This window comes from Osmerus eperlanus, chromosome 14 (assembly GCF_963692335.1).
Source record: "Osmerus eperlanus chromosome 14, fOsmEpe2.1, whole genome shotgun sequence".
NCBI classification, from domain to species: Eukaryota; Metazoa; Chordata; class Actinopteri; order Osmeriformes; family Osmeridae; genus Osmerus; species Osmerus eperlanus.
Genome location: NC_085031.1, coordinates 5,998,541 through 6,059,848, shown reverse-complemented (window position 1 = coordinate 6,059,848; position 61,308 = coordinate 5,998,541). Strand labels below are relative to the sequence as shown.

Below are 61,308 nucleotides of genomic sequence, written 5' to 3'. Positions count from 1 at the left end.
AGGAAGTTGTACTCCTTTGTCTCATCATTAATCTGTGGTAATTCTCAAATACTAAACTGCATACTAAACTGCATACTACTGGGTGCTAATCTTTGATGTCACAGTAGCATCATAGTTGAATCCTAACCATTCAGAAACTGTGGTGTTCCAGAGGAGGCCTCTAGCTTCCCTGCGCTGTATGCCATGGCAGGTACAGTTGGCTAATGGTCAAACTGAACTCCATGTTGTCAAATGTTAAGTCAGACTTAGTTCTATCTACACTGCTCTCTTATCGAGGGCCAAATCATGTCAGAGGAAGGCCACTCTGCTACTGCAGAGAAACACAAACAGCAAACCACACTCCCGTTTAATCAGGAGGAGTAACCCATAGCTCTGCTTCAGAGTTGCTTGTTATCCTGCACTGCCTAGACATCTGAGGAGACATCCTCAGATGTCAGATTCAGAGCCCAGGTCCAGGTGACCCCAGTCACTATGGGATTAAGAGTTGAGCTGTTCCTAGGTCAGCGTTGTGATTCCTCTCACACAATTGTCAACCAGTAGCCTATGTATTTCCATACGGCAAAGAGGAATGTGTCCGAATGTTTCCAGAATGTTGTTTTTCTAAAAACAATGTCTCCTTGTCTTGCTTTGGCCCCTCCTCAACCTAGGCTTCTCTGGGGAGACAGACCAACAATAAGAGTTTAGGATTTTATTTTAAGTCTAATAAAACTCCTTGTTAGTTTTATTTTACATAATTGAGCCGATGTGACTAGCTGTGAGTGAGAGCACTGTGAATCAGACCACTGCCTGAACTCCTCCCGTCTCCACCCTCGCTTACAGACACTGTAAATACAGGGATCATTAGGACAGCTGCAAGGAATATTCATTCACTGTTAATGCATTACAATGCTGCATGAACGACCCCGACTCCTCACTGTTCATCATGGACTTTCCTGTGGAGATCCTTTTTTCAAATGTCTGTCGCTAGAAAAGACCCTCGGCACTCAAGACACAATGGACTAGTAGGAGAGGAGCGTTTGGGAGGGATTTGAACCGCTACAGCTAAACCTGTTAGAGGTGGTCCGACAGGCTGTAGTAGGCCTACTGGGAACAATGTTGATCTCTCCTGTGAAGCTTGGTTATTAGACCACCACAAACCTGGTATTTAATGACAGTGTCAGAACAGAGCCAGCTGAGAACATGACCCTGGGTGGAGGACGTATTGCATGGCTTTAAAAGGCTTTGAGCTTGTATCGTTTGTTGTCTTTTACATAAGGACTGTAACTCCCCCTTGTTTTTTTTGTGCTATATTGTGCTAATAACAATACTAAGCCCCCCTGTAGTCCAGATTTCAGTTGAGCCATGTTAACTTGTGTTGAACTTTGCAGCTCTGATGATTTGTTCACCATGCAAAGTGAGTCTCAGATTCCTCTATAGAGAACCACCATCTGTTTGTCATGGAGTGTTTATTTTTTGTCCCATGAATTAAAAAAAAAACCTTCAAAACTTTGACAGCTGGTACTTGTGATTCATTGGACATTGGAAGTTAAACTCGATGTGTTATAGTATGCATTGTTTTTAATCCATAATATATATTTGTGTGTCACCATTTTTATTATTTTTAGGAATACTTGAAAAAAAAGACTGAACGTCGTCAGCGTTTGCAGGCATAGCCTACTCATTTGCGTTTAAGGGTTTCGCCTCTGGTGGGCGCTGTAACAAAACCCGTTGTATCCGGTTTTCTTTCGGATTGCCCTTTGACCTCAGATTCTGGCATGCTGGGTGTCTACAACGAAACAACGTGTATTAAGACCAAGTCAATGATAATAGCTCAAAAAAATATTGTAAAGAGGTGTTCAACCTCTCATATTTAAAACCAGAGTCTTCTGTACTGAAGGTAATATTGTTGACTATTTGAACTCCATTTCAACGATCATTGTTTTGATGTGTATTGTGGCTAGTCAACGTTAGCGGTAGCAAATCTGCTTTGTTTTCATTAGTCAGCTAGCTAATGTTACATTAAATTAGTAACAGTAACTTTTAAAACTACAGCATAGATGTATTCTGTTAAATATTGTTTCGATCGGTAACATCTGCACTGTGTTCATCAAGATGGGGAAACCAACAACGAATCGGAGTGTGGCGGATAAGGTTCGCAAGACCAAGACGACCTCGCAGATCAAGAATAACCCTTTCGAGGTTAAGATCAACAGGAAGAAGTTCGACATTCTCGGGAGGAAGAGCAAACATGATGTTGGGCTGCCAGGGGTGTCCAGGTCCAAAGCCATCAACAAGGTGATAGGGACGGACATGTGTGAGAGAGATATGATTCTTATGTATAGGAACATGATACTAATACATGATCTTCTTCACAGCGAAAAGAAACCTTGCTGAAGGAGTACAAGACGAAAGATAAGTCCAACAAGTTCATAGACAGACGCTTCGGAGAATATGACACCAAGATGGATCCCGAGGACAAGATCTTACAGAGGTTTGCTCTGGAGAGACAGGTAGGTTTGCTTAAACCGGTTTTGATGTAGACCTCATCCCCATGGTCACCTTTGATGAGTGTGTCCCTCTTACTAACCCTACAATCTTTTGTTTGCTGCTTCACCTGGCGTTGTTCTCTTTTGATCTGTCAGCGTACGCACGACAAGAAGGACATGTACAACCTGAACGAGGATGAAGAGCTTACTCACTATGGCCAGTCTCTGGCAGAGATGGAGAAGATGAACGACCTGGTGGACAGCGACAGCGAGACTGACGAGAAGGGGCTGCTCTCTGGTGAGTTCCTGATCAAGAAAGAGAGGGTGGAAAGGTGGAGGGGGATGGAGGGGTATTGATGGATATATTTATTTTATTTTGGGCTAAAATTCGGTTGGGTCAATAACCATGTAAACCAGACAGACAAACAAACAAAAAAAGAATACCGAGTCAGCCCCAGTGTAGAAATCCGAATTGCGATAGTTCCCATTTCGTACGATGTTATTGATGCGTCTCCCTCGTTCCCCACACAGCTGAGATGACCGCCTCCCACTTCGGCGGAGGGGGGGGCCTGCTGAGAAAGAAGACCCCTGGAGAGGAGGACGGAGGAAGCCACAGGGCCAAGTCCCGCCAGGAGTTGATCGAGGAGATGATCCTTAAGTCCAAACAGGACAAGGTAAGTCAGTGGTCCTCCATCGTCACTGAGGAGACACCGGTGTTGCAAAGTAACTCCTGTTGATTCACATGAGAAATGGCGGTTGTATGCGGTCATTAAAGTGTGTTGGATCGATCTACCGAGGCTGTATAGTTTTAATGTTATGAAATGTTGGACAAAACAAGAGAGATTTGTTCTGGTCATTCCGGAACTCTTGTGATTCTGGAATCTTCTCAAAGTTCTGCAGGGTTTCTTGAAGTTGTTGTTGTTGTTCCTCAGAGAGAGAGACAGACCCAGAAGGAGGAGGCCCAGGTCCTGACTGAGAAGCTGGACCAGGAGTGGAAGAGCATCCATGGACTGCTGGCCCACAAGACCCCCATGGCGGAGCGCCCTGAGAGGGTGGAGGAGAAGCCCAAGGTCAGTACACAGACCTGGAGCTCCCACTGTGTCGCGTTCCAAAACGCCTTCATCTTTCGCATTTGATAACGGATTGACACACAGACATCTCATTTGTCTTTTATTCTCACGCCTGTTATGTCTTCTCTCTCTCTCTCTCTCTCTCTCTCTCTCTCTCTCTCTCTCTCTCTCTCTCTCTCTCTCTCTCTCTCTCTCTCTCTCTCTCTCTCTCTCTCTCTCTCTCTCTCGCTCTCTCTCTCTCTCTCTCCTTCTCTCTCTCCCTCTCTCCCTCCTTCCACCCTACCTCGTTCCATGCTCCAGCTGGACGAGTATGACATGATGGTGCGTGAGCTGGGCTTCGAGATGAAGGCCCAGCCCTCTGAGAGGATGAAGACCCCGGAAGAAGTGGCCAGAGAGGAGCGCGAGAGACTTCTGAAACTGGAGGTGTGGAAATGTCCGACATGGATGAGCTGGATAACGCTTGATGCTGTTATGCTATCTCATGCTTAGCATTCATGAAACAGGGAAGATGAGGGGATAAATAAATAATGAAGTCCCGTCATGGAACTTGTGTGTACTGATCATGTCCCTGGGGTGGTGTGATGCAGGCGGACCGTCTGAGGAGGATGATGGGAGAGGCGGCAGGGGCGGCTAGCCAGACCCAGACACACCTGTCAGCTGATGACCTCAACGACGGCTTCATCCTGGACCAAGATGACAAGAAGGCCCTGACCTATCAGGTATGGGTATCTAGACGTATACTGTGTGGAGGTTGAAGCACGATGGTGTGTTTTTATTTATTTTTGGTCTTCATGTTGTCTGCTTTCCCCTCCTAATAAACAGGTGCATAGCATACACAGAACATTTCATGATTGTATACCTTGTCCTCTCTCTCTCTCTCTCTCTCTCTCTCTCTCTCTCTCTCCAGGACGGGAAGTTGAACATCGAGCAAGGTTCCGAGGATGAGGGAGAGGATGGTGATGAAGGAGAGAGCAGCCAGGAAGAGGGGTCTGGTGAGGAGGAAGACCAGGAGGAGGAGGAGGAGGAGGGGGCGAGTGGAGGAGACGACAGCCACTCGGACCTCGACTCCGAGCAGGAAAGTGGTAGAGAGGAGGAGGAGGAGGACATGAGTGAAGAGTGTGGCACCCAGCCTCAGAGTCAGCTGACTGAGGAGGAGAGGAAGGCCGAGCAGGAGGCAGCGAAGGCAGAGCTCCCGTACACCTTCACAGGTAGGAGACCATCTCTGGAGCTTCAGTGCAGTGCTACAACTCCTGGACCTTCTCTGGTCCTGTCCAGCTTGTGTATATGAATGTCATGACCTCCAGATGATCCCAGGCCCAAACTGAACTTCAGCCTCCCCCTCTGTGTGGGTTGCGTTTGACATGCATATGCTGTGTTTGACATGGTTTTCCTCCTCTCCTCTTTCCTCCTCCTCCTGTCCTTATCCTCCTCCTGTCTCAGCTCCAGAGAGCTATGCTGATCTGAAGGCCTTGCTGCAAGGCCATTCCCCGGAGATCCAGCGCCTCATAGTGTCCAGGACGCAGAAATGCAACCACCCCAGTCTGGCTGTGGGCAACAAGCTGAAGCTGCAGGTCGGTACAGACAGACCATTGATTGATTGAATGGATGATGGTAAAGTCCCGTTTAAGTACGTTTTATTATTGTCCGAGATCAAAAATGTCTATTTCAATTAGTGTCATGTAATCTGAAAATCCCTGTGTATCAGAAACTGTTTGGCTTCCTGCTTGAGTACGTTGGGGAAGTTGCCACCAGGACTCCTCCAGAGCTCTGCACCGTCAACAAGCTCATCCCGTGAGTAAAGCTTGGTTTCTTCTCCTGCGGGTCTGCGTTCTTAATGTCATGTGCGGGGGTGCAGGGACCTGCTCAGCATGTGTAGTTGTGCAGCCATATATTTTTGGCACTAGGCGGCGCTGCTGTGCAAAATGATGGTTTGTTTGCTTGTAGCGCAAGGAAAACCTCACAGAAGTAGTAACTGTGTAGTTGTAAACTAGAATGTAATAATCAGGTAAGAGTGACTCGTTTTGAGAGAACTAGTGAAATGAAATGAGGAGGAGGAAATGGACAATGAATTGGAAGAACTCCTAACATTTTGCCGGAAATCGTTACTCAGTGTAACCCCTCCCTCCGCCGCCATCGTTTGTGCGGCTCTGTGGTCGACATATGTGCAGCTACACACTTAAAACAAGCTTCAGAGTCCTCTCATGTGCTACACCAACCAAAGAATATGCCACTCCCTATAACGTGTGTGTGTGTGTGTGTTTTCCCAGGCAGCTGTATGATCTGTGCCAGTTGTTTCCAGATGTAGCCTGCAAAGCCATGCAAAGCACTCTGGGAGACTCCGCCCACAGCATGGAGGAGGTCCTGGAGGTCAAAGGTCGTGCTGCATTCCCTCGGCTGGACATGGTACACACACACACACACAGCACGGCTAGACATGGTTCACAAGGAAAAAACATTTCCTGCATAATCCAGGTATAATGATGGTATTTTGAACTGTGTGTGTTTTTCTAGCTTCTATATCTGAAGATCACTGCCCTGTTATTTCCAACCTCGGACTTTCGTCACCCTGTCACTACCCCTGCTCTGCTCTACATCAGCCAGGCTCTCTGCAAGGTAATTGTGTGTATGTGTGTGTTTTTGTGTGTGTATGTAAGAGAGAGTAGTCAACCTTACCATAGAAGTGTACAAGTATCAATTGGATGTCATCCTAGCTATTTTAAAGACCTCTCTCTCCCTCTCACACTGTTCTATTTTCTCCTGTAATCCCTCCTGTCTGCCTTTTGAACATTTTCTTTCCTACTGTTTCATCATCTCCTATTCCTTTTGAATCAACCCTGTGTCTCTCTGTATTGGAAGGTGTGTGTGTGTGCGAGAGAGAGAAAGAGAGACAGAGTGATCTTTAGACATCCACACAATACCCCTCTCTCGCACGTCAATGCTGAGTTGTCAAACCAACAAAATAGACAACATTGTCTCTTGTTATTTTCCAACTGCAGCACTGCAATCTAATGTGAGATCTAATGTTTGTGTGTTTCTAGCTGTCCTTCCGTGTATTTGATCCCTCTTTGTGTGTGTGTGTGTGTGTTTGTGTGTGTCTCTCCTGTGATGTCACAGTGTCCAGTGACATCTCTAGAGGACGTGACATCAGGCCTGGTCCTCTGTTGCCTGGCGTTGGAGTATGTCTCCTTCTCTAAGCGCTTCCTGCCGGAGCTCATGAACTTCCTTCTAGGAACACTTCACCTCGCAGTGCCGGAGAACGGCTCAACAGGTAGACCTACACACGCACCTCCCACTTCCCCAGTCTGACACGCTCAGGCCTACTCAGTCCTCAAGGTGCTAGCCCAGTCCTAGAGGTGCTAGCTCAGTCCTCAAGGTGCTAGCCCAGTCCTAGAGGTGCTAGCTCAGTCCTCAAGGTGCTAGCCCAGTCCTAGAGGTGCTAGCTCAGTCCTGAAGGTGCTAGCCCAGTCCTAGAGGTGTTAGCTCAGTCCTCAAGGTGCTAGCTCAGTCCTCAAGGTGCTAGCCCAGTCCTAGAGGTGCTAGCTCAGTCCTCAAGGTGCTAGCTCAGTCCTCAAGGTGCTAGCCCAGTCCTAGAGGTGCTAGCTCAGTCCTCAAGGTGCTAGCTCAGTCCTCAAGGTGCTAGCCCAGTCCTAGAGGTGCTAGCTCAGTCCTCAAGGTGCTAGCTCAGTCCTCAAGGTGCTAGCCCAGTCCTAGAGGTGCTAGCTCAGTCCTCAAGGTGCTATCCCAGTCCTAGAGGTGCTAGCTCAGTCCTAGAGTCCTCTTACTCTGGTGTTAATGTCGGTGAGTGTGCCAGCTACCCCTCACCACAACCCAACTCCTCCTTTGCCCCACCCTAGACAGGCAGAACCTGCAGGCAGGCAGGCAGACAGGCATGCACACAGACAAACTGGCAGTCACAGGGCCCGGTGAAATAGTCTCTGTGCCCCGCCAAGCCGTCATCAGTAGTCCCTCCCTGCAGGGTGTCAGATCTCTGCTTTGCTGAAGATGAAAATCTGCAGCTATGAGACTGCAGCTTGGCTCAAATGATGATACAAATATACATCCTATTCACATTGTAGTGTGACCAAGGGCACCAAGGCCTTTAGGATGGTTTTAGCTAATGCTGCTCCTTTGTTGCAGGTTACTCAGTGGTGCCGCCCTTCAGGCAGACAGGGAAGTGCAGCGACCTGCTGGTCCTGAGGGAGCCTGAGGCCTGCCTCCCCTGGAGCATGAAGCAGCTGCCCCTGGCTACCATCCAGCCCCTCCACCTGGCCTCCGACCAGCACGCCGACCAGCACAGGTGACATGACAACGACCAGGAGGGTCTGTCTCATATTCTCTGTCTGTCTGGTGCGCGCGCCCGTATGTATATGCGTGTGTTCATGTGTGCGTGCGTATTCGTGTCTTTGTGTGCGTGTCACAGAGATATCTATATTCCAACCGAGTAGGACGGTTTCCAGTCAGACCATCTGGTCCGTGGTCTCAGCTGGTCCATTGAGTTAGTCAGTTTAGGTTTGCAGCAACTGATGTGTGGGTGCCATGCAGCACTCATGACCAGCCCACAGGATCCTCTATGACTCAGGTTCCACAATCACTGTACCCTACGATACACACACACACATACACACACACCTTGACAGACTTACTTCGAATTAAATAGACACATATAACCACAACACACACACACCACCTCATAGTTACTTGCCAGACCCACACCCTATCACATCATACACACACATACATTACTAACGTATAAGATATCCCACTGGAAAGGCTGTGCAGTGCTGCATTTCACACAGAGGTGTCCGGTCACATCCTAGTTGTGTAGATTCCTGCGGGGCTTACAAAGACAGATGCGAGGCACCGTGGGTGTGTGCGAACAGTCTCAGCACCCCGGTAATTACCCCCGCTCTGAAAGATACCCCAGGGTGGGTGGAGACAGTGTGACCCTCCAGGGGAGCCACCCACTTGCTACACCCCTGAAAATGTGTTTGTGGATACGGATAGATTTTTAGTTGTGTGTGTGTGTGTTCTCTACACACCCAACTAAAGTCGAGGTATTGTTCACCAGACAGTAACCTTGCGATGTTGTGATGTTGATCCCCAGGTTGTGGTGCGTGTCCACCTGTCTGGACCTGCTGAAGCGCTGCTGTGTGCTCTACCGTGACCTCACTTCCTTTTCACACGTCTTCCAGCCAATCAGAACGCTGCTGTCGAAACACCTTCCTGTCAAAAGCTACCCCCCGCCCCTCCAGGTGAGATGAAGCCTGGGTGAGGAGGATGGATGGAGCTACTGAGAGGGGTGGGATTTCAGGGCATCCCTGCCCTAGGTGGGATTTTCAACTGTTTTTACTAGAGGTGCATTTGTTTCGTCTCTTCCAGGAACTCCATGCTGAGATCTTAGAGGCAATTTCCTGCGCTAAAACGTCACATTCTGTTCTGGTGTTTGAGAAGAAGAAGCCCATCCCCCTCAAGCTGTTCACACCCAAGATTGTGGAAGTGTGAGTGACAGCGCTGGGCAACTTCAAGAATCGAATCATTTCAATTCAATTGAACCAAAGTCCAAGAATCATATCAAACCTATCCCTTTCATTCAGTTGAACCAAATCACATATTTTGAGATGATCTGAATCCCTGTCCTCCCTTGCTGTTCCAGGCTGGACTATGGGAAGAAGCGAGGGAATACAAAGGATGAGAGAGAACATGAGAGGTTGAAGCACAAATATAAGAAGGAGTTTAAGGGCGCGCTGAGGGAGATCAGGAAGGATTCCCGTTTCCTGGCCCAGGAGAAGCTGTCAGAGATCATGAGCAGGTATGACCCCGCACAACCTGGTGGTATCACCATGACCCTAACCTATGACCTCACTGATTCTGACCTCCCCATATGGTTGGTTGGACCTGTGTGCTAAGTGATCTGACACGTGGTGTTCTATTTGTGTGTGTGTGTATCAGGGATGCAGAGAGGAAGAAGAAGGTGAAGGAGCTGTTCGGCAGCCTGGCCACCCAGGAGGGAGAATGGAAGGCACTGAAGAGGAGGAAGAGGAAGTGATCTCTCTGCCTCTCCTATCCTCCTCTCTTGTTGAACTGATCTGTGTACAAAAACATTTTATAGTACAACCGTTGCAATCTTTTTTTTTTTCTTTTCTTCAACATTCACATAATGTTATGCAAATTGAATAAAGATATCGTTGAATCCCCTCAACATGTCCTCATTGTGAAGTGTAAGGATTGTCAGGACATAAGTAACATTAGGAATAATTGATATGACTTATCGTCGTATAAATGGTTCTAACCAGCACTGGTTAGTTTTTAGAGTGCATTCTTCAAACAGAGAGCTATGGCAGACCTTCCAGTAAATATACAGATTTTCAGAGTTAACAGACCAGAACACCTGGATGCATTCACGTCAAGCTTTATTAAGTAGTACTTGGTAAACATTTATGAAAAAGTTTCAGTTCTGTTACATAAGACAGGGTTGAGTGTTACTGGGGGAAGAGAACCGTCCAAACACACAGATGACGACAGTTGGTGAGAAGAGGCATGTCGTCTTGGATGGAGGAGGGAACTGCAAAATGGTGGGCAGGTGCAGGTAGGGAGGGTCTGGGTAAGTTGGGCTGGGAGGGAGGGTGTGGTGCCAAGGGAAGAGTAGGTAGGTGCAGGTTGTGAGAAAGGAAAAAGTGAAGGATGGAAGGGGGTGGGATGGAGTATTGAGGAAGGGGGGGCGGGGGTAGGGGAGGGAAGGGTGAAAGGGAGGGAGGGGGGTCGTGAAAAGAGTAGGGAAGTATAGGTTGAGATAGAAGGAGCTTGTGGGGTAGGGCTGGGTATGGAGGGTAGGAGGAAAGTGGAGATGTTGAAAGGTGAAGATCCAAGTTGAAGGGAAGCTGTAGAGTGGAGGGGTGGAGGGATGGAGGGCTGTTGTGGGGCTGTCAGACCTCCTGCGACTGGTAGAGGCTCCTCCCCATGGCAAGACTCCAAGTCCTCTCCTCTATGATGGACACTAGAGAGGGAAAACTGCTGTCACCAACCTAGAACAAACCCAGCCCCCTGGCTCCAGAGGATGTCGTAACCCTGCAAGTTAGTCTTGACAACAGAAACACCCATGTTAAAGCAGGCAGTAGGAAGCCCAAAGGTTGTTGATGACCTTACCGTCATGTTTGACAGTCTCCTCTGTCAGGAATAACTTTAGACTAAAATGGAAATAAAACAAGAATGTTTCAGTGGTGCGGCTTTGTAAGAAAGAAAAGCAATTCTTTAAATCAGGAAGTACATTTCGTTTGGAAACACAGGATTTCAGTTTGTGTATCAGTCCAAACAATATCCCTTCAGTTCACTGTCACATACAGCAACAACACCACACAGGCTTAACCCGTGATGATGCTGTGGCCTCTGCCCTTCCACCCACCTGCAGGCTCTCCCTCTCCAGCGATGCCCAGCCTCTGCTCCTCTCCTTCCAGCAGCTTCCTGTAGGTGGCGATCTCAGCATCCAGCCTCAGCTTGATGTGCAGCAGCTCCTGGTAGTCCTGCAGGTACTTGCTCATCTCCAACTTGGTCTCGCACAGCTGGGCCTCCAGCTGGGCGATGATGCCCTCCAGACCGCCCACCTTGTCCTGGTGGTTCACCTCCATGTCCTCCAGCTGCTGCTCCATGGCGGCGTTGCGGGCCCTCAGGCTGTCGATTTGGTTCTGCAGGTCGGACACCTGGTTGTGGAAGACGCTGATCTCCTCCTTCATGCTCTTCATCTGGCCCTCGTGCTTGCCGGCGTGCTCCTTCAGCGTGTCGAATTTGCCCTTGTACCACTTCTCCGCCTCCTGGACGTTGCGGGCCGCCACGGCCTCGATCTCCACCCGCATGTTGCGGAGGTAGGCGGCGAGGTCAGGCCGGTCGCCGTCCAGCTGGGCCGTGACCTTGGAGTCCTCGATCTGCCTCACCAGGTCGGCCACTTCCTCGTCATGCAGCTTCTTCAGGAACTCGATCTCGGCCACCAGCTGCTCAACCCGCTTCTCCAGGTCGGCCTTCTGCAGGGTAGCGTTGTCCACATCCTGGCGGAACTCTTTCAAGATCATCTCGGCCTCCTCTGTGGGGGGGGGGGGGGGGGGGGGGCATGAGGGGGAGGGAAGACGGGGGAGGGAAGGAGGGAGGGAGGGAGGGAGGGAGGGAGGGAGGGAAGGAGGGAGGGAGGGAGGGAGGGAGGGAAGGAGGGAGGGAGGGAGGGAGGGAGGGAGGGAGGGAGGGAGGGAGGGAGGGAGGAAGGAAGGAAGGAAGGAAGGAAGGAAGGAAGGGGGACCGGTCAGCTCCAGAGGTCAAGTAACATGCTTTTCTTGTTTGAGCAAATGTACTAACAGTGTCGGTTATAAACAAGTCCTCAGTTACCAAAACAGTCCTGAATGCGCCCTCGATACTCAAACCTACCTTTGAGTGCCATCTCCTCTTCCAGTCTCATCGTCCACACCTCAACCTCCTCCTCAATGTAGCCTCTCTCGATGTCAGCTGCTCCCTTTTCGTTGGTCAATGACTCAATCAGTTCCCTCATCTCCTTGAACTTGAGCTCGTACTCTTCTCCGACTCCGGTTGGGCCTCCCTTGAAGCGGCCTTGAAGCGCGGCCAGCTCGGCCTGGAGCGTGGCGTTCCTGTGTTCTAGCGCCTGGACCTTCTCGATGTAGCCGGCAAACTTGACGTTCAGCTCCTGCATTTCCTCCTTCTCGTTGGCGTGGTGCTGATGGATCTCAGTGCCGACCTCCACCGCGCTGCCCTGGAAACCGGAGCGGCCTCGGTTGTTGTACGAGGATCCGCGGCAACGGGACGGGGACGGACTCTGGACGCGCATCCTGTTGGATGAGCCACTCACCTGCAGAGTTTTCTGGGAATAGGAGGATCCTCTCATTTTGGCGGTGTGTGTGTTACGAGTGTGCGATAAAAGCCACAGTCGATCCTGTAACAATAGGCTGGGTTTCCTCAGACGTAGATCCACTAGTGCGAGAAGTCCTGTTCTCCTGCCGCTGCTTGTTATCTTGCTGAACCACCTTGCCAACTGATGCGCTCTCTGCTCGGCTCGGGTGGTTTATAAAGGGCCACAAAGAATGTCTCGGCCTCCCTTGAAACTCCGGCAGGGTTTCGACATGTTTTAAATGTGGATCATGACTGTGTGTCCGAGCCCTTTGCCCAGTGGCGGTTCTACACGGGGGCCCTGCCCCCCCCCCCCCCTGAGCTGACTGAATAATATATTTTTTAAATATTGTAATTTTTTTAAACGTTTTTTCTAGTAGTCATCATGAAACGAGGAAGGGACATTGCAGCCTTTTTTTCAGTAAATAAAAAAGTGAGAGAAACATATCAAGGTATTGAGAGAACTGAGGAGCTGGAAGAGGGAAGTTCAGAGCCAGGGGCATAGTTAGACATAAAGCTCTACTGTGGCACAGGCCCCTATTCATATCCCTTTTTTTTCTTCCAAGCTTGCTGTGCACAATGCACTACTCGGCTATAGAAACTCCCCTTGCTTAACCCACTATACAACAATTCAGGGACGAAAGTTTGATATCAGCTTTGGCAGGGACATCAATAGTTAATGCGAGCACGCACATTTTTTTCCCCATTCATTTGAGCGCAAATACTGTGTTTTTTGAGCTTCATGTAATATTGTTTTTATGTTTTAGTCAAAATAAGATGATCGGTAGGCCTATCATTTAAAAACTTTCTTTAGTTTTGTAAAGTTTTCCTAGCCTACCTCAATTCTGACTTGTGTGCTGAGTCCGACACCTGGGGCCTCATGTATAAACGTTGCGTACGCACAAAAAGCTTGCGTACACTGTTTTTCACGCACACGGTGTGATGAATAAAAATGTGCTTGACGTGAGAATGTGCGGGCTGTCACGGAAACTTTTGAGCAGACGTGAGAATGTGTGGACCGTCCGCAAAGTCTTGTCTGGCTCTGTAACGTGGCAAATTCTAACTGAAAAGTGCCGAAACTCACCAAACATTACAAAATAAAGTTTCCACTACAGTTACTGTCATACGTCTATGACATTGACTATTCAAAAAACATACAAATAAAAGTTTGATCATTAATGTGGATGATCACATCAAAATGCCAAAACCCAAACAGGAAATGCTATATTGTTTAATCCGCCACCACTTAATAACTTCTGTTAAACTTGAGGGTGTCAAACGAACGACAAAATCACTCAGGAAATGCACGTCACCCTCATCCTATTGCTGCCATGCTGTTATGATGCGCCACCACTCGTTTCTTAATTTCAAGTTTTACATCAGACCATTTCTTCTTAATTTCTGCCATGGTCCGGTTCTCCGAACCCACAGCATTTACAGCCCCATAATAATAATGATTTTATTTGTAATGCACTTTACATTTTGCTAAATCTCAAAGTGCTACAGGTAAAAAAAAGAAAGGGCACAAATAGTGACAGTTTTCCACTCCGCCAACTTTCTTTTGTTGCTTATACCTGATGACAGGCCGACAAACAGGACACATTTTCTCGCCTCCGCTCTGTTGTTAAAACCTATATCTCACAGTCTGTGAAATTAGTTCTTTTTTGCATGTTTAGCAATTTCAATTCAGACAAAGAAATGACCACAGGAGCGCATTTATAGGCCATCTGCATATTCATTTATGGGAGGAGGCAAGGCGGGGTCAGTGGCTCGTTCACGTGCGGTCAATCTCACGTTGATTGTGATTTATAAAGGAAAGGTGCGCAGGACCTGGTGTACGACCGGTTTTATACATGTGAATATTTCTGTGCGTACGTACTTTTCAAGTTTTGGCCGTACGCCATCTTCTGGTATGAAAGCTGCACAATCTTTTATAGATGAGGCCCCTGGACTTCTGTGTGCGTGCTGCAGTGGCTATTTGGCAAGCTCAGAAGAGTGCACTGACATGGAATTCTGCTGGCATCGGTTAAACTGCTTTGATTTTACAAGCATTGATTGGGATACGGTGTTAATTTTTTCCGGGATTATCAATCTAAATGAATGCACTGACTAATAAAGTAAATTGTTAAAACTCAAACTTTAAATTTTACTGGGGCACAGCAGATTTATACTGGGGCACGTGCCCCAGTAAAAAGGGTCTAACAACGCCCCTGAGTTCGATGCAGACGTTATGAAAAGGAGCAGCATTTCGTTTCTAAGTAATTGTGTTTGGTGATTAACAGAATTATTATACATTTGGTTTCCCTTTGAAAAGTGGAGCGAGGTAATATGTATATGCATTGAACTTGTCAAATTTGTCTTATTCTTATTTCTTTGTAATATTTTAATAAATTGCCTGGCTCCATTGTCTCGACATCCAAGCAGAAAGCAGCGACGCATTCCCCCTACGAAAGGAATACAGAACCAAGGGTGGAGGCTGGGGAGGCGGAGGCAGCAGGATAGAAACTGAGAGCATCCTATGTCGCACTAAGCAATGCAGAGTGCCGTGATATCCTGTATCCCGCCCTGCTAAAGAAGGTGTGCCCTGACTGCGTGATATGACGAGATGCTAGTGACGCGCTAAGGTCTCTGAGTCTCCTGCATGAACCAGCTCCGCTTGATTCTAACCAGCACTGGTTAGTTTTTAGAGTGCATTCTTCAACCACAGAGCTATGGCAGACCTTCCAGTAAATATACAGATGTTTTTTTTCCAGAGGTAACAGACCAGACCAGAACACCTGGATGCATTCACATCAAGCTTTATTAAGTAGTACTTGGTAAACATTTATGTAAAAGTTTCAGTTCTGTTACATAAGACAGGGTTGAGTATTACTGGGGGTCGATGGTTTGAGGAGAACCGTCCAAACACACAGATGACACAACAATTGGTGAGAAGAGGCATGTTGTCTTGGATGGAGGGGGGAACTGCAAAATAGTGGGCAGGTAGGGAGAGGAGGGTCTGGGTAAGTTGAGCTGGGAGGGAGGGTGTGGTGCCAAGGGGAGAGTAGGTAGGTGCAGGTAGGGAGGGTCTGGGTAAGTTGGGCTGGGAGGGAGGGTGTGGTGCCAAGGGGAGAGTAGGTAGGTGCAGGTTGTGAGAAAGGAAAAAGTGAAGGATGGAAGGGGGTGGGATGGAGTATTGAGGAAGGGGGGGGGGCGGGGGTAGGGGAGGGAAGGGTGAAAGGGAGGGAGGGGGGTCGTGAAATGAGTAGGGAAGTATAGGTTGAGATAGAAGGAGCTTGTGGAGTAGGGCTGGGTATGGAGGGTAGGAGGAAAGTGGAGATGTTGAAAGGTGAAGATTCAAGTTGAAGGGAAGCTGTAGAGTGGAGGGGTGGAGGGATGGAGGGCTGTTGTGGGGCTGTCAGACCTCCTGCGACTGGTAGAGGCTCCTCCCCATGGCAAGACTCCAAGTCCTCTCCTCTATGATGGACACTAGAGAGGGAAAACTGCTGTCACCAACCTAGAACAAACCCAGCCCCCTGGCTCCAGAGGATGTCGTAACCCTGCAAGTTAGTCTTGACAACAGAAACACCCATGTTAAAGCAGGCAGTAGGAAGCCCAAAGGTGGTTGATGACCTTACCGTCATGTTTGAGACTTTCCTCTGTCAGGAATGACTTTAGACTAAAATGGAAATAAAACAGGAATATTTCAGTGGTGCGGCTTTGTAAGAAAAAAAAACAATTCTTTAAATCAGGAAGTACATTTCGTTTGGAAACAGGATTTCAGTTTGTGTATCAGTCCAAACAATATCCCTTCAGTTCACTGTCACATACAGCAACAACACCACACAGGCTTAACCCGTGATGATGCTGTGGCCTCTGCCCTTCCACCCACCTGCAGGCTCTCCCTCTCCAGCGATGCCCAGCCTCTGCTCCTCTCCTTCCAGCAGCTTCCTGTAGGTGGCGATCTCAGCATCCAGCCTCAGCTTGATGTGCAGCAGCTCCTGGTAGTCCTGCAGGTACTTGCTCATCTCCAACTTGGTCTCGCACAGCTGGGCCTCCAGCTGGGCGATGATGCCCTCCAGACCGCCCACCTTGTCCTGGTGGTTCACCTCCATGTCCTCCAGCTGCTGCTCCATGGCGGCGTTGCGGGCCCTCAGGCTGTCGATTTGGTTCTGCAGGTCGGACACCTGGTTGTGGAAGACGCTGATCTCCTCCTTCATGCTCTTCATCTGGCCCTCGTGCTTGCCGGCGTGCTCCTTCAGCGTGTCGAATTTGCCCTTGTACCACTTCTCCGCCTCCTGGACGTTGCGGGCCGCCACGGCCTCGATCTCCACCCGCATGTTGCGGAGGTAGGCGGCGAGGTCAGGCCGGTCGCCGTCCAGCTGGGCCGTGACCTTGGAGTCCTCGATCTGCCTCACCAGGTCGGCCACTTCCTCGTCATGCAGCTTCTTCAGGAACTCGATCTCGGCCACCAGCTGCTCAACCCGCTTCTCCAGGTCGGCCTTCTGCAGGGTAGCGTTGTCCACATCCTGGCGGAACTCTTTCAAGATCATCTCGGCCTCCTCTGTGGGGGGGGGGGGGCATGAGGGGGAGGGAAGACGGGGGAGGGAAGGAGGGAGGGAGGGAAGGAAGGAAGGAGGGAGGGAGGGAGGGAGGGAGGGAGGGAAGGAAGGAAGGAAGGAGGGAGGGAGGGAGGGAGGGAGGGAGGGAAGGAGGGAAGGAAGGAAGGAAGGAGGGAGGGAGGGAGGGAGGATGGAGGGGGGGGGGCATGAAGGGGAGGGAAGACGGGGGAGGGAGGGAGGGAAGGAATGAAGGAACGGGGATGGGTCAGCTCCAGAGGTCAAGTAACATGCTTTTCTTGGACACACAGAGTTTCTGTAGCCTAAACACAGATGCTGAAATCTGAAACATTGTTGAAACACTGAATTTGAAACATTGCCACGGCTGGAAACGTTTGAGCAAATGTACTAACAGTGTCGGTTATAAACAAGTCCTCAGTTACCAAAACAGTCCTGAATGCGCCCTCGATACTCAAACCTACCTTTGAGTGCCATCTCCTCTTCCAGTCTCATCGTCCACACCTCAACCTCCTCCTCAATGTAGCCTCTCTCGATGTCAGCTGCTCCCTTTTCGTTGGTCAATGACTCAATCAGTTCCCTCATCTCCTTGAACTTGAGCTCGTACTCTTCTCCGACTCCGGTTGGGCCTCCCTTGAAGCGGCCTTGAAGCGCGGCCAGCTCGGCCTGGAGCGTGGCGTTCCTGTGTTCTAGCGCCTGGACCTTCTCGATGTAGCCGGCAAACTTGACGTTCAGCTCCTGCATTTCCTCCTTCTCGTTGGCGTGGTGCTGATGGATCTCAGTGCCGACCTCCACCGCGCTGCCCTGGAAACCGGAGCGGCCTCGGTTGTTGTACGAGGATCCGCGGCAACGGGACGGGGACGGACTCTGGACGCGCATCCTGTTGGATGAGCCGCTCACCTGCAGAGTTTTCTGGGAATAGGAGGATCCTCTCATTTTGGCGGTGTTTGTGTTTTACGAGTGTGCGATGAAAGCTACAGTCGATCCTGTAACAATAGGCTGCGTTTCCTCAGAAGTAGATCCACTAGTGCGAGAAGTCCTGTTCTCCTGCCGCTGCTTGTTATCTTGCTGAAACACCTTGCCAACGGATGCTCTCTCTGCTCGCCTCGGGTGGTTTATAAAGGGCCACAAAGAATGTCACGGCCTCCCTTGAAACTCCGGCAGGGTTTTGACATGTTTTAAATGTGGATCATGACTGTGTGTCCGAGCCCTGTGCCGCCTCCCCCGTCACTCTTGTCATTAGCTAGCGTGCCGTCGTTAGCAACGCGATGGGGCAGAGTGAGATGGCTCGGCCCTTGCGGCCTTGTGTGAAATAGTTATCTAAGCATGTATGCCTGTCATTTTTCACTTTGCTATCACTCAGGGCACTGCGGGGTCTTTGGGGGTGGAGGATGTGTTGGGTGTGTGTGTGTGTGTGTGTGTGTGTGGGGGGGGGGGTTAAGGGTGAGGCCGGGATGGTTGAGGAAGTGTGGAATTGAGGGTGAGGCAGTAATCAGAAGGACGGGAAGAGATCAAGATGTAGGAGACAGGAAGTACATGTGTACATGTGAAGTACATATGTGTGAGGGGGAGGTTTGGATGGGTGAGTCAGGGAGGTGGCATGTGGAGTTCTTAGGGGCATTTCAAGGGGAAAATGGGGTGAGATATAAGGGGGAGAGCATTGGAGGGATTGAGGCCTTGAATGATGGGTGAGAGAAGGGGGGGGGTGTTCGGGTAGGCGTATTCGGGCGGGTCATCATGGAGGCAGAAGGAATCGTCAGCAGAGCACTGAGCATAGGGAAACTGTGAAGTTGTGTTTTGGCAACAGGCAATGTGGACCCTGCCACACTCACCCCCTGGCCATGAATCAAGATGTCAGACAGCAGGAGAGACATTCTTCAGGCTATTACACTCCTCCAGAAATACACAGAGACTCCGTGAGGGAATGTTGTCAAGGAGAACAAGGGCCGGATGAACCTGATTCCCTCTCAGCAGTTTCAGATGTATTTGTATTACGTGTTATTTCATAACAAGTGTATTACTTTGTGTAGCTCTTTTTACAAACTCTTCTTCTGTCTTCAGAGTGGGCTTCACGGTAGTTCATATGCGTGTCTTCACACAAGATCCAATCTAAACAAGCCTTTGTCACTGTCATGTCTAAAATTGTGTAATGATTGATGTATTTGTGTAACTTTACTGGGAGTGCCTAACTGTTCACACACAAGTTGGGGTTGAAATTGGTGTTGGAACCTGTTCTATTGCTTTTGTCTACATCTTTACCTGCCTACTTGTGTGTGTGTGTGTTCATTTGTGTGTGTGTGTGTGCACGCCCCTCCAGCCTCAATTCCCTGTAAGGCTAGCAGCTCTGGGCAGGTTCAATCTCTAGAGCGTATGCTAATTGGCTTGGGCCTCCAAACTGACAGGCTGTCATGGCGACCCGTAGGCACCAGACACATCTGCCCCTGGCACCACACACACACACACACAAACACACACATACATAAACATAGATTGAGTTTCTACTTTATTTAACATTTAACAAACGGTAAATAAATCGATACAGTATTTATCACAATCATTTGGTTTCATGCTTGTGTTTCCATCCACTATTTTACTCTGCACTGTAGGAACAGAAAAATACACTTTATTGAAATAAACTTCATACATTTCACAAATGCCTCGGCACCATTAAAACAGTGACACTTCACACACAAAAATAGAGTTTGTTTATATTTCTCATTTTCAAATGGATACTCTTTGTCATAGACACTTAGGTGGTTTAGTAGTTAATCATAGATGTATTATATTTCTATGTACTTATTGACATTAACACACATGTTTCCCTTGTCTCATAAACAGACATCACCATCAACCCTCATCAACCATCAACACAAGCTTGTCCCGTAAAACAATCAATGCAGCTCCTACAGGAGCTGGTCACCAGTTTGACGTTTCTGCCTTCGTGGCTGATTGTTTATCGTGGTCAAGATAGGTCACCACCAATTAATCTCCATCATTGTGATCGGTTAGAACATTGTGAATGGTTGCAACAATATGATTGGTCTGAAGAAGGGCCTGTCGATAAAGTATACAGTATATATAACCCTGACATAACCCTGACAGGAAGTCTTCTTTACTTACCTTTATCAAATCTAGAGAGCAAATAGTTCAGACGTTTTAATGGAGCAAGTTTGTGCTTGTGGCAGTTTAGGCTTATGAGTAGTAGTAGTAGTAGTAGTATTGACGTAATTGATCCCCAGTGGGAGATTAGGTTGAGCTCAGGTAGTTCCCTCTGATGATGGAGGGGACGACGACACACACACTTAGCACCTCAGTCTGCAGGGGGCGCTCTTGAGACCTAGAACACCTGGGTCAGGTAGTACTGCTAGAGGAAACCTCCGATCCTCTGGAGTGTTTGATTGAGACTGCCTGGGGTGAGGATAGTAGTGACGATCGACTTGGTTGCATTGTGTCAGGCAAGCTGAGTCAAACACAGATCAAGTGGAATACTATCTGACCCAGTTGGGGGACATCACTGTTGACTATTGACCTCGAGACAGAGCGAGAGACAGACACACAAAAATAGACCCACAAACACACACAGACATACACACATGCTCACACACAGAGACACCCACCCACTCACACACATACACACTGATATGAACTTTCTTAAACGGACACAGGGTACAGACTCCATAGAGGACCACAGCGAGGCACGACAGGACTTGGCAGAGCGACATGGAATATGTCAGCCGTTCATCTCTGGACCGGCAGTCAGCTCTAGTCAGACTCCTGAGAGACAGAGAGGAACATACAGTGATGTCACAATACTTACACATTTGAAGTCTGTTATACGTATATACAACAGGATATCAGCCCTACACATCAAGGTACTGATTGTATTCTCTTGTATTCTCTTCTCTGTTCTGTGGTCACAGTGTGGTTCCATGCACTCGTGTTCTCCTTGACTGTGTTGTGTTCCTGGTTACCTCTTTGACAGTGTCTCCAGTGTCAGGCTCCACAGCCGGCTCCCCTGGACTCTCCAAACCAGCATCCTCCTCCTGAAACACAGCACCATGGCAACCACAGGGACAGGGTTAGAGGGGGCTGCATCAATGAAGACGAGGAGGAACGGAGAGGGTAGGTGAGAGGAGAGGAGAAGGAAGAAGAGTGGGTAAGGGAAGGAGAGGAGAGGGAGGGAGGGAAAGAGAAGAGGGGAAAGGAGAGGAGAGGTGAGGGAACTAAGAGAGGAGAGATTAATAGTTAATAAGGCCCTTCCCTGTAGAGGGCAGTCCTTGATTACAGTGTGGCATTGGCCTGACCTTCTTTAATAAGATACTGGTGTGTGCTTCTGTGTTTGTTTTTGTGTTTCTACAAACAGACATTTGTGTAAGGGAGCGTGTGTGTGACTGTGAGTGTATGTGTGAGTCAGTGTGTATGTGTATGTGTATGTGTGTGTGTGTCAATCGACCAGCTGACACAACCTGGGAGCAGTTCTTTTGCTGAACACGTGCCCTCTCCTCCTGGTGATCCACTTAACACCTCCTACCTCTTCTCCATCTGCTCATTCAGCAGAGCCAAACACACACACACACACACACACACAAATACTTTCTCAATGTCGAACTTTCACACACACTCCTACACGCTCTCTGTCACACACACACAAACGCACACGCTTGACATCCACCCACATCAATAAACACGTTCTCGACCGCGACGACAACCACTTCATCCTTTCATGATGGTCATGTTCTGAAGGTCTGGACCCGTCTAGTCACCTTCCCTCCATATGCTCCGAGACCCCCTGACTGGTGAACATCTGTCTGTCTCGTTCCCTTTTCTATACACGATTGATCAGTTGAGGAGGACTCCCCAGACTACCGAGATGCAGCCCACTGTCGAACTGATGGACTGAAAAGGAGAGGATGACTCCCCAGACTATTGAGATGCAGTCATTCTCTCACCAATATCTAAATTATTAGCCCCGTGGGGACAACCACAACGGATCGATGGCGCGCCCGTGCGCGTGTGTACATGTGAGCCCGTGAGACAAACGATGTGTGTGTGTGAGAGAGAAAGAGAGCGTGTGTCAGAGGGGGAGAGAGACAGGGATGAAGGGAGGGGATGGAGAGATAGGTATGGAGGGAGGAGAGGATGGAGGGGAACGGGGTAGAGAGCAGAGACCCCAGGCTGGGCGGGGCCCTCCTCTGATGTCCATCAGCATGACTGCCTGATGAATGGGATCAATATCAATGACAGCTCGGCTATATCCAAACCTGAATAATCTGGTTCCCTGCACACAAACACTCACACATGCACGCACACACAGGCTCCCTGAGGCGAGAGGACACAGCAATTAGCTCCATGACAACAGCCAGTTTCAAGAAGAGGAAGGGAGGATGAGGAAGAAGGGAGGAGGAAAGAAGAAGAGGTTCGAAGGAAACTGAGCAGAATGAAGTTTTAACAGAAAGACAGTCCTGGGTCTATGTATCTGCTAGATGAGCAAAAAGGCCATCAATTCACCGGTCTACCTCCAATTCTGTACTGCTTAACAGAGAATAGAGACATCAGCCCTCATCTTCAGACTGTGTCAGACTGGAGCCAATTGTCTGTGTCTGTGTGTGTGTGTGTGTGTGTGTGTGTGTGTGTGTGTGTGTGTGTGTGCGTGGGTCCGCACAGGCGTGTGTCTTTGTATGAGCTCGAGGAGCGGTGACCGGCGGGCCCTATGTGTGCATGTGTTTGTGTGTGTGTGCTTGTGTGTCAAGGAGCATCAGGGCGCAGCAGTTTAATGAAGGTCAGCGGCCATTTTGACCGATGCTGAAGCCCCAGCTATCACCTTGGAACTTGTTGAAAGACTGAAGGGACTGTAGTGAAACTCCAATAAGAAACTGAAAAGACAGAAACAGAAAAGAACTACATCCGTTTCAACAAAGCTTTTAACTTAAGAGCTTTCCTGGTGGACCATAAAGTACTGCCCGCTCTGTGAAATCTAATTTGTTATTCTGGATACTAAATACCTCGCTCTCTCCAATGAAGTAACGGCGAGACAGTGTGTGTGTGTGTGTGTGCAGTAGAGTATTAGGTAGCAAGCAAGGTATCATCTCTCACCTGTTTCGCCGGGTCTTTCTTGACCAATCCGGTCGCAGCGGCAATGTTCCCCGCCCCCTCCACTGTTTTATGGGCCACAGCTGTTACCCCGGTTACCACAGCCCCGCCCACCTGAGACACACCAGACACAGTCTTCTCTGCCACTGAAAGAAAAGAAGAGAATAGAGGAGAGGACACAAACAGAGGTCACTATGATGTTTATCTCTGTGTCCAACTACAGAGAGCTAGCCTCAACCTACAGAGAGCTAGCCTCAACCTACAGAGAGCTAGCCTCAACCTAAATAAGGCTCAGGTGACTCTGAAGTGACTTACATAAATGCTTTACAATGACATGCAACCATCAAATACACAGTAGTTGCCATGACAGTAGGTAGGTAGTTATTACTTCACTATTCTCGGTTGCTCTGTATAATGTTATCTCTCTGCCTCTCATTCCCTGGTGTCTATCTTTGTGTCACTTCTCTCTCTTTCGGTTTCACACAGACAACAGAGACATAGCACAACCCCCTGACATTATCCACAGTGAGAGACCCCCCAGCTTTCCTGCTAATTATCTCTCAGTGTGTTTGTGTGTGCATGTGTGTGTATGTGTGTGTGTGTGTGTGAGAGAGAGAGAGAGAGAGAGAGAGAGAGAGAGAGAGAGAGAGAGAGAGAGAGAGAGAGAGAGAGAGAGAGAGAGAGAGAGAGAGAGAGAGAGAGAGAGAGAGAGTCTAGCAGCTATTGGCTGATTCAGTCCTGGGAGAGTGAATGGAGATGGTATTGAGACAGTTAAAACAGACAACAACTCACTGTTATCACTCAGTCTCTCCACTGCCAGACAGGTTTTTTTTATTATTATTATTGTGCTAAAAATGTTTACCAATTATAGTTTAGTCTGTATGGTTTAGGTGATTATTAAAACACTCTTCATTCATTAAAGTTCAAATATACCTGTTGTCACTCCATCCTTGGTTTTAGTGCCTGTTGAGAGATTAGTACAATATGTGCATTAACGAGTCGTGCATTAATAAGTCATGCCAAACAAGAACCATGTCGTGTCATTATGATTATATCATGATCAAATGTAAAAGGCCGACATGTACAAAAAAAGCTCTAATTCACGCACAAAACTAGCAAAATGTCGAGTTTAAAATACATACAATGTGACAGTCAGTCAACCTGTAGCCTGTCACCGTTCCCGACACCTACCGACGAAGATGACACCGTCCTTTGTCATCTCAGCAGCTCCAGTCACTCCTTGCTTCGTCATCTCCGCCGCCGCCACAACCCCGTCCTTGGCTTTCGAGAACCCCTTCATTAACGCGTCCATATCGGTCCAAAATTATGTCGCACAGCTGTGAAGGAGTCAGTTGGTTGGCGGAGTTCACGGTACGCAAGATCTAGTTTGAGAACGACAGAGTTCTGGGTATTCTGCATACATGGATGTGTATGACACCGCCCTATGCTTTTATTTGAATGTTTCTTCCTTAAGATCGTTCCGGTTTGACAAGAAAAACGAGTTATAGAGTTAACCACAGGCTTGTATTTCAAGTTCCAGTAAAATGCAAGCAGACCGAACACCTGTTAGTGAAGACCGTGATCTTTAACTATAAAATGACCTGTCTTGCCACACATTTGTCCTTAGCAAGTCGTTCTATTCAAAGTTTCATACATCAGAAGTAGGCAGAAGTATAGGCTTTGGTTTACAATATTTTATACAATTTCCTAAATGTAGTTGTAAAAACAAACCTGTGGATTCACGTACCTGCCAGTTGGTCACTTGTAGACTCGAACTTTCGCTCGAAGGTTATGTTCTGTTTTAGAAAACGTCGCTGTATACGGAGACACGATCAAAATCTACTGTCTGTTTCTCAAACAGTTTCAGAGTAAGCTCAACAGGTTTGAAACGGATACGCCGCTCTTCTCCCCGGAGGCTGTGGGAGTGATCGAGCGCGCGTGATCCCGTGGTGCTGATGCTGAGCTCGAGACAGAATGGCTGCTTCGGTGTCTGCATCCCACGCGCCCCCCTCCACACACACACAGACACACACACACATATATATCCTCCCTCGACCAGAGATTACGTAGATACCCAAATTGTTCTCTATTTGTGGGCTACTCACGACTAGTATTTAGTCATCAACATGTCACACGAATCAATAACAATTTGCCAACACACAATGCAAGGGTAATTTAAACGATTTAAATGATTCGAAAATGATTAAAATGTATTTTATGTTTTATTTAATTCATTGGTCTGATCTTGATTTTCCAGTTTAAATGATATCATTATGATTGTGTATACAGGTCTTCCCTTTAGCCCTCTGTGAATCCTGACATATCAAAAGGATGATGTCATAACCTGTATCAAAGTCAGACGTGATTGACTACATCGCTTATAACATCTCTCCTCACTCCCTACTCATCTCTCCTTTACTTCACTCCATTATCCATCTTCTCTTCCTCCTCCTCTACCTCCTCTCTCTAATCGTCTGCCCTCGCTCCTTTACACCCCCAACATCCTCTCCTCACCCCCACTCTCCCACTTTCTCCCCTCTCTCCTCCCTCCTCCATGTCTCCTGACCCTTCATTTCCTGCCCCCTCCCCAAAGGGCCACAGCCATCTTGTCTCTCTAATTGATAGTCACAGACTCCGCTGCGATCCATGCCTCTCTGACTCCTTCTCATTTGTCTGAGGAATATCACAGATTGTGATGTTGGCCTACTGTGCCTGCTCTGCTCACAGGCCAGTTTGAGATACTGGAGCTCAGCATGTTTATAGACAATGTTTTCAGCAACGTTGTCTTTGTGTGTGAAGTCATTGTGCATTTTGTATCAACTTCGGCTCAGTGTTATACAGTCAAACTGTAATTACCTCATCAAAACATTGTACTTATTCTGTTTTAGTGGGTTGGTGTTGGTGAAGGTATGCGCCATTGTTATCAGTCGTGTGTGTGTGTGTGTGTGTATAAACCAACCTTGGGTAAATCATGTATTGGTGCTGCCATGGTGACTAGAGCATTAGGATCTCTGGTCTGGTACAGACACGATGCACTATGAAGAAGACCTCGACTGTGAGGATCACTTTTACAGGGAGGTTCCAGTCTTTTGTGAGACTTCTCAGTCACTCACTCAACTGCGACCACAGTGGTTGAAACATTTCAAGAAGAGATTTTCTACCAAAGAAGAGAGAAAAATGATACTGATGCTAAAATGTGGTCATTGTTTATTTCAACCAATTACTGATTTTCCAGTTGCCTCTCAAAAGTAAAGGAGCAACCTCCTCTGCCTGACTGACTTGAGGGGTTCAATGTTTCAGAAAGGTTGACATTCGCACCGGTGGGGTTGGTGCATATTCACAGTGGTGTGTATATAGGTCAGCTAAAAAACAAAACCTGTTTAAGGCAAGAGACTTGAAACCCAACGCTGGTCCCATGGGCACACTGACAGGAAATGAGAGGAGATTCTTTAATGAATGTTTTTCCGATTTAATGAGGTCCAACTCTTACATGGTTTACACATTCTTTTTTCCTTGTTTTCGGAGTTTCTCATTTAATCTCAGAATAACATGAATGTCACAGCCTCGAGCGCATTGTTTACTCAAGGGCCCACAGCCGGACACTGGCTTCATCTCAAAGGCCTCTCCTCCTCTCCAGCTACTCTGACGCTGTTGAACTAGAACGGCTGGAGTCTAATCACATCAACTATCTCCCCTGATCAAACTCTCTGACCCCCAGGTTGCCATGTCTGAGAGGGTTTGGAAGAGGTGGCAAAGGAGAGGACGGTGGGTACTGTAAAGTATGGAGGCAGCCCCTATTGGACACACACCAGGAACAGAGCTGATGGAGAAGAGTGGGCTCTCACCCAACACAGCACATGTTTATGTGAGGATGATATCTGTGGAGAGGAGGGATGGATGGGGCACACTGCCTACACCACTTCAACAACAAAAGGCTTTTGTTCATCTGGACTGTTTCCGGAGACATAATTGTAGTGTTTAAAACAATTACTCACCAAGGTTTGCAAGAACAACTCTCCGTTTGAACTGATTGTGAAGTGCCCCAGTGTTATCAGATATGAATGAGATGGCTGGGTTTTCTTCAGTCAATTTGGAGTGTATTCCTCCCGGTGGGTTAACTATGTGTGGTCCCTTAACGTTGGGGCAGGACTGGCATGGCTGCCCTAACACTGGCCGTGTGGGATGGCTCAGAACACGAGCAACAGGGCTGGCTCTCCTGACCAAAAGATGAGGGGTGTGGACACGCAGATTTTGGTCAGTGACAGTTGTATTGATCAGAAACGGAATGAGTGATGGCATTTGTCCGAGAGGGAGAGGGAGAGAGAGATAGAGGGAGTTCGAGGGAGGGGAAAAAAGAGGGAGAGGGTGGAAGGGGGGAGAAAGGCAGAGAGGGGGTCCGGGGGGGGGGGGGGGGGAGCAGTTAATCCAGAACTGTACACCAGTACCAACCAGGATGCCCTCGTTAAGACCACGGCCCACGCCACCTATGACATCATCAGAGAAGGAGGCAGATGAGAGGCCGCCAGGTTGTAATAAGGCAGCTCCATCCTCATTAGAGTTCCACAGAAAGAACAAACCGCAGGGTTCTAGAACCAGACGGGGACAGAGAGTTCCGAACGGAACATTGAAATGAGCCGGTGGATTCCACGGTTGCGATGCGTCTCCAGCTTCAGAGAGGAGGAGAGGAGCACACTCCCTGGTGACTTCAGTCATGCGGGGTGATGAGATGGAGGGGGAATATCAGTAGACACACACATTTGGCACCAGACTCTGGAGCTGTGGAACAGATAGTATGTTTTCAAACGCAGTTCAAATGCCTCAGATTTTACGAAATGATTCATCAATGAAAATTCAATCATGAATATTTCTATTGTCCTCGCACAGATATTTTGTGTCCATGATTCAACACTGGTTCACCATGGTCCTTGTGTGTTAGCACCAGTGGAGGTCTCGTGTCTTTGTGATGCACGCGGCCACCTACACGCTCCTTCTGGGCGAAGTGACTCAAAGCTGGAGATGTGCCGCCATCTAGTGAAGGCTTGAGGTAGTGCACTCCATGCATGGTGTGCGCATGTGAAATCTGTGTGTGTGTGTGTGTATATGTGCGTGCATGTGTACTTCCCCTTAAAGCTGTTGAAAGCTCCACCAGAGGGTGCTCAGAGACTCGATAACGTCCTCCACATTGCACGTACGGTCATCACAAGGTTGCTTCCTCCTTCGGAGAAGGAGTGCCTCGGTGGGTACTGCAGAGTTCACTGTCTGTCTGGTCAGCATTCGTTGTTGGGTAATCCTCTCCATCTGAATCTAAAGCCTCGGCCTTATTTTCTCATTCCTGTGAGTCAAACTCTCCTTTCTCTCTCCCCTCCGCCTTCTGGGTCATGGGAGGCTCGGGAGACAGGCAGTTGGAAGTAGGAGTTTGTGAGACAGGTTATCAAGGTAGGGAGTTGGGCAGGTGACAGGAGAGACTTACTTGAGAAATATGCAGATACGTTGATTCTACGTTTTTGTTTTCAGTTGAAAGGGGAACACACCCAGAGAATTGTGGCTGATACCAAGCTGGGACCAGCTGATGCCTTCAGCTATGGTTCCCTTAGATCCCCCCAACACAAACACACACACACACCCACACACAAGATTGCTTCCATGTGTATTGGTAACAGACGTGGCATTTTGGGGACACTTTCACAGAAATCTGGACAAACAAAACCCCCCCATCCGTTTGATATGGTTTTGTTCTTTATCACATGACCTTGGAGTGAGGTCTTGGCAGGGGGCAGAAGTGGCTGCAGTTACACTGCCAGAGCCCTGATCTCACCCCCTGAGAGCAGACAGACGTAGACAGACAACCCTCCACCTAATCAGGCCCCCCTGACTGGAAAGGAAATTTTGTCGGGCGTCCCCCATAGGAGGGGAGGAGACCAGAGGATACCCCTACTGTCTCAGCTCAGGTGAGGAGCTTCGTCTGGGAGGGGGGTCCAGGCTGGAGGAGAAGAGCTCCAGGAGGAGCAGGTAGCAGCAGGAGCACAGCAGCATTGTTCCCCAAACAGGAGGAGCATCTGGCAGGCTGCCTGCACCCTGGCCGCATGACTCATGTACCTCTCCCCTGGGGCAGGAGGCCACGGGAACACCAGCCAGCAATACAAATGATGTTAAATTTTAGAGAATGCTGTGGCACAACAGCTCACTGAGCACCTCTCCTCAAATCAGCTTTATGAACCTCTCCAGTCTGGATTTCGTCTCCACCACAGCACTGAAACTGCATTAGCCAAGGTAGTCAATGATCTACTGTTAGCGTCTGACGCGGGTTCTTTCTCTGTCCTGGTTCTTCTAGACCTAAGTGCAGCTTTTGACACGGTGGATCATGAGATTCTCTTGGAACGTATGGAGAACTATGTTGGGATTTCTGGTACATCACTTCAGTGGTTTAGATCTATCCGATAGATCACAATATGTCCACTATGATGGCTGCTCATCCAGGAGCTCCACTGTAAAATACGGAGTACCACAGGGTTCAGTTCTAGGCCCTCTGTTATTTTCTCTCTATATGCTGCCTTTAGGAAACCTAATTAGAAGCTCTGGGGTAAATTTTCACTGTTATGCAGATGATACTCAGCTATATATGTCTATAAAGTCTGGAGAATTTCCACATGCTATGGAAAAATGTGTTTCTAGGTTGAGAGCTTGGATGACTGCAAATTTCCTTCTTCTAAATTCGGATAAAACTGAGGTTCAAATTTTCGGTCCTAAAAAATATAGAAATAATTTTTCCAATCTGACCTTAGACCTAGACGGCGTCAAAGTCTCTCAAAGCCAGCTAGTAAAAAATTTAGGAGTCACAATGGACCCAGACCTTTCGTTTGAGTACCATATTAAGCAAATTACTAGAACTGCATTTTTCCATCTACGTAATATTGCCAAAATACGAAAATTTATTTTCGTATTTCAAAGTTCTACTACTAACCTACAAATCTCTGCATGGATTGGCACCACTGTACCTCTCCGGTCTCCTTGCACCCTATTGCCCCGCAAGGACACTTAGATCTCAAGATGCCGGCTATCTGGTGGTTCCCAAAATTAAGAAAAAAACAGCTGGAGGTAGGGCGTTCTCATATAGAGCGCCTCTTCTCTGGAATAAACTACCCGTCTCAATTAGGGAGTCTGATACTGTTTTGACGTTTAAAATTAGGTTAAAAACGTTATTGTTTAGTCAATTCTACGACTGTTAAAGGTAAGTATGTTACTAGTTGGAGGCAACGGGGGACGGGTTGTTTCCATCCTTATTCTTTAAGTATAACTTATTTTAGAGTTCTCTTCCCCTGGAACAGATTTCATGTTCCAAATGAGGGGGGCTGTCGCTGTCTTGGTGTGTGGGGTTGCATCAAATTCCCCTTTTTTGCTCTGTTAAATTGCTGCACCAGTCCACACTTGACCGGTGGGGATCTCATTCTATTATGACTGTAACTGTTAGCTGCTCCTGGCATTCTCTAATCCCTGCTCTCCTCTCTCTGTCCCCCCCCACACACATCCCTTGTGGTGTGGGGGGTTTGAGTTGTCAGCACCTGCCTGGTCGTCGGTCAGCCAACGCTGGACCTGGTCGCGAGTCTCCCGGTCCTGTCCTACATCTATAAAGTTGAATAATGGATTTTGGTGTTTTAAAAACCCATCGACACTGTATGACTATGTTTAGCCCGTGTTCTGCTCCTCTCTCCCACCAACCGTCTCTGGAGGAGGGGATCCCTCTCTGAATTGCTCCTCCCAAGGTTTCTTCCATTTTATTTGTCTCCTGTTGAGAGTTTTTTGGGAGTTTTTCCTTGTCTTCCTTGAGGGTTTAGGTTGGTTGAGGGGCAGTTCTATGGGCATATGTGAAGCCCTCTGTGACATGCTTGCGTGTAAAAAGGGCTATACAAATAAATTTGATTTGAAACAAATAAATTTGATTTGATTTGAACCCTTTGTTTGGTTCCTCGGAAACAATTATAGGCTTTGTTACTTTCATGTTATAATGTGTGCTGGTATGTGCGTTTGTTCGTCCTCTCCCCCACTGAGAGCCAGGGAAACGATGATGGGATCACAGCGGCGGGTGGAGAGAGGAAAAGAGAGAGTTCGGAGAGATCTCTTTTGCAGACTTAGCTCGCTCCTGGATGCACGGATAGGGAGATCGAGAGGTAGAGAAAGGGAGAGTTGAATGAAAGGAGGCAGATTGGGAACGACAAAGGGAGGGCTGTGGAAGATGCCTAGAAAAGGACTCAAAGAGCCCCGAAGCACACGTGGAAACGAGCTGACGGGTTAATGAGGCAGGGAGGTCAGTGGTGAGAGGGATGTGGAGGATCAACAGAGGCTGCAGGTGGAGGGCCACGTCCGTGGAGGAGTGGGAACTGGCTTTCCAGATGGAGGAGGACATTCCTCTCACATCAAGTTTGGACAACGTGTTTGACAAAAGTTGTTCGATTCCAGAAGATACCTTCCGCTGTGTCCCAGATGTGGTGTTGAGCTTCCAAGCAGTGTGGGAGGGCCGGCTCCCAGATTGGACAAGACTCAGTGGGCACATCAGAAGTGCATCAGGCGTCATGGTAACCTGTGGTAGGCCATGTATCTGTGCCGATCGTTTAAAGCTAAGGAGCTGACGAGACGTGCCACAAACAATTGAAGCCAAATGAACCCTATTGGAGATCCGGGTCCATGTGTGCACACACTGCTGTACACAGGAACACACACCCATACACAAGCACACAGACACACGTACACACTCACTCTGACTCCAGTGGCTCTCTGCTCCCGCACTGCACTCGATGGTGCTCTAAGGTGCCAGTGGTATGTGAGAGGAAAAGCCCCCTGGATGTCCGCTCTGTAGAACCTTTAATGTTCTGTGAAAATATGGCAGCCTGCTATCTGGATGAGAGCACTGACTGAGCAGAAGAGAGGGAAACAGAGCAGAGGAGGGGAGTTGGATGGGAGCCTCGACCGCAGATGGCATGTGTGTTTTTGAACCAGTTTGTTTTTTATTTGTGTGCGTGTGTGCGTGTGGTTTTGTGTGTTTGTGTACAGAATGGCTGCAAATCTCACACCTACTGAGAGGCCATGAGGAAACACACTCGTCCCTTGCACAGACAAACTCCAGAAGGGGGTTAGGTGCGCCACAGAGACAAATCAAACAGACCTTGATTACTTTCAAGATGACTTTCAAAAGTTTTACAATAACAAGTACAAAGAAACAAAGCCCCCAACCAGCAGGTGTGAGCAGGTCCCTACCAGAACGCACGCTGGCTGGCGTTACCGTGGCAACAACAACAATCACAACAACAGCAGGAGTGACAGCAGTGACGACGAGAGGGAACCCTCACGGAGATCCCTCCTGGAATGTTTTGCCAACTATGGAATGAGGTTGCCACGGCAACAGGAGGCCGCCGAGGGAAACCCCTTATCTGCTGATGTTGTCCTCAGGGTTGTTGTCACACTGCAATGGCCGCAGAGTTAAAGAAGAGAGGGAGAGGAAAAAATAAAGGGCAAGACAGAACACATACACACACCTTGGAGTCGATTGAAGTCTGGGCACTGGCATGTGCGTAACCATGGAGATACTCTAATGTTTACATGTGGGCGGAAGCAGCACCATAATGGGAATGAATGGTTGTAAAGAGGCAGAAAAAAGAGGGTGTTCCTTGTCCCTGTTGAGGAGAGCTAACGCTGAAGACCTGAACTTTCACCCAAGCACTCCACGACCTGGTGTAGTGAATGAACTACAGGAGGAGGGAGGGGGAGGAGGGTGCAGCTTCAATCAGAAAATGGAACGTGATTGTGAAACACAAATACTTTACTCTCTCACTGTCTCTCTCTCTCTCTCTCTCTCTCTCTCTCTCTCTCTCTCTCTCTCTCTCTCTCTCTCTCTCTCGCAATCTTCATTACTTTGTCTCTATCTTTTTCTCTTTATCTCTGTCTCTCTCTCTTGGATTACTTTGTCTCTATCTTACTTTGTCTCTATCTTTTTCTCTTTATCTCTCTCTCTCTCTGGGCAGACACACAAAGCTGAATTTTGACTGCGTGGGAATGGGATGATAAAATTCTTAATGACTTACTAATGATTATGCCTGTTTCCATTTAAACCCTACAAAAAGTACCAACATGTAGGTCATCAGTAAACCCAACCAGCCACTACAATTACCACATTTTCCACAAAATCCACATTTACACAAAAAATCTATTGATTCCCAAAGTCGACTTGAGCTGTGCTAGTGGATCATGCTCTCTACCTGCTCCTCTACTGTGAATATGGAGCATGTTCATGCTGTCAATCAATTGTCCTCCAGTTCTTCTCCATCCCTCCTCCAGACCTCTTTCCTCTGCCCTCCCCCAGCACTCCTCCAGCTCTCCTCCATCCCCCCTCAAGCACTCCTACAAACTTCCTCCAGACCTCTGCTGTCCAGCCCTCCTCCAGCCCTCCCCCAGGCCTCCTTCAGGCCTCCACCAGCCCTCTTCCAGCCCTCCTCAGCCCTCCTCCAGCCCTCCTCCAGCCCTCTTCAAGCCTTCGTCCAGCCCTCCTCCAGCCTTCCTCCAGCCCTCCTCCAGCCCTCCTCCAGCCCTCCTCCAGGCCTCCTCCAGCCCTCCTCCAGCCTTCCTCCAGCCCTCCTCCAGCTTTCCTCCAGCCTTCCTCCAGCCCTCCTCCAGACTTCCTCCAGCCCTCCTCCAGCTCTCCTCCTGCCTTCCTACAGCCCTCCTCCAGACTTCCTCCAGCCCTCCTTCAGACTTCCTCCAGCCCTCCTCCAGCCTTCCTCCATGTGCATTTGAACTCCCGCTCCCTGCCCAACCAGTGAGGATGACAGGCCAAAGGGCTGATGTGCTGCAGGAGGTATTGGCACATCACACCTCCTTTATAGCAGTTAATGCTCTTTCCATTCAAATACAGCGCCAGCCCCTGTATATAGTTTTATTTCTCAGATGTCGGTAAAGCCATCAACAGTCTGTTTCTACCTTTTTTTTAATTACAGACTGAAGGGGGGCAATGGAAATGTATGGAGGGAAAGACTGGCACCCTTTCAGTTATGGGGGAGTCAGGTGGGCATCAGCTTCTTCCAACAGACCTGCATGACAGCTTCTACACCAACACCAGCCCAGGAGTAGACCAAGAAGAGAGATAGTGTATGGATAGTCTTTCTATCCATACATTCTTTCCCTCCTCACCTCTCTTTCTTTCTGCCCTTTTCCTTTTGACCCTCTCTTTCTGGCCTCTTCTCCACTCTCCCCTCCCTCCATCTCTATCTCTAGGTATGTCCCTCTCTCTCTTTCTCTGGCAGGCTGTAGAGTGAGAGTGATCTGTGAGTCATTTCCACATGCCATGTCAGTCATCACCTTTCATTCAGTCACTGCAAAGCAAAACTTAGGAGAGAGTTTGCACCAATGTGTTCAAACACATTAGAGGTCTGCCCACGGCTCTCAATGCTGTACTGTATATCTGTCACTATAAACTTTGTTTAACCCCTCAGTTGAACACACCTCCTGAGAATATCACAATGCTGCTTGTACCAACAACTTGATCAGGCTGGTTAATGGCTCCTCCTCTGATGGAAAAGAACAGAGACTTAGAAAGAGGAGTGATAGAAAGATCGTTTTATCAGATGCAGTAAGGGATCTGGCCACTTCCTAATCAAACCTGTTTTTACATACACAAACTTTATATCCCAAAGTATTTGGGCACATGATCATCACAACTATCTGAGCTTGTTACATCCCATGGCATTAATATGGAGTTAGCACCCCCTTTGTGGCTGCCACTCTTCTGGGAAGGGTGGCCACAAGATTTTGAATTTGTTTGTGGAAATGTTAGCCCATTCAGTTACAAGAGCACTAGGGAGTTTGGGCGCTGATGTTGGGTGATTGGACATGGTTGGCTGATGGCGTTAGAATTCATCCTAAATGCATCTAATGGTGTTCATGTCCGGGATCTCACAAGAGAGGTCTATACAGAAATGTTTTGTCTATTTTGGTGTGGAAAAACTTGACTGGCCCAAACAGATCCCTGATCTAAACACCATCAAGCACATTGGGATCAATTCTAACGCCATCTGCAAGTCAGGTGTAATCACACAACATCAGTGCCCATCTTTAATGCTCTTCTGGTAGAATGGAAACTCCTGCATCAATGTTCCAATTGTGCCCCCAAAAAATCATAAAACGATCTCCATAAAATGTAAACACATCCATCAATGCTTTATTTACAAACTCAGTTAAAACACACTGCCTTCATTGAATGTGTTCTTAAGATTATTTGATTTTGGGCACTTTGAATCAATAATTGCAATCTATATTACACCTTGTCTGAATGAGCAGCTCTTCAAAGGGACACCCTGTTGCATCCCCTCGTCCCGTACATACGGTGACCTTCTGTTTGGTAAACAAGCCATGTGGACTTGATGTTATCTGCCAATTTGGATAATGTTAATATATGCTTATACGCTCTGAAATATTAATCCGAATATTTTACCTCCTGTCCTGAGCTCGTTAAGAGGCCTAATCCTCGTTAAGATCAGCCAGCCGTCTGACAAGGACCTGAAGGGCCTGTTTATCCTGCCTGTGACCTGCTGAATAAAAGATAAACCAAATCAAAGTTAGCTACCTTTAAAGTGCATCAATCATTTAGTTGGTGCATCTAAGCCTTGTATTAAAAACACTCTATGATTCATTTATTATTTTCTTTATGGCAGAAGCTCCTGGTAGCAATGTCGCCAGAAATGTTGGACCCCATGAACAGCTTCTCCACTGGAGTACAGAGAGAGAGGGCTCTCACTCAACTGGTCCTGCCAGTGTCTGCTGCAACACTTCCTGTACTTATAAATCTCAGGTCTCTTTCACTGATGGATCCACGCCCTAATATTTTACAGTACCGGTTTAATCACATACACACACACACACACATTCAGACACAGCCCAGTTTTCCATGATGACAGCCAAGGCGTTCTGTGACGCAAGCCTGAACACAATCATTCTATGGTGTTTAGTTGTACAGTCTGTGCTACGCACCTATTTTTCAATGTACCTTCACACCACTTAAGAGCATTTGAGATTCCTTTGGTGTCATCTCCATGTACTCTATTTTCACTCTGCTCTGTACTCTCACACCCTCTTCCTCTGTCTTCTTAATCAAAGGAAAGAGAGATTTAGAGTGGGAGACGAACGACGAGGACAGGGAGATTTAGAGAGGGAGAGGGAGGAGAGATGATGGGAGAGATTTACAGGGGTAAAGGGAGATTTAACGGAGGGGGAGAGATTCCGAGGAAGTCAACTTTGGGGTTTTGATATGATTGGCCCCTTGGTACGGTCTGCTCTGTGTAATTGAAAAGTCCTTTGAGACTATTTCAGGAGAGCAGTGGGAACGTGGAGTCCAGAGGTGCTGGGGTGAGAATGTTCATCCAGCCGCTGCTTTCCCAGTGACTGGGTCTGCGTCGAGTCCCTGCGGCTATTTCTGGATACCGTCACTCTAAGGTTTCTCACACAGAAATACATGTAATGAGAATGTGTAACATTATCTAGGTATGTCCATGAAATGATCCATCTGGAGAGAGAGACAGAGAAATTAAGCACTTCCCAACCTTTGACAGAAGAGATCCCAGTTCCCAGTTTTAAACAACAGCGCTTGACTGAGGGGGCAGGACATCTGCTTCTGACACCAGTCCACAGTCCTCAAACCACCAGTGTGCCCGCAAACCCAAATTAACGCTGTCTCACTGCGAGGAAAAGTTTAAACAAACATAAATATCAAGCGTCAGCGTCTTCTCCCCGGCTCAGACGGAGTCACAGTGGACTCCCGGCACTGCTGTCGTCACTACCTCGTATTGTGGAGTTAGTTTGAGTTCATCTGTCTCCAAAGGCCCCGCCGGGACCATGAGGAGACAATGAGATTAAAGAGCTCCACACGCTGCATTTGTTCTGCACAAACTGGGAGTCTACTTCAGGTCACCGAAGGTTAATACATGTAGCGTTCCGATGTTTCATGAGATGGGGTGCACCTATTGTAGAGACCACACACACACACAGACACACACAGACACACACAGACACAAACACTCACTGAACACTTCATGGGAATGTCGTTTGCTTTATCCCACGGGTGCATGGTATTGCTCTCATTTTTCACAGCACTGACTGTACTACTGTAATTAAGACATTGTAAGACTGTAGTTGAGGAATTTATATCTTATTATTGTGCTTTTGTATTATTGTCCAATCAGAATCCATTTATTAGCTAGCCATTGTAATCAAGATATTGTTTATACACAGTTTTTTCTGCTGTACTTTTTATATGTACCATTTGTACAGCGCTTTGGAAGAAGCGTCTATAAATGAATACAACTTAATCTAATATACATGTAATTCAATTGAAAAGAGAATCATTGGCAACACAAGCAGCTCCTAACATTACCAAGTACAATTGTAAAATGATGTGACTGCTATGACTCAAAATATCTATGGTCATATGGTTTGAACCTATTTTTATATTAAAAAAGAATATTGCCCCATAAATATGTCACAATAGACACTTTAAAGCAGATCTCTTAAGTCTCCCCCGACTCCAACAACTATCACCACATGAAAAGATCTTTCCGCTGTAAGTGTATTAATCATCAAAAGTATTACAAGCTTGTAACATATCTTTTACACCACAACATGCTACAGTAAGAGGTGTGTAACACAGGGAGGGGTGTGGGTACTAAACTCTGCTGACAGAGTGGATCTGGCCTGGTCTACAGTATTATAGATTCATGTCAGAGCTTGTAGCTCACTAAGAGAAGATGGACGTTTAGGTGTTTCCTGAAGGGGAGTTCCCCTCCGTGAAGATCCCGGCCCGTCGACTCAGCAATCTATCTTCCTCCCCTCCCACAAAATACACGCAGCATTCAGGCCCATAACATTATCGCTGTTTAGAAGATTTAACTTCTAAAGAGACAAGTACCTTCAAATATACTGGGGTATTTACTGAGAATTTCCTTCAAAAGCCCCTTTTTATTTGACCTTTATAAAGTAGTCATTTTACAGTGACGTTTTCATCGCTCTGCATCTGACGACAGACTCTCCATACTCCTCCTCTGTGTCGTGGGTTTGGGCTGAGTTGAACAAACACATCTTATTTGCTCTCAAGAACACGGGATCTGATCCTCAACACGGGGTCGTAGCTCCACATTACGACCTGCTTAACTACTTTGCCACTTCAGAGACAGTAAAGAAGCAGTCTGGTTCTAATGAAGCCTGGCAAAGCACTTTGCAACATGGTACATCTACCCCAGATTACACACACATGCACACACACACTCACACACACACATGGATGTACACACAATCATCCATGCACGGTTGTCCACACACACACGTACACAAACAAAGTACTAACACACACACCATACTTTTCCCCTCGCATCAGCAAACAAACCACTGCAGAACCTTATTACAATGCCTCTTCATTAAACAAGATACTATAACCCAACACTGGCAGACAATGTTTTGGTTTTTAACAGAACATTACACTCACCATAAAGTCCCCTTTTTCATTTAATACTCCAAGTCTAGACTATATTTTTATGATCATTAATGCCAGCGGCTAATTGGGCTTTTATTGTTAAAGTCGATTTGTTTGAGTTTTTTTTTAGCCCCTTAGTTTTTGTCATTCCTGGTGTCTCCAGGGGAACACCAGTCAGCCACCCACTCTGACAGGGTGAGCCAGGCTTAGCCTCAGATGATGCTGGTCCTGGTGCACTTGACAGCATTTGTACTCGGCGCAAACAATAAAGTAGGAGAGAGAGGTGAAGAAGGGAGGGAGAGTGGGAGAGAGAGAGAGAGAGAGAGAGAGAGAGAGAGAGAGAGAGAGAGAGAGAGAGAGAGAGGAAGAGAGAGAGAGTAACTGCAACCTACAAGCCACCATCTACAGTAAATGTAGGATGGCTGACATGATAGTGATGGTCTCTGTAACAGAGGGTTGACGGTGTAGGGTTACTCTGTACCTGGTGACTTTCTTCCACATGCTATTTACCACTACAACCTCCCATTTACAGCATAATTACCTCACCCATCCTGCTCCACAACTCCCCCCCTCCTTCCAGCTCACTGGCTGGCCACTCACCAGCTGTTAACGGGTGTTGTCCTGAGGGGTAAAGGGGTGGGTTGTGTGTGGAGAGAGGGCGGAGGGAGAGGAGAGTGTTGCATGTGCTTCCTTGATTCTTCTAACAATAATAAGACGCTGTATGTCGTCCAGCTTGTTGTGTCCCCAGCAGGAGCAGCTCTTCCAGGTAACATATGTGTTATAGGAGACGTGAGGAGGAGGAGGGAGTGGGGGACAAGAAGATGACATCTAGGACCCTGGAGCACCCTGCCTCTCCTGCCTCTGCTCTTGTGCCTCATCACATTTACATTTAGTCATTTAGCAGACGTTCTTATCCAGAGCGACTTACAGTAAGTACAGGGACATTCCCCTGAGGCAAGTAGGGTGAAGTGCCTTGCCCAAGGACACAACGTCATTTGGCACGGCCGGGAATCAAACTGGCAACCTTCAGATTACTAGCCCGATTCCCTAACCGCTCAGCCACCTGACTCATCAGTGTTGTGTTTGTTGCTTTGCCTTCCTGATTTTCTTTTTCTTCCTCCTCTAACCCCTCTCTCTTTCGGCCTCCTTTTTTTATCGGTTTTCATCTGCCCCCTTTTTTTAGTACATTTTTGTCCAGCCTTTTCTGCTTTATTTGACAGTGACCGTTTGAGAGAAGCAGGAAAGGCAGGGGAGAGAGAGACGGGATGACACGCAGTTAATGTCCCCGGCTGGAATCAAACCCAGGCTGCTGCGGTAAGGATGTGTGGCGTGGGACTTTGACCCTGTGAGCCAAAAGGACGCCCCCATCTGCCCGTTTTGACTCCCTCTCCTTCTCTCCCTTCGCTCTTCTTTCACCGTCTCCTGTGCTAATGCAAGTTGGTGGCTTTTCTTCTGGGGAGCCACAAGGCTGCGGTACCTACACATCTCAGCTGTGCACACAGAGGGACAGAAGAGACTATGGGACACAGGGAAGAAGTGTGGAAGGAACAGGCTGGGATGAGGGGAGAGACAGGGGGATAGATAAAGAAAAGAATCATGTCCAGGCCATACTGCATAAACATAGATTGAAAGAGACTATTTAAGCTAAACTGTCTGTTCTACATTGTAACAATCTTTGTGTGGATATTCTGCTGTAGGCCAGTCTTCTCAGGGTTAGGGTGTTGTTACAAGGTATACAGTATTTACACACACTCTCTCTCACACACACACACACAAAAACACACGCACACTTTGCCTTGGAGCTCCTTTCCAGCTGCCATAGTCAGTTATCTGCCGGGCTGTGTTCTGCCCACATGGTTTGATTCATATTTCTGATGTAAACCAGGTGCTTCATGCCACCTCCACCTAGTCTCCTCATCCCCCTCTTCCCTCCTCTCTCCCTTAAAGCTGCAGTAGGTAACATTGTAAGACAAATTAAAATATAAGAAAGAGCACCCCAACATTGAACTTCAGTGCTTTCATTCAGCTCAGTTTTGATTGACAGTGGTTTCACAAAATAAGCAAGAGAAAGAGCCCTCCTTGCCGAGAGCGATTGGCTAGAACAGGATTGCTGTAACAGAATTGGCTGGAACGTAGGAGTCGCTGCAAATGTAGAAATTGATATTCCACTGGTACTCCATTGTCTGTGATGCTAAAAAAAAACTCTCAGAAGACCTTATTAGCTTACATAACATGTTTATGGGGGGACAAAGCTTTGTTCATTTTTTTTATTTTTTATCTTACCTATTGCACCTTTAACCTCCCTCCTGTTTTCCTCCCTCTCTATAACCAGCCTTGTTCAAGTGACCTTTTGTTTGATTTGCGGTGTCATGCAGTTGAATCTTTGGAGAAGTTTAGTTCAACGGATTGCAAAAGAGAGAGCGAGACAGAGATAGATGGAAAGAAAGAGAAGAGGATGGGGAAGATACATGGAAATGGGAGAGAATGTGAGAGGGAGAAGGGGAGAGAGAGGGAGTGAGAGAGAGAGAGGCGTGGCAGGCAGCACGGTTGCCTAATGACCACAGAGTGATGATTTGTTTATCTTTCTCTAGACTGAGAACGATTGATTGAGCTATATTTTCCCTGGAATTAGCACTAGTTATGCTAATCTGATTTAAATTAAAAACCTTTGGTACTGACAACAGACTGCATTCACACACACTGTAAACACCCCCAAAGGCATTTTGGACCCCTAACTACCCCGACCTTCCTCTCCTCCCCCTCTCCTCCCCTGATGTTTATGGTGTGCACATTTAGTTTGAATCAAGATGTGCCATTCTGGTTAAAACCGACCACACTGCACTAAAATAGGTTCCCTGGCTTAATTAGTGGGCCCTGTGGAAACCAGATACCCCGTGTTTATTGGCCCAAACGCTGCAATTCCAGTTGAACTGATGAAACAGGCTCCAGGCCGCTACAAGGGGGGCTGGGCTGAAGTGTTTAATTACGTACGACATGTATGTTCCTCAAACTAGATCATTCAGCCAATAAGTTCCCTGACTAGGCAGGAGACAAGAAGAGGATAAACAAATGGTTGAATCGGTTGAATTAAAATCGACCTTGTTGTCATTCTACAGCTCTCTCTCTCTCTCTCTTTCAGAACTCCCAGAACTTCTTCTTTCTCCTGCTCCTTCTCCTGATCTTCATCCTCCCTCTCTTCTTCCTCCTCCTCCTCCTTCTGCTCCTTCTCCCCTCCTCCACCTCCTCCACCTCCTCCCCCTCCTCCTCCGGACCCTGCTGTGGAGCCATAGAGGATTTCCCTGGTTCCATCCATCAGATAATCTCCCCCCCCCCCTTCCCCCCCAGGGCTGAAGCGGCCATGGTGATCTCCCGTGAGCTGAATAGAGACGACCACAAAGAGGTAGCAGGAAAGCTGTAACCGGAGCTCACGGGCCACGTCGCTGGATAGCGTGCTGATAGCGAGAAGCCTGGATTTGCGCTGTGTTTGAGTTGGTCTGCGCCGGTGTCTGGTATCAGGAGCCACGACGGGGCTCTGGTAACCTGTCTGGGTGGAAAAGATGGAGGGATCGAGGAAGAGGTAGGGATGAGGGTGAAAGAAACAGAGGTATGACCTTGCTATGAACCAGATAGCGAAACATTGAAATAAAACCGAATAAAAAAAATGTATAGTACCTTTTGAAGAGAGTTGGAGGAGCAGTTGTGGTGACTGACTGCCCAGATGCAAACAACTACATTACCCATGATCTCAAACTACAGCAGGCGCAGGTGCCCGGGGGTCCCACAAAACTACAGCTGTGGGAAAACTGCCTCTGTCTTTCAGTTCCCAAACAGACATGTCCCCAGGTAGCCATCAATATCTAGGATTTCAAACCTTCTACGTGACCACAGTGTGTGTTTGTGCGTGTGTGTGTGTGTTCGTCCATGCCTTTGAGCATGCAGGTGAGAAGCAAGAGGAAAGGCATTCACACGAGTGATCGACAACTAGGGTGTATTCAGAGGAAGCCGTGTCAAGTAAGGTGAGACGAGAGCCTTGTGTTGTGGAAGAGGTCATCACTATCATCGCTATTGTCTCCCTCAAACCATAGTCTGTACTCAAGTGTTTCACGGCACGTATCCACAAGACTGCATCACAGTGTTGAATTCCACAGGCACCTCTGTACCCGACCCTGCTTCAATCTTTAGATCACACATGCTGCAGAACCTCTGGAGGATTCAAGACCTGGAATTAGAACTATTATATCGTTTCTGATTCTTTCCCCAGTATCTTGACTCCCAGTCTCAGTACATACTGTAAATAACGCTCTCGGTTGTAAATAGTTTGTGGGCTTTTTTTAGAAGCCTTTGAAGACAGAAATGAGTGTATTCTGTGATGTGTGTTGGCCCCTGGGCTTGGTTCATCTTCTCTCTAATCAGCAGAGATGTGTTTGTGTCTCTACTAGGACACACACTGTAGGTCCGAAACGTGCTGCTAGTTCCCAGGCCGGATCAGGGCAGCGTCCTCATCATTGCAGGAGCATTGCTTATTGGGTGGACAACCCTTTAAAGGGAGACGTGCAGCCTGCTGGCCCACTCGGTGCTCAGCATGTTCCAATCTCCCCAGAGGGATCACCTCAAACAGGAGTGCCCTTGTTTGGATCTCCTTCACCTCTTCTCGGTTGCGCTCCTCAGAGCTGCCAAGATGACAGCACGCTTCTGCCATTGTCTGCCCCCCCCCCCCCCCCCCCCCACGTCCACCAGTCGCTCCCTCCTCAACACCCTGAACCCCTCGCTGCTGCCGCTGGGATCTCTTATGTTGTTTATGTGTCCTCTGATCCTGCGCAAGTGCGACACGTCTTCAAAGTGAGTTCCACACAGGCTCATGGGAAATTTGCATGAAGAGACAGATAGAGAGCAAGAGAGTGAGAGAGAGAGAGAGAGAGTCACGTGAAGAGTCAGAAAGAAGGAGAGATAGAGAAAGACAGAGAGAGGGATAGTCTATGAAAGAAAGTCAGTGTGACGAGCATCTGGTCGCCTGGTGACAGCGAAAATTCTGGGTAACCCCTGAGCATTTGCAGAACACACTTCCGTCATGAAAATATGGTGACTAAAGCTCCAACACCTTGAGGTATCTCACCGAACCTCTTCCTGCTGTTATCATCAGCCATCATGTCCTGCAGCATGTCTCACAGTTTCCATCACCATCATGCACTCTGTGGTTCCACTGAAAATTAGAAGGAGGTGTATACTTGACGTCATAAAAGGATTTATGATGGAGGTGCTTAAAGCGAAGATGAAAGCCCTGATACAGTAATACATCAGCGATATGCAGGTATGCCTTCCTGTTGCGTACTTGTTGGTGGGGTTGAGGTTAAACCCTATGTATCTAAGACAACACCTGGAATTCCTGCAGGACACACACCTACAGCTAGCACCAGGCAGGTGCCACACACACACTTTCTCTCTTTCTTGCTGTGTCATACACACGTACGCACGCACACACACCCTTCTTTGATGAGGCAGCACCCAGGTAGCAGCCGCCGCCGGTCACATGTGGCAGTGTGCCCGGTGTTGTTGGAGGCGGGCACTGCCCTCTGTGCCAGGGCATGGGCAGGGAAGGACTTCCTGGATGGGCATGGGGCCGCTGAGTCAGCCGGGACAGGCTCGAGAGGGCAGGGTGGGGCCCAGTCGGCACGGCCGCAGGAGAACGTGTGGGACAGATGGGGGGGGCGGAGACGGAAAAGTTCCCGCGGGAGGGGGAGGGGAGGGGGAAGGACGAGGTGGGAATGCGATGGCGGATGAGGTCGCGAGTGAGCGGGTGTGTGTTCACGTGCGGGTGTCATATGAGTGAGCGTGTGTGCGAATGAGAGAACGTGTGTGTGCATGTGTTCAGGGATTGTGTCCGTGTGTGTGACGCAGGGTAGGTTGATCATGCGTCCTTCTTGTACAAGCAGTAAAAGACCTGGAGGGTAGCCAACTAGCACCCAGTGATGCAATGCTAGATCTGCTGAATGGATGGTTAGGAAGGCAATCATGCACACAGGCATTCAGGAACAGAATAGAGCAGACAGAACAGAACAGAATATGATTGAATGGAATCTTGTAGAATAGAATGTCCTGTTTTGGGGTGACAGTAAAACTGTCCTCAGTTCTGTTTCCATCAGATACAGCATAGACCCCACACATCACTCACACACACACCCTTTTACACACAGATCCAACCAGGCCATGTGTTTCCTGGTCTGTGCTCCTTCTAAAATAGAACACCCGTGACAGAACCTATAGAAGTTTATGTGCCACTAAACTTAAAGCTCAGCCCCGACTTCAATGCTCTCTCCTCCTCTCTCCTCTCCTCTGCTCTCCACTACCCCTCTCTCTCCTCCTCTCTCCTCTCCTATGCTTTCCCCTCTCCTCTCCTCTCCTTTCACAAATTGTTGGAAACCTTGACTCCGTCATAATTTTATAACTGGATTTATGGCACCACCCAAGGCACACGTTACAGCTCAAACCTGGAGTATTTATCGGCCAAATATGTTACTTGGACCTCTTTAAACAGCTGTTTGAGTATGTTGTGCCGGCTGAAACAATGATGTGCTCAATGACATTTTAAAAGCAACATTTGGAGATTTTTAATTTCATATTACCCCTATTTTGGAATGGCCCATGGAAAATTGTTAGTCTCTGTGGTGTGTTTCTGGGTTCACTGGTCTTTAATGGAGGTGAATGACGCTTGAGAATATTTCTCACACTGTAGGCCCACAAGAAAACCTATAACCATACTCTAGGCATTGGACTAATCATCAGACGTTATGAAAATGTCATCCAGATGTTTTTTTTCCTGTTCCCATGAACACCTGACAACATTCCAGCCCCAGAATATCACAACATGATCAAATTGCCATATTTTCTGTAAAGTGAAACAATGTATTGCAAGTGTGATGTACTTTACAGTGTGAGAGGAAAGACTGAAAACCCAGAGAGTTTTAAAGCAGCTGAAAGGTTTACCATGACTCATAAAGAGAGAGACTGATATTATATCATCACTCATTTACAGTCTCAGATTAGGGGAAGGAGACATAACGTTGTCCTTACATTTGCTGTAGATCCAAAGAGAGAAAATATCAATTCATTTTTCTTCTCAAAATCCTTTTCTTAAATTCTAGCACATACAGACTTAAGGAGTTCATACATGCTCTTAAAGGGTTGTCTATGGAAATCACAATACTTATAGTGTAACTAACTAATATCGTATGTACTGCAAACCCTAACTCCAGTCCTAACCCATAAGTAGGTATTCATGTCACTACACAAGTCAACAGTAATTTCCTTAACTTTCCTGGCACCAATGTCTATAGAACACAAACTCAGTCCAAGGCCTAGCCTTGGACTGAGTTTACTTATATACATTTGGTTCCCACACCACAAACATATCAGACATCACAAACAGATCTGAGGTCTGGCACAAAACCAAACTTGACATTAACATAAAATGTATTTATTCAAGAAAGAAAGAAAACGAAAAAAGAAGATAAAGAGGGATGTGTATGGATGCTGCTACTTGAAAATAAAAAAGTGCATGTGTACATGTGTGCATGTGTGTGTCTACATGTGTGCATGTGTATGTGTGTGTGTATCTGAAAGCCACTGACAGTAAGTCATCACCTCCCTAGCTCGCAGCATGACTCAGAGTTTCCTACGACATGTAATGTAATGAAAGAAGCAAAATCCCGACAAGACCCACACGACGCTACAGTAACATGCTGTTTAACACAGAAAACACCAACCGAGGAGTCTGTAAAGTGCTGATGACCCTGATCCTGACCGTGACCACAACCCCGATCCTAACCATGACCCTGACCACGGCCCTGACCATAACCCTAACCTCTTACTGTATGTCCCTCTGGGTGCACTGTTGTTCTTTGTGAAGACAGACATATTGTTTGTTGTGTTTATGTTGGCTCACCTGTGTCTGTGGTATGTCAGTATTTTCTCTGACACCAATCTTATGTTTTCGAGTCTAAAACACACAATCACATCAGCGGAGCAATGCCCGAGTAACCCCTTTCAGGGAAAAATGTGGGGAATTTAGACAGAGGGAGGGAAAGAGTTGAGAGAGAGAAAGAAAGGAAGAGACAGAAAGAGGGACATATGCTGACTCAGAGGGAGGGATGTCCTCTCCTCCATCTCTCCTCTCCTTCTTGGTACTCCACTCTGCTCTCTGAACAGATGGACTCAGGAGAGACACACCGCAGGACAATGTACTGGCACAGGGAGAGAAACAAAACAGAGAGAGAGAGAGAGAGAGAGAGAGAGAGAGAGAGAGAGAGAGAGAGAGTAGAGAGAAGGAGAGAGAGAGAGAGAGAGAGAGAGAGAGAGAGAGAGAGAGAGAGAGAGAGAGAGAGAGAGAGAGAGAGAGAGAGAGAGAGAGAGAGAGAGAGAGAGAGAGAGAGTAAAACAGTTGGATGTTGGACTGCTAAGGTAGCTGTTCGGCGAGGGGTTCAGGGTTTCTTGGCTCACCTTGCCCCCTCCAGGACAGCATTCCAACGCAGTCGTTTACATTTTGTTCATGCGAGGTCCCTCCAGTGCGACTTGTGGTGCTCATCAACATCTCACTGCAACTCTTTGTGAAATAATCTCCATATAAAGGTCCTTCAAAGAGGAGCCTACCCGATATCATGTACTAACCAAACACTTCTCCCTTTTTGTTGGACGTGCCTTTGCCTGTCTCACATCCTCTGTGTCTGATGTCAGACTTCACATAGTTTCATACAGAGTTTTGCAGGATGGCCCAGGTCTTTATGGGTCTAAATTACTTATTTAATTCATATTGTGATAAAACATCTATGAAGCTTAACAACGTTTCAGTCCTCGTCTGGAGAGGAAAGTTGTGCCAGTTTGAATCAGGATATAATGGAAAGCATCTTTCAGTTTGAAATGTATAACTTATCTTTGTTTACTCTCCCTCAATAAAAATGTCCCTTGTCCCTCTCCTTCTCTCTCTTTCCCTCTCGCCCTCTCTCTCCCCCTCTATTTTCTCACTTCCCCTCTCTCTCTCTCTCTCTCTCTCTCTCTCTCTCTCTCTTCATCCCTCCAGTGGGTCTAACAGGCGTGTGCTCCCCTTGCTCTCTCGTCCTCCCAGTAATGACAGGTTGGTGTAACATGACCCATATTTTCCTCCTCAGAGTCTGTTATCAATTCTCCGTTTTCTCACTGGACCGACCACATGATAGGAGTTAACTGAAGGACCCAGATATGACTTTACGTGCTGTCAATTTAACAGCTCTCATTCAGGGCACATGGACTCACTGTAACTCTGCCAGGCTCCATGTTAGCTGGCACTGATGATGCATAGGTCTGCAATCAATATACTATCCCTAATCTGCAGTTGACTATGAAACTGATATTAGATGACGTGGATATCTTTTTGTTACATATGTTATCTCGGCTGGGATCAGAGGTCGGATAATTACTGTAATCAGCTGTGTGTGTGGTTCTGACCCCCACTGTCAACCGGATGTCACAACCTTCTTACTGTAGTATGTCAGGTTTTTCACACGTAAACATACTTTATTTACTGAGCAGGTAGTGAAGCCTCAGTCAAATTGGCTTCTCATGGAAGTTGTGAGGGAGAGTGAGGACACCTCCGGGTTGCACAGTTGAACTGGTGTTATTGTTGCACTGACTGTACGGCACAGATGTTGTTGCTTTTTACTCCAAACACTCCAAAGCCCTGGGGATTCCCTGTGGTAATACTGTAAGCCTCTCAAACTGCGTTCTTTTGTGTCGTAACCCAACCTTTTTACCCTTGACCTCCGACTTTCAGAGAAGAGTCTGTGTTGTAGTCTGGGAATTTTCTCTCCGGAATTCTCTCTCTTGGTGTGGTTGCTAGGTGACATGTGGAGTCAGGAATCTGCTGATTTCAGATGTGGTTGTGATTGTCAAATCATAGCAGCGTTCTGATTAGAACCATGTTCTCTCTGCGGGAGTCTTTCCTCACCACTCTCTCCTCCAGCACAGAGACCAGACCCTGGGAGACTCCCAGAAGACTGACGAGAACCGAAATTCCTGTTAAGAGAAAGGATATCTGAAAACACATAAAGATGGGGTTAGATATTTTGGATGCCATATTGTGACTGACTGATCTTGGTTGACGATCAAGCAAATGCCGGTAGGATCTGATCACTTCGCACTCGTATTTAAGTCTGTGTAATGTATCATTATTATAGCCTTCTGTCTCTTCTGCGTACATGGTCTGTTACTCATCTCTGCTAACACCCCTGTTGTTGTTGGAGCGCCTCACTACTGTGCTCTCCAGAGACAACGGAGGATGTTCCTCGCGCAGCAAGCTGTGTTTACGGCACGGACCACCATGTCAACAGTCCACATCCCTTCCGCTGTCGTTTCCCTAGAACTCTGCAGTGTTCTGGAGTAACCGTTGACGCCTTCTGGAACTCTCTTCTGGAACTCGGTAGTGTTCTGGAATGCTGAGGTCGACTCATTGTCCCTGATTGATGAGAAGCATGGCAGATCTTCCAGCTCACTGTGAGGGGGGAACTCTCTGAAGACACACAGGCACCATGTCCCAGGCATCTGCGGAACCATTAGGGACAAGGTCGTTCATCCCCAGAATACATCGTGCCAGCCATCAACAGACTTCTCATTGGCTCGGATTGTTGTTTATGCTGCATGCCATTGGCCAATTAGCACACAGTAATGCTTGAGAGTTAGTCAACCTCCTTGTTGCTTTAATAGATTGAAGTTACGTAAAGCCACAGTACATGAAGTCACTATGTGCTGGATTGAGTGGGTTTCTTTTACATAATTGTGGCTTATTATTAGGAATTTGGAACGTTCTCCATACAAATGTAATAAATCACTTTGTCACACTTATTGGAGCTTAATTTGTAAAAGGTCCTTATGAATCATCTTTACTTCATCAATATCATAACACAAAGTCAGAGGAATGTTGAAAAAACGCTTTAGTTAATTACACTTCTGGAGGTATCCAGGGCAAAATCTCCACAGCAACCATCATGAGTTTTAGACCCAAAAGCCATTTTGTCCATTTGAATTTATCCTAGTAACTATGACATCAAAACAAACAGAGAACAACCACTGTGTCTCTGGAAAGTGAAGAGAAACAACTTTCAGTGGTACAAAGGCCTGTTCAACTGAGGAAATATAATATTTCCGTAAAGCTTTTGTTTACTCTCCATCTCAGGCTTCATGAATCACAACAGTATTTATTATCAACAACAACCTCACAAATGTGAGGATTGTGTACACAAGTAGGCAAACAAGGGCTCCAGAGTGAAGTTTGGGCCCACCCTTAGTCTGAGTATACATGTTACATGCGATTGCGACACATTTCACAGGGAAGAAACACAACCTCCATCACATTACTGTAAAAGGTTTAGTTTTTATGTTACAGTATTTTACAATCGCTTTCACACTGTATGTCCGAACAGATAACATTGTGTTCAAAAAGTGAATGTGAACAGCTGTTCATATTGTGAATTGCGTTGGAGGCCTGTTATAACTGATAAGCAAGTAATACGTAAGGAACTCATGGGCTTCTATGCAATAACCACATGAGGATATTAGAACACTGCAACCCCTGAGTTACGTACTTGTCAGGCCGGCCCCCTTGGCATAGAAAATATTGACAAGAAGCAGAGGGAAATTGAAAGGTAATCAACTGGTTATCTTGCAACACATTCATGTTTAGAAATGAGCGGACGTTTTATGAGTATAAAGCAAGCTGTGCTTGTGCAACTGTTGGGATTTTCATGCGCAAAATACCCAGTGTGTGTATATCCTGTATTGAAGTAAATAAAGCTACTTGTATTTGATTTCACCACGACTGAGCGTCCTTTTCGATCATCAAAGAGAACCAGATCTCCGACATTGGCAGCTATATTGCATATTTCTTTCAGTAATGTCCTGTTGCAAATGAAGCTTTTACTGCAGCAATTATGTTTCTGTTTTCTTTTTTTCAATACAGTAACCGTACATTCTATAAAGCTACTCTGAGATGGGTCATTCATTTTTTATTCTGAATTTCTGCAGCAAAAGAAACAAAATGCATGCATTTACTAAACCCAACAAAACAGGTAGAGAGGCTTCAAAAGAAACTGCATTGCAAAACACAATCTATGATCCATATACTGTGAGACCTGACACATATATAAAAGAATGCAGTTTCTGTAATTCCTTCTGATGTTAGTGTTTTTATGACATTGTGCTATGATTGACTAAATGTTCCTGTTGAAAGAGAACGTGTGTTAGTGTTTTGGTGACATGGTGTATTGTTTAGTGTATTTTTGCATTATGAAAATTAGCATTTGAGTTTAGTTTACAATGTGTGATTTTGAGCATGAAATTAACCGTTTTGCCAATTGTGTGTTGTAGGTGTGTTGGTGCGGAAACTTGTTAGAAGTATTGAAAAAAATGTAATAGCGATTGTAAAAAACTGTAAATAATCATTTATTTCCACTGAATTTTTGTGTTATCAACCAGCTCTACTCTGACGGCACAGAGTCAACCCATCGTTCAGAGTGTGTGTGTGAGCAGGTGTGTGAGTGTGAGCAGGTGTGTGTGTGTGTGTGTGTGTGAGCAGGTGTGTGTGTGTGAGCCATGTATACTGCTGATGTCTGGTGTCCATATTGGGCATTCTGGTAGAAACACGTGTCAGTCTTGAGCTCAGTGAGCATGAACCAATATGTGTGTGTGTGTCTGTGCATCTGTGACTGTGTGTGATTCCCACTCTTTTGCTCATGTCCCTCTGTCTCTCTCTCTTCCTCTCAGTCTTTCTGCATCCTTCTTTCTTTCTCTTTCTCTCTCTCTCTTTCTCTCTCTCTCTCTCTCTCTCTCTCTCTCTCTCTCTCTCTCTCTCTCTCTCTCTCTCTCTCTCTCTCTCCTCTCTCCTCTCTCTCTCTTTCTCTTTCTCTTTCTCTCTCTCTCTCTCTCTCCTCTCTCTCTCTCTCTCTCTCTCTCTCTCTCTCTCTCTCTCTCTCTCTCTCTAAGTCTCTCCCTCCTTCTTAGTGTGGGCCTGGAGTGACAGGACTCCCCTTAATTGCAGCCAGATTTGGAAGTTGCCAACATTCTTCTTAATGGTTTGCTGAGCATTGACGTCAGCCCGGCGATACAGGCGACAGCAAGAACCAGAGTCTCAGCCTGCCTCATGTGAGAACATGAGATCTGAGTTGGATCTGCAGTTTACCATCCAACTCGGTTCATCTCTCCTCCCTGTCATCATACGCATGGCGTGAGATATCCAACCAGCACTCTTGGAAAACCCCCCCAAAAATGTGCATCTCGTCGCTCATTAGTTTTGATAAAGAAAAAAACGCCTGCGATCCCGTTAGACATTTTATGGATTCTCTTCCTAACACAAATCTGGTGTGCCGAAAATGAGATGAAACGATCTTGTTAAAACAAAAAAAAACGATAAATGTGAGGACAGCAGAAATACAACACTGCAGTCCAAACACATCATGGTTTACATTCCAGGAGGTCTTTTGGGAACCATCACTGATCTTGTCAATTAGAGGGCCCCTCAGAATAACGATTATCAGATGAATTATCAGAGAATGTCATTAGCAAATAGACACGATCGGTTCAACATTCATGGTTTTGAATACTTAAGTTACAGTAATTAGAGTGGAACCCTAAAAGACCCCTGGGAGATATGAGGAACATTCCTGTCATGGTATGAGGAACATTCTATGAATGTGACACCACCAGTGGAAATGAGAGATCACTGCATGTCTTTAAAACACACCAGAGAAGAAGGAATTAGAGAGTGAGAGATTAAGAAAGAGAGAGAGAGACGGATGGAGAGAGAGGAAAATATCTGTGTGTGTTTGTGAGTGTGTGAGTACAGGGGTGTGTGTGTGTGCGTATTCGTGAGTGTGTGTGTGTGAAAGAGAAAGAAAGAGGGTATGTGTGTGTGTGTGTGTGTGTCACCTCCGAGTTATGAAACATACCCGGGGGTTCATATGTGTCTTCTTCGACAGCCACACCTGGTTTAGATCCAGAGAGGTTGCGAGGCCAGCCTTTCCAATCACACTCATAATGAGTATCAGCTTGACCTTTGACCTCCACTGTCCTCCCCTGCCCCCCGTCCCCCGTCCCCCGTCCTCCACCATCAGCGCCTCCCGGGTCCCTCAGCCAGAGAACCGGACACCTGGAGAGGCCTGGGGTTGAAACAGGCTCAGGACGTTGTGTGTTCAGTAAATGTGATTAAGGTCAATTAGAGAGGGGAACATTTTGACACATGTCTCATATTCTGGCTGAGGAGGATGGTTATCAGGGTCCCAGCTGCACACTGAGTGTGGCCTGTGCTTTGTAACACTGTGTTGTTATCAGGGTCCCAACTGCACACTGAGTGTGGCCTGTGCTATGCAACACTGTGTTGTTGGGGATGTGTTTGTTTGGGAGCGTTTCAGGGGAGAGGAAGGCAAGGTGGGACCACGGCCGTGTCACTGTGGCTCTCTGATTGGCACGTTTCATGTCAACTGGAGAATATTGAATTAGCAAAAAAACGACTTCCCTATTCTACCTCCTGGACTGCTAATGAATTTGGAGAGGTACAAACATCATAAGTAATAATCTTCGCTGGAAATCGTTTTTTGAACGCAATGTTTGGTTGCTGTTACATGTGGACAATCAAACATCTAAATTGCACCATGACTTCACTTTTAAAATGCCAATGGCCTTCTGACATCATTAGCGTCAGCAGTGCATATTCCTCTGATAGTCGTGTTACTTCCAGTGACATGACTTCACCGTCCTCTCACATGGGAACTGCCGTGTTGTGCGTCTGCACGTCACAGGAACGTCAGGAGACTGCTAAACCGGAGCGAGGGACTGGGTGTGTGTGGCATTGTAGGCCTACACACTCTAAACCACCGAGATCAGAATGCGGCCGGTAATGCGGCCAACATGAATATGAGGTTAATGATCTGGTGTGGCTCCGTTCCCGGGCCGATCGATCAGACACGGAGCGTTTCTCCAGCTAGCGCTTCTCATTACTGTCCTAATGGGAACCAGTCCTCCACAATGGGCCTTAATGTGGACCAGTCTTTTATTCCCACAGCACATGCACCAGCATGAACGTAGGCTGTAGGCTCTAGCCAACTCTGTACACCTCTATCTTGATTTTCTCTTTTTCTCTCTTTCTCTCGCTCTCTCTTCAGTCAGACATCAATATCAGTTCTCCCTTGCAGTAGTTAAGCTGTGTTTCTCAAATGGTGTGCTAGACATTTGTAAAGGATCTTGGATGAGTTCCCAAAAAATAATTATTACCCCACCCCATCTACAGCTAGACAGGAATCCACATTTTGCCCATTTTCTCAGGATAATAAAAACACTTGTTGGGAGCCTCACCGTCTTGCGGCTGAAGGTACAGAAGGGTGCTATTATCTTCCCCTCACCCCCTCACCCCACATTTTGGGTGCGTTCTCAAGCCTCGGTCGTGTTTTTATGGCGTTGTGGAGCTGCAGACTTCATTAGTTTGCTGACATAGTTCTGGGAGGGAGGAAGCAGTGGGATGACGCAACAGTGCGAATTGATCCTCAGCCACGGACTTTGAGGTTCCACGCTCTGGCTCCGCTCCCTTTCCTTGTGGGCCTCGCACCAGCACCCTCCGCCTCGCTGTCTCGAACTGTGGAATTGTGCTACACTGTAGCTTGCTGTATCGTGGCTAGCTGTACTGTACTGAAGCTAGCAGTACAGGAGCTAGCTGTGAGACTTATTTACCGTAACAGTTTTGCTGAAGCAGAATTGTTGGGACTTGGAGGAATAAATATGAATACAATTATTAGTGGAATGAGGCAGAAGACCTCCCCTCCTGCTGTCTGTAACTAGGAACTGTCACTGTATTATCATCGTCTCAGCTGAGATGGTGAAAAAGTAGACTTGACTGTGTCCAAGGAGCCCATTACAAACACTGAATGGGCCAAACAGACCATCTTGGACTGGATCATATTGTTTGAATTACAGAGATTGTGTCTTTAAGCCTCCCTCCTTTGTCCCCCTCCACATCCACGCAGATGCACACACACAAATCAACTTTCTTTCTTTCACTCCCACATATGTACGGACACCTCTTAATATCAGCGCTAGGGAGAGTTGGGAGGAGGGGGAGTTAGGGGGATTCGGCAGAGTTAGGAGCAGTTCAAGGGGAGGATTCAGATACACAGCTGCCTGCAGCCCAGCGCATGGCCTGGACCAGTGATGATGATGTCACACTGGCATGTCTCTGGTGGTCTCTTGATGACATCACAGGCTGATGTCATGCAGACAGGCGTGGTTATAAGGGAGCTAGTTGAGCAGGCCTGGGTGAGTGTGTGTGTGTGTGTGCGCTTGCGCTTGTGCTTGTGTGTTTCGTAGTTAGAGAGGGAAGAAAGTATGTGTCCTTCTCCCCTGCTGCGAGCTGTCTTGTGTTAGTGAGGGAGGGAAAGGCAGAGTGTGACGTCAGTCCTGGACACAGAGCCTTGTTATCCAAGCAATGTCAAAATAAAGACTTCAAATCATGGACACACACACACATAACAACTTACAACTTCTAATTGAAGTTCAGTGAAAGAGACCCCAGCATACCAAGGTGAGGCGGACTTGGAGGGCCTCCCCGTGGCCCCTCCCCTCGGGTCCCGATCTCAGTGTGTGTCTGACCCTCTGGTGAACCGGCTTTTATTGGTCAGACTTCGGCCGGCCTCCATATGGGAATGTAACTACCAGCCTCCCACGCAGTTCAGTCTACAGAACGCACTCATGTCGAGCACCTGCTGGGTGTCACGGAGTTGTTGATGCTGCCATGGTGACTGGAGAGACACAGCACCTGACGGTGCCACCTGTGACGCAGTGAGAAGGATATCTACAGCTGCACAGTGGGAATGTCAGAGAGACTCTTGGTCCACAACCAAGATATCATTATCAGGGGTACAAGTTGTAAAATCACAGATATTGCCCTGAAACTCACTCCAGTCTGTTTGGTTTGGGGTCAAGAGGATGTGCAGATGTGTGGGTGTGAGTGTGTAAGTTCAGACCCCTACCAACTAATTTCAGCAAATGACTGTTGTGTTGTTTAAACAGAACAACACAATCCTGGATGCCTCGCTCTCACCGTGATGTGCATCCTTTTGCAGAGAGAAACAAACAAAATAGTTCAATCAGAACACTAAGTCTCTGAAATGTACAGTTTGACATCAACAAACTGTTAACTTGAGAACAACAGATTATGACATGCAGTACAGTGCATACAGTTCGTCTGTCAGTAAATAGAACACGGCATGATTCAGAGACAACAAAGCCCCAGTCAGATGAAGAACCTCAACGAAAAAGACTGCAGCTCTGCACATTCACTGACATCTTGTCGTTTCACAAATATAAACTTTACTGTGGGCTGCTTCAGTGTTGACATGATTCAAGAGCATGCTTTCCCGTCCTTCCATAAATTTGTTGCTCAATCAAAGACTCTGAGACACAAACAGTGAGCACCAAGTCATGTCTCTGTCATATTGTCTCTCTCCCCCCTCTCTCTTTCTGTCTCTCTCTCTCTCTCTCTCTCTCTCTCTCTCTCTCTCTCTCTCTCTCTCTCTCTCTCTCTCTCTGTCTCTCTCTCTCTCTCTCTCTCTCTCTCTCTCTCTCTCTCTCTCTCTCTCTCTCTCTCTCTCTCTCTCTCTCTCTCTCTCTCTCTCTCTCTCTCTCTCTCTCTCTCTCTCTCTCTCTCTCTCTCTCTCTCTCTCTCTCTCTCTCTCCATCTGTCATGTGTGTATTCACATCCAGCCCTGGTGTGCACTGTGCTCCACTGCTCTTACACAATTAGAGGGTTTTTGGATGACGTCACACAACTCCAAATCCAGCCCCACAAACGCTCAGGCCAGTTTATAGAGCCTACAGTCTACATTTATAAGGCCAGATTTAGTGGGTTGAACAAGGAAGGAGTGTGGAGTCTGGGAAGAGGGGAGGGAAAACAACTTTAAAACAACATGTATGTCTATTTGACTGTACAGACAGCAGGAGAAAAGAGAGTGGAGGGTTCTTATATTGACAGTATGATTTTACAAAATAGATGTTCCAAAATAGCTTCAGAAGCATTTAATCCACTAATTATGTTTGGGTTAGCTGCGCCATAAGCACAAAACACACTCACACACTCAGGTTGTAGATATAATTTGAATATTATTAGCAACCTCAATTTCTAATCAAGCAGAATTACTAATAGCTGTGGTAACTAGGCGCCAGTCTTATCTTATCAGTCTTATTAAGTCAGGTTGACAAAGCTTGGTTTGTGAGTCTACAAGAGCTCTTTCTGCTATTTCATTAAGTCATTCTGCTTTGGTTTATGAGGTGAACACACACACACACAGGTGTGCCATTCTTACACTCACACGTCACTAGCTTAGCCCTCTGACACAGTGAGACAGTCAAGTGACAGGAAAAGGAGTGCATCCAGACAGGAAGTGATGTCAGCAGCTGTTGGGTCCCGTCCCAGAGGGGCGCTGTGAGGCGTTGGCCCTTTCCAGTTTAGCTCAACAGCCCCCCCACCCTCAACCCCCTCTTACCCCCCCCGACCCCACCTCCACCCCCCTCCCCCCTTCCATGATCCCTGGCTCGTACAGGCCCTGGCAGCTACTGCCCTCCTTCCTCAGTCTGCCTTCCTAAACTGGGTGGAGGGCCACAGAAGGTGGGGTGGGAGGACAACCTGTCATGATAGGAGCAGAGGGTCTGACAAGAGAAGATGGGAGGGGAGAAGAGAGGAGAGGATGGGCCACTGCAGCAGGGTGGGTCTCCATTCCTGGTCAGCTGACAGCAGCTTCTTCTCTGTGGTACAGTCAGGATTCGTTCACAGCTACTCTGAGGCCCGGCCTGACAAAACCAGCAGAACCACCAGAGTTATGCAGACCTGGTGCAACAGAATCAACCTGGGACAGACATGGGACAAGGAGAACCAAGAGAAGATCCTGACCTGTTCGCCACAGAAAGTACCTTTTTACATTTAGTCATTTAGCTTACATTTTTAGGACTCCCTGTGTGTATGTGTGTGTGTGTGTGTGTGTGTTTGTGTGTTTGTGTGTGTTTGTGTGTGTGTGTGTGTGTGTGTGAGACTGTGCAGCACTGCTGAGTGGAGTAGTCTTATCCCCTCCCTTCCTTCCTGCGAAATCTGATCGGACTGTGGTGTTGGTTCTCCACCGCCTGGCCAGAGAGACAGACAGGCGGGCAGGCAGCCAGTCAGGCAGTCAGGCAGACAGGAACGCAGACAGGCAGACAGGCAGGCAGGAACGCAGACAGACAGACAGACAGGCAGATGGTAACTCAGGCTGGCAGGGCAGCAGTGTGGCATAACCTCTGTTCTGAGATGCCGTCATGAGGTCACGGCTGTATAACAAACCAGAAGTTTGACACACTAACAAACATGCAGGAACACACAGAAGCACCCACACACCGAAGTGAAGGCCTGATCACGATGCCTCAGCTCTCCTATACTCTGACTCACTATATCGCACATATCAAATAACAGGCCTTATCAAAGGTTCTGACACCCCTGCAGTGCATGCCCCGGAACACCTGGACTGACGTTCGAACATACAAAATGTCCCTTCAGTACCTGATCTCTACTGGCCTGGGGGCAGAAATATGACTGACCTGTCCGTTTCTGCAAATGTCTATTGAACCATTGGACAAATGTCCAAAATTTCCTAAACTCTACTTCTTTGTGTTTATCAGTGATCATGCCATGAACGAGCACAGGAAATGGTCCTCTAATGGCCACGAAGGCACTGTACCCTGACTGTGTACTAGGCTAGGCTAGCTGACTAATGACTGGCCAGTGACAACAGGGCTTACGTGTCCATTAGAAATGGACCTTAGCGAAGCACAGTGGGGGTGGGATGGGGGAGGCACAGGTACAGAGCTGTTCTGTCTGTCCTGATGTTTGCAAGCTCTTAAAAACACACTCTGCCTCCTTGTCACCACCAAGAAGCTCATTATCCCCGATTCCTTTATCTGATCGCTCTGTACTAGATTTCCCAATTTCCTATCTGCAGAATCAGTTCTGAATGAAACATTTCAGGAGCTGTACTCACTGTACCCGTCTGGCTGGCAAGAAGGGGTGATACGAATCAAACAGCCACTGGAACTACTTTTTTCAGGACTCGGATGAATGCTGCCTTATACTCTGACGGGACGCGTGAATAGATGGGTGGATGGATGGATGAGTAGTTGGATGGGGTGATGGGTGAATGGGGCATAGAGTGGATGGATGAGTGGATGGATGAGTGGATTGAAGGATGGATGGATATTTACCAATAACTGTTTCTGTAGTTAGAAATCAATAGCATCCAACCACCAGCAGGAACATGACTCCCACACTGCAAAATATTGCAACTGGAGCGATTCAATGGATTCATTTAGAGAATAAATATGGCTCAGTCATTCAGTCTCCTACATGTTTTTATGTATATAATTGATTCAATCTTGATGACACTTATGACGTTTTGAAGCAGTGCTTATTTCTGACATAACACTCCACCAAGTTCTCTTCCTGTTGGGACTGGGTGTGAACTGTCATCAGCTTCACACAGAGGATGAGAGGATGAGAACAAGGTGATGGTCTCTTTCAGGATGTGGTTTTGACAGGAATCTATGCAGCAGGATGCCAGATCAGCATTCTGGCTTTCCCCTCTCTCTCTGTGAGGCCACCTCCTTCACTGTCCCTGTGCCCACCTGCCTCAATGTCCCTGTGGCGTCCCACCTACTGTCCCTGTGCACCCCCCCCCCACACACACACACACACACACACAACTACATGGCAGAAAAGGAGCAGGAGGAGGAGTATGGGCAGGAAAGGAGCAGGAAGAGGAGTATGGGCAGGAAAGGAGCAGGAAGAGGAGTATGGGCAGGAGAAGGAGCAGGAGGTGGAGTATGGGCAGGAGAAGGAGCAGGAGGTGGAGTATGGGCAGGAGAAGGAGCAGGAGGTGGAGTATGGGCAGGAGAAGGAACAGGAGTATGGGCAGGAGAAGGAACAGGAGTATGGGCAGGAGAAGGAGCAGGAGTATGGGCAGGAGAAGGAGCAGGAGGTGGAGTATGGGCAGGAGAAGGAGCAGGAGGTGGAGTATGGGCAGGAGAAGGAGCAGGAGGAGGAGTATGGGCAGGAGAAGGAGCAGGAGGAGGAGTATGGGCAGGAGCAGGAGGTGGAGTATGGGCAGGATAAGGAGCAGGAGGTGGAGTATGGGCAGGAGAAGGATCAGGAGGAGGAGTATGGGCAGGAGAAGGAGCAGGAGTATGGGCAGGAGAAGGACCAGGAGGAGGATTATGGGCAGGAGCAGGAGGAGGAATATGGGCAGGAGCAGGAGGTGGAGTATGGGCAGGAGAAGGAGGTGGAGTATGGGCAGGATAAGGAGCAGGAGGTGGAGTATGGGCAGGAGAAGGAGCAGGAGGAGGCATATGGGCAGGAGCAGGAGGAGGAGTATGGGCAGGAGCAGGAGGTGGAGTATGGGCAGGAGAAGGAGGTGGAGTATGGGCAGGAGCAGGAGGTGGAGTATGGGCAGGAAAAGGAGCAGGAGGTGGAGTATGGGCAGGAGCAGGAGGTGGAGTATGGGCAGGAGAAGGAGCAGGAGGAGGTGTATGGGCAGGAGCAGGAGGTGGAGTATGGGCAGGAGAAGGAGCAGGAGGTGGGAAACTGAAGATAATGATGGTGATGATGATGATGATGATGATGATGATGAAGAGGAGATGCAGTAATGGAATTCTTCATTGTGAGGTCTCCAGCAGCTGCTTACACACAGCACAGTGTGAGTCACAGGAGGGAGAGGCCTGCCCCACCACTGCTGGTGAGGGATTTTGGAAGGTGAAAAAAGAAGTAGGTTTGACAGCCAATTACACAATCTAAACCGTGTTTGGATAAACGCAGTTAAAGTCATTTCTGTCTGGTGTTGAGGAAAGGCATGCACGTGTGTGTGTTTGTGTTTGTGTGTGTGCTCACAGAGTTAGAACAGAGTGGAGAGAGAGAGAAGCCATAGTCTTGTTTTCGAGTCTGGGGAACAGTTTGAGGGCTATCTCATTACATGGATGAATTAAACATCCACCTCATAGAACACAGGCCATGCACCAGATGCACAACCAAGTACTGGAGGATCTCTCAATGGTTCACTATGTAAGTTTCTCCTGCTCTATCTCTCACGGGGCACCGTGTTGTTGGAACAAAACTGGGGCACGCTGCACCATCATTTTCAGAATACTCTGTTGAGTAAGTAGTAAACATAGCGAACAAAAAAATCTAATGGCAAGGTTCTAATCAGATTAAGAACAGGTCAAAAATGTGACGCAATACATGCTTTCGCTGGTATCTACGACTGTGTTGTAGGTGTGTGCTTCTCTCGGTATCCTGTTGTAGGTATAAGGAATTGATTTTGGCTCTGCACCAGACAGTGGAGAAAGAAAACCCCCCCACACACACACACCCAGACAGAGGCTAGAACACACCTTAATATCCCTAACCAAGAGACATTTACTGTTATCCTGAGAGGCCCCCATCCAGAGACAGGGATCACATGCCTGAGGCTGGAGCTGAATTGAACAGGATCTTGGATCCTCCATAGTTAAAGGCTCCTGGTCCCTCCTCAAGAGTTAGAACACTATCCCAGCTCAGGAACAAAAGACCTATACAGGCTCTAAAAATAGTTGTGTGTTTGTGTGTGGGTGTGTATGCGTGTGCGTGTGTGTGACCTGCAGTGTTTCTTATCACTTTGACAGAAGTGACATAG

The 61,308-nt window shown here is 47.5% G+C and overlaps 4 protein-coding genes across 6 annotated transcripts; 1 reads left to right on the top strand and 3 right to left on the bottom strand.

The window, feature by feature from the left end:
* The first annotated feature begins 1,716 nt into the window (after positions 1-1,716).
* Positions 1,717-9,729, top strand: nop14 (NOP14 nucleolar protein homolog (yeast)). Its single transcript, XM_062477771.1, has 19 exons — positions 1,717-1,876; positions 2,092-2,274; positions 2,355-2,489; positions 2,622-2,763; positions 2,997-3,139; positions 3,398-3,535; positions 3,836-3,958; positions 4,123-4,254; positions 4,443-4,743; positions 4,976-5,106; positions 5,241-5,326; positions 5,803-5,938; positions 6,047-6,148; positions 6,650-6,803; positions 7,673-7,832; positions 8,640-8,787; positions 8,915-9,033; positions 9,189-9,344; positions 9,485-9,729. The coding sequence occupies exons 2-19, from the start codon at positions 2,092-2,094 to the stop codon at positions 9,579-9,581; spliced, it is 2,586 nt and encodes an 861-aa protein (XP_062333755.1). The 5' UTR covers positions 1,717-1,876; the 3' UTR covers positions 9,582-9,729.
* Positions 9,730-10,328: 599 nt separating this feature from the next.
* On the bottom strand, positions 10,329-12,428 carry LOC134033560 (desmin-like). 2 transcript variants are annotated; one of them, XM_062477773.1, is made up of 4 exons: positions 11,942-12,428; positions 10,935-11,606; positions 10,679-10,719; positions 10,329-10,529 (listed from the first exon to the last, which is right to left on the bottom strand). In XM_062477773.1, the coding sequence occupies exons 1-3, from the start codon at positions 12,411-12,413 to the stop codon at positions 10,715-10,717; spliced, it is 1,149 nt and encodes a 382-aa protein (XP_062333757.1). In that variant the 5' UTR covers positions 12,414-12,428; the 3' UTR covers positions 10,329-10,529; positions 10,679-10,714. The 2 variants fall into 2 exon arrangements, with proteins under 2 accessions (XP_062333757.1, XP_062333756.1); XM_062477772.1 differs by lacking the exon at positions 10,679-10,719 and having other exon boundaries at positions 10,330-10,529.
* A 3,292-nt stretch (positions 12,429-15,720) lies between these two features.
* LOC134033562 (desmin-like) lies at positions 15,721-18,050 on the bottom strand. Its single transcript, XM_062477774.1, has 4 exons — positions 17,436-18,050; positions 16,287-16,958; positions 16,033-16,073; positions 15,721-15,883 (listed from the first exon to the last, which is right to left on the bottom strand). The coding sequence occupies exons 1-3, from the start codon at positions 17,905-17,907 to the stop codon at positions 16,069-16,071; spliced, it is 1,149 nt and encodes a 382-aa protein (XP_062333758.1). The 5' UTR covers positions 17,908-18,050; the 3' UTR covers positions 15,721-15,883; positions 16,033-16,068.
* A 2,231-nt stretch (positions 18,051-20,281) lies between these two features.
* On the bottom strand, positions 20,282-25,014 carry LOC134033620 (alpha-synuclein-like). 2 transcript variants are annotated; one of them, XM_062477854.1, is made up of 6 exons: positions 24,809-25,014; positions 24,253-24,443; positions 23,995-24,024; positions 23,065-23,207; positions 20,943-21,014; positions 20,282-20,745 (listed from the first exon to the last, which is right to left on the bottom strand). In XM_062477854.1, the coding sequence occupies exons 2-6, from the start codon at positions 24,371-24,373 to the stop codon at positions 20,734-20,736; spliced, it is 378 nt and encodes a 125-aa protein (XP_062333838.1). In that variant the 5' UTR covers positions 24,374-24,443; positions 24,809-25,014; the 3' UTR covers positions 20,282-20,733. The 2 variants fall into 2 exon arrangements, with proteins under 2 accessions (XP_062333838.1, XP_062333837.1); XM_062477853.1 differs by having other exon boundaries at positions 24,253-24,398; positions 24,809-25,013.
* Positions 25,015-61,308: the final 36,294 nt, after the last annotated feature.

What these genes read in the sequence shown, in the direction of transcription:
- nop14 (XM_062477771.1), top strand. Translation starts at nt 2,092, where the DNA reads ATGGGGAAACCAACAACGAATCGGAGTGTGGCGGATAAGGTTCGCAAG. An exon ending in CATTCCCTCGGCTGGACATG is followed by an intron (nt 5,939 to 6,046) that starts GTACACACACAC and finishes GTGTTTTTCTAG; the next exon opens with CTTCTATATCTGAAGATCAC. An exon ending in CTGTCAGAGATCATGAGCAG is followed by an intron (nt 9,345 to 9,484) that starts GTATGACCCCGC and finishes TGTGTGTATCAG; the next exon opens with GGATGCAGAGAGGAAGAAGA.
- LOC134033560 (XM_062477772.1), bottom strand. Translation starts at nt 12,413, where the DNA reads ATGAGAGGATCCTCCTATTCCCAGAAAACTCTGCAGGTGAGTGGCTCA. An exon ending in AGAGGAGATGGCACTCAAAG is followed by an intron (nt 11,607 to 11,941) that starts GTAGGTTTGAGT and finishes CCCCCCCCACAG; the next exon opens with AGGAGGCCGAGATGATCTTG. An exon ending in TGGAGAGGGAGAGCCTGCAG is followed by an intron (nt 10,530 to 10,934) that starts GTGGGTGGAAGG and finishes TTCCCTCTCTAG; the next exon opens with TGTCCATCATAGAGGAGAGG.
- LOC134033562 (XM_062477774.1), bottom strand. Translation starts at nt 17,907, where the DNA reads ATGAGAGGATCCTCCTATTCCCAGAAAACTCTGCAGGTGAGCGGCTCA. An exon ending in AGAGGAGATGGCACTCAAAG is followed by an intron (nt 16,959 to 17,435) that starts GTAGGTTTGAGT and finishes CCCCCCCCACAG; the next exon opens with AGGAGGCCGAGATGATCTTG.
- LOC134033620 (XM_062477854.1), bottom strand. Translation starts at nt 24,373, where the DNA reads ATGGACGCGTTAATGAAGGGGTTCTCGAAAGCCAAGGACGGGGTTGTG. An exon ending in GGACGGTGTCATCTTCGTCG is followed by an intron (nt 24,025 to 24,252) that starts GTAGGTGTCGGG and finishes ATCTCTCAACAG; the next exon opens with GCACTAAAACCAAGGATGGA. An exon ending in CAAGGATGGAGTGACAACAG is followed by an intron (nt 23,208 to 23,994) that starts GTATATTTGAAC and finishes CTTTTCTTTCAG; the next exon opens with TGGCAGAGAAGACTGTGTCT.